General features: G+C 34.2%; 5 protein-coding genes across 7 annotated transcripts; 3 read left to right on the top strand and 2 right to left on the bottom strand.

The window, feature by feature from the left end:
• The first annotated feature begins 3,139 nt into the window (after positions 1–3,139).
• LOC105794829 (indole-3-acetic acid-amido synthetase GH3.17) lies at positions 3,140–5,933 on the top strand. Of its 2 annotated transcripts, none has more exons than XM_012624183.2 (5): positions 3,140–3,279; positions 3,454–3,827; positions 3,941–4,042; positions 4,185–5,041; positions 5,138–5,933. In XM_012624183.2, the coding sequence occupies exons 1-5, from the start codon at positions 3,250–3,252 to the stop codon at positions 5,707–5,709; spliced, it is 1,935 nt and encodes a 644-aa protein (XP_012479637.1). In that variant the 5' UTR covers positions 3,140–3,249; the 3' UTR covers positions 5,710–5,933. The 2 variants fall into 2 exon arrangements, with proteins under 2 accessions (XP_012479637.1, XP_012479638.1); XM_012624184.2 differs by having other exon boundaries at positions 3,168–3,337.
• Positions 5,934–27,398: 21,465 nt separating this feature from the next.
• LOC105794827 (probable beta-1,4-xylosyltransferase IRX10) lies at positions 27,399–29,588 on the top strand. Its single transcript, XM_012624182.2, has 4 exons — positions 27,399–27,566; positions 27,650–28,038; positions 28,410–28,651; positions 28,866–29,588. Exons 1-4 carry the CDS (start codon positions 27,473–27,475, stop codon positions 29,377–29,379), a joined length of 1,239 nt encoding a protein of 412 aa, XP_012479636.2. The 5' UTR covers positions 27,399–27,472; the 3' UTR covers positions 29,380–29,588.
• Positions 29,589–39,079: 9,491 nt separating this feature from the next.
• On the bottom strand, positions 39,080–41,941 carry LOC105794825 (sterol 14-demethylase). Its single transcript, XM_012624176.2, has 3 exons — positions 41,620–41,941; positions 40,815–41,313; positions 39,080–40,238 (listed from the first exon to the last, which is right to left on the bottom strand). The coding sequence occupies exons 2-3, from the start codon at positions 41,274–41,276 to the stop codon at positions 39,240–39,242; spliced, it is 1,461 nt and encodes a 486-aa protein (XP_012479630.1). The 5' UTR covers positions 41,277–41,313; positions 41,620–41,941; the 3' UTR covers positions 39,080–39,239.
• Positions 41,942–45,990: 4,049 nt separating this feature from the next.
• Positions 45,991–49,031, top strand: LOC105794824 (protein NRT1/ PTR FAMILY 6.1). 2 transcript variants are annotated; one of them, XM_012624175.2, is made up of 5 exons: positions 45,991–46,552; positions 46,702–46,946; positions 47,050–47,267; positions 47,351–47,931; positions 48,020–49,031. In XM_012624175.2, the coding sequence occupies exons 2-5, from the start codon at positions 46,715–46,717 to the stop codon at positions 48,891–48,893; spliced, it is 1,905 nt and encodes a 634-aa protein (XP_012479629.1). In that variant the 5' UTR covers positions 45,991–46,552; positions 46,702–46,714; the 3' UTR covers positions 48,894–49,031. The 2 variants fall into 2 exon arrangements, with proteins under 2 accessions (XP_012479629.1, XP_012479628.1); XM_012624174.2 differs by having other exon boundaries at positions 45,996–46,423.
• Positions 49,032–50,980: 1,949 nt separating this feature from the next.
• Positions 50,981–53,392, bottom strand: LOC105794826 (hypothetical protein). Its single transcript, XM_012624180.2, has 4 exons — positions 52,744–53,392; positions 52,513–52,653; positions 51,341–51,455; positions 50,981–51,252 (listed from the first exon to the last, which is right to left on the bottom strand). Exons 1-3 carry the CDS (start codon positions 53,240–53,242, stop codon positions 51,436–51,438), a joined length of 660 nt encoding a protein of 219 aa, XP_012479634.1. The 5' UTR covers positions 53,243–53,392; the 3' UTR covers positions 50,981–51,252; positions 51,341–51,435.
• Positions 53,393–66,560: the final 13,168 nt, after the last annotated feature.

The following is a 66,560-nucleotide window of genomic DNA, read 5'->3' as shown; positions in this document are numbered from 1 at the left end:
TTTTCATTCAAAAAAAAAAAGAATGTAGGAGCCTTCCTTCTTCACCTTCGATGGAAGCTAAACCTCAAGTTTTGGGTGAATATTTCCTACAAGTAGTATTAAAAGAGTATTTGTGTTTTTTATTAATATTTTATTATATATAGGGCACAATTTAAAGACTCTATTGGTGTATCAAATAATTTTTCGTTGTGGATTTAATATCTATACTTTAATTTGATCAGTTTTAGATTTTATAATTTTTGAATTGGCCAGTTTTAATCCCATGTAATCTTGAATTGGTCAATTTTAATCTTTATACTTTTTTGAATTTTAAATTTTACTCCTAACCAAATAGTAGCAGTTGAATTGCCCTATATTATGTGTAAAGTTGTGAATTTAGTTTATGTTATCCAATTAGATCATTTTATTTGTTATATTTTTGAATTTCATAATTTCAGTCTTAATACAAACAACAATTGTTAAATTTATTATTATTTTTAAGTAATATGAGAAATATCAACTTGAGTAGGGATTAATCTAGAGGGGACTGTCAAATTACAATTGAGTCTCATAAATTTTGAAGAAGTTTTATTTTAATCCTTATCATTAATAATTAAAAATACTGTAATTTATGTTTGGCATCTCAAATTTTAATTTTACCTTTTCCTCTATTTAGCTTTTAACATTTTTAAATTGAATTCCTTTTATCGAATTTGTAATTTTTATGATAAATCACATTAATTTTATTAACTTAATAACTCTATTACATTTTCAATCAATTGAATGATTTATATGATACAAATTTTGCATTTTACCTTTTTAATGTATGTAACCTTATGTTTTTATTTTGCAATATAAAATAATTCTATGCCTATTTTAATTATTTCATAATGAGAAATTTATAACACTTGAAAATTTAAAATTTTATTTCATTATGAGCAATTAATAAATTGTGTAAAATATTTATAATAAATTTAACTTTTAAATTTAATATTTTCATACACAAATTCTTTAGGGATGGATCAAGCAAAGTTTGGATATTAAAATATTTTACTTGTACAAAGCACAAAAGTTTTTTTTTAAATATAAACATTTCGAATAATTCTAAATGTGTTTTATAATTAAATTTAAAAGTATAAATTTATAAATCTTTTGTAAATCTTTTACATTGTGGATTCTCATACCCTTTAACCATTTTTTTGACTTCGCCTTTGAACCTGATGTGGCATTATAAATACAATAATATGCTTCATGCATCATATTTTGAAAATAGCAAAACTTAATTTAATGAATTTAATAGCTACCATTTAGTGAGAGCTAAAATTTTAAAGGTACAAAGACGGAAAAAGACCAAATTAAAGTACATAGACTGAATTCATAAATTATGCATAGTACAAGGACTAATAGCATAATTTAACCAACTAAATATTACCACAAATTTTTTTGGCTTGCCCTGTAAGATGCATTACGGTAGAGTTTTTTGTTTTTTTCTTTCAATAAAGATGATTACAACAAAGAAGGAACAGACGCAATTCAATTGTCTGAACACGTAAGGTTCAGAGATTGTTTTGCTATCCAATCTGCTGCCTTCACTAAAAATATGATTATAACATTACATTGAAGGCAAGAAGAAAGAAGATGATGAATATAGTATAGATAATTACATATTCCACTTGCCATGGAACCTCACCTCACATTTGTCATCGAGGGCATTAATTAAACTCAAGCTGTCTGATCCGACGCATGTTTGATTCTTGATTAATTCAGAACCAAGCCTCAATGGTTGCGCTTCAGCCACTGATGTTAATTCATATAATGCAAAACTTCACTCATGTTTAGACAAATTAAAGATACAATCTCACGGAGTTTTGCTTCATATGTAACACGTAGTAGTTAAGAAGCAACAGATAGTGTAGAATAGGAGTACTGGGAGTGTCTTGGATCCTTCAATTACCGGGTGTGTCAGATGCAAGGAAACACTTTTTTGACCTAAAATTTACAATCCAGTGGGAGAGAGTTCCTGGTTTAGATCCCCATAAAAATATTGGTTCCGCTGCTCGGTTTCCAATCATAATTTTGATGATTCCAGGTAGGGTCCCTGACAAGACACATGATTCACTTATATGACAACCCATATCTATATACTTCATTTATTTATTTCTTCTTTTCTCTTTTCCATGAAGGGATTGAATCATCTCTAACAGAATTGGTTTCTAGGAGCCATTGATAAGATGGATATATGTGGTGAACAACTGAACATGTCATGCAAGAAAACACAAGCCAGCCTCGCTTAACCCAAATACTGAATTTGTGTGGTGATGACTTTGAAACCATATCCAATTATATTCCACAACTCTCATCATCATTAATTTCTATGGAAAGAAACAAACTTGGTTTTGCTTCAGCCTACTCCCACTCCCTCCTTGTAATATTTGTCTTAAAACCCTATGGAGAAATAATAAGCTGCAAACAGTGCATTGGCAGCCTGGAATCAACCAGGGGGGCGTCAGCTAAATACATACATTTGAGGGGAGTGTAAATCTACCCTTTTCTCTTATTTGGTGCATATCCCCATGTGTAATGCCACCTAAAATAAATTCTAACAACTTGCATACCACTATTATCTATCATAGAATAATGTGTGGATGCCCCCCCACCCTATCAAAATAGTGTCTCCCTTAGGATCTCTTGGCAATGGCAGTATTAGGGGATCTGCAAAGAGGAGATATTCATGATTGCAACTTTGTCCTATTCTTTCATGGAAACTTAGATTTCTTTTCTTAATCATTTATCTTATTTTCTTCCCATTCCATCTGCCTCATCTTAATGGATGTGCTGACCAGGCCTTCTGCATTAACATATATACACTAAACTAATACTAAAAAAAAAAGCTTGTGATTGGGTTTGAAATCTCACAAGAAATTGTTTAATGGTTTCCATAACTTAGTGATGGGAAAAATAGGGACTTGTAGATTATAGTTATAGGTAGTATTGACCAGCAATAGCCGCATCTAATCTCACAGCTAAGTAGACAACACCACGTGTGTAGGACCACCACAGTCTCTACTTCCCTCACATTTCCCTTTTTTTTTTTTTTTTTTCTTCTTATTTTTGGAGAGATTTTTTATTATACGTCATTTCCAAAAAAGCCTCCAAGAATCTGTTATTTAATCATTTCCCCTCCCCCCTCCCGCTCTCATCAGCAGTTCCCTAGAAACATATTCCAGCTGAGAGAGAGAGAGAGAGAGTAGAAGGGCCTAGCTTTTAAATATGAGAGCATGCCCCATAAGTTGTACAGCGGTATGCTCCATGCCAGTGTTTTCTGAGTATTCTCATTGTCTTCGCTTAAGCTGATAAGGTTGCTTTTAATTCAGTTCAAAGAAAAGAGACCATGGCTCTACTGGCTTTGTCATCTCTTTACTTAATCTCTTCAATGACTCTAAGCTTTCTTTTCTTTTTTATTGCTTTTCATAGGTCAAACAGCAGTTCAGCACATGCTCTAGAAAACCCAAAGACGTTAATCAAATGACAAGAGGTAATCCTTGCCAGTTGCCAGGGATGTTGCCGAATTATGATCCTAACGATAGTGAAGCTGGCATGAAGATACTGGAGGACCTTACGGAAAATGTTGAACAAATACAGCAGCGGGTATTAGAGGAGATAATAACACGAAATGCGCGTACGGATTATCTTAAGGGCTTCCTGGATGGACAGTTTGACAAGCAAGTTTTCAAAAAGACAGTTCCAGTGGTGAATTACGAAGATATCAAACCTTATATTGAGCGAATTGCCAATGGGGATTCATCAAACATCATTTCTGCTGAACCAATCATTGAGTTGCTCACAAGGTATACATACATGCCGTTGCTTTTTTATCTGTTTTCTAGTGAAGAATCTATATGATCATATATTTTGATGCTTAAATTCCTCGTGAATGCCATTTATCTTTTTCTTGATGAAGCTCCGGCACTTCGGGTGGGCAGCCAAAGATGATGCCTTCAACTGCTGAAGACTTGCACAGAAAGACATTCTTTTATAATCTGCTTGTGCCAGTGATGAACAAGTAAGAAGCTTATCTTACCTCCATTTCTGTTCTTTTTTCTTTTTCTTTTACATATTTTTCCTGTTAAAAAGAAGCTTAGCTCCTTCCAATTCTGTTCTTTGGTTTCATTTGTCACAAAAGATCCCAACTTGTTAAATTGCAGGTATGTAGACGGCTTGGACGAAGGAAAAGCAATGTATCTTTTGTTTGTTAAGCCGGAGACTAAAACTCCCTCCGGTCTAATGGCGAGGCCTGTCTTAACAAGCTACTATAAGAGTAATAATTTCAAGAATCGACCCTTCAACCGCTTCAATGTTTACACTAGTCCTGATGAGACCATCTTGTGCTCTGACAGCAAGCAGAGCATGTATTGTCAATTACTTTGCGGTTTAGTACAACGACAAGAGGTTTTAAGAGTTGGTGCAGTTTTTGCTTCTGCTTTCCTACGGGCCATCAAGTTCTTGGAACATAATTGGAAAGAGCTCTGCTCCAACATTAGAACGGGTCATGTCAGTGATTGGATCACTGACCCCGGTTGCAGAAAAGTAGTATCACTAGTTCTCAACAAACCCAAACCGGAGTTAGCCGACTTGATCGAACATGAATGCAATAGTAAATCCTGGGAAGGGATAATTAAGAAACTCTGGCCTAGAACAAAATACATTGAAGTTATTGTTACAGGTTCCATGGCACAATATGTATCTACTCTTGAATACTACAGTGGTGGGCTACCTTTGGTTTCCACAATGTATGCTTCTTCAGAATGTTACTTTGGGATCAATTTCAAACCACTGAGCAAGCCTTGGGATGTCTCTTACACCCTTATCCCGAATATGGCTTACTTCGAGTTCTTACCTGTGAAGAAAAAAAACGAAGATGGAGCTCAATATGTCCAATGCAATGGTGTTTGCAAAGAAAATTGCATGGAAAAAGAGACCGAAAAGGAAGATGTTGAAACTGTTGAGCTCGTGGATGTTAAGCTTGGCCAGTATTATGAACTCGTTGTCACAACTTTTACAGGTTAGTTCTTGCCCTGTTATATGAAAATAAAACTGAAAAGTTTTCCAATTCAAAATGGAAATTGAACTGAACATCTATTAATATAATTTTTTCCAGGCCTGTATAGATATAGAGTTGGAGACATTCTAATGGTAACTGGATTCCACAATAAAGCTCCTCAATTTCGATTCGTGCATCGGAGGAATGTCGTTTTAAGCATTGACACAGACAAAACCAGTGAGGAAGACCTGTTAAAGGCAGTGACAAAAGCAAAGGTCATTGTTGAGTCGCTTGGTATCCTCTTGATCGAGTACACTAGCTATGCCGACACTTCCTCTATACCAGGCCATTATGTGCTATTCTGGGAGATCACAAGCAAAGGGAATAATCATCTTCCAGTACTTGATCATAAGATAATGGAGCAGTGTTGCTCCACGGTGGAAGAATCTCTTGATTCTGTTTATAGAAGATGTCGGAGAAAGGACAATTCAATTGGACCATTGGAGATAAGAGTGGTGCAACATGGAACATTTGATGCACTCATGGATTTCTGTGTGTCTCAAGGATCTTCTGTTAACCAATACAAGACACCAAGATGCATCAAATCTGGGGAGGCCATTAACATATTAGATTCTAGGGTGGTAGCAAGGTTTTTCAGCCAAAAGGCACCTTTTTGGGAGCCTGTTTAGGGTGGAAACTGAATAAAGAAAATGAAGCAGAATATTGCATTTTCCCTCCTGGAATCTGTAAAAGAAATTGTATTGTAGACGTTCTTTTGTCTTTTGTTTTTTTTTCCTTTCAGTGTCTGCTTCTTCTGTATTAAAAATAGACATTTAGACTATGAGACAACTCTATCTCCTTTTGTACGACTCTCTGTCTAGTCCATAATCAAAGATAATTCTTCTTCTAATAACCATGGAATCATAATAAATGCTTTCAAGTTCACATGCACATTTGAAGAAAATGATGAAAAAGGTTGGGATTAATTAATGGTAAACATTATTGATTCACCAGGCACCTCAAACTCATCATGTGGAGGGGGAATAATCCCATTTATCAGCCATTTAAAGTAAATGGCTGAAGTGCAGCTGTGCCTTTCTGAACTGTCATTTTGCAATCGCTGTCAAAATCTATCGTTGTCTGGAGAGTAATTTACAAGAAAAATCATGCTAAGAGATGTAATGTGCACGAACGAAGATCAGATAGAAGGCCAAAATATGGGAGTTGGAAGCAACAGGAAAATGAATCCAAGGTGCAATAATTAAATGTGCAGATGACAGGTGATTTTCCGTTTTTGTCTCTATTTCCGGTAATCTAAAAGGGTGCATAATATTTCTTATTTCATATGGAAACCGACTTTCCTGACCATAAATCTACATGTATGACATCAAAGATGGTTTTGTTAGTGAACAAGATTGCGTGGCTGACACTCAAAAAATATGGGTCAATATGTCGATGGTGCCAGAAAATTTACAGCGGGGAGAAGAGTCAGAAATGGCGTCGACATATTGATATTATCATCTTTTAAATTAAGATGTAACTATTTTGTAGGAAAGCAGGCAAAGGCTAACATGCAGCCACGACTATAAGGGGGGAAGTTAGGCGGGGATCCATGAACCATGGACAAGGCGGTAGGGGACAATGAAAAGAACACAAGGAGACATAGAAAACTGTACAAGCAAAAGGGAGGAGTCTGTATGCGCAGGCCAGGCCCCTGGGGTTTTCGTGCATTTATGGGGAAACATGTGGCCTTAACCACCAGCACCTCCACCCCATCAGATGGGGTTGCATTTTGCATACTCTCCCCACCCTCCCTTTTTTAATTATGTTGCATCTCTCTCACATGGAGAGAACTCCAACTGCATTTCTTCTTGGCAATCAAATATTCAAAATACAAAGCCATATTTAGTGAAAACAAAAAGAGTTCAAATAAATACCGAGTTATGGATAAATATAGCGATCCTAGCTAGCTATTGGGACATTTACAAGTTTAAATACAAAAGCTAAAAAGAAGGTGTGGTATAATCAATGTCTAAAGCGCAATCAATCGGGATGCGGTCTTTCTTGAGCCCGAAATATTTTGAATGTGGCTGCAATTGGCAGCTGCTAAAGGGATAAAAAAGACCGAGCACACGTGTGCTGGACACATGTTGGAGACATTTTGGAGAAAAAGACAAGCTCTGTAGCTGTCTTTGACCCTAAACCTGGAGGGTTGAGCGTCTTTTTTCAAAATGGGCCTGCATGCAAAATCAAAATAGAGTGAGATTGGGACCTTTCCATTGTGTAATTGGGGGATAAGGCAATGTCCCTAGCGCCATGCGGGGGTGAAAGTGAAAGGACTGGAATGTGGGTCATTCATGCTTTTTTCCCAATCTCAGTTTGGTGAATGAACATTGCCAACACCTACCATCCTGCATGTGCATGACGCTCTCCCCAATCAACCCAAACCGGTAAAGGGACATGATTTCAGATTTGTTACTTTCCCATTTTCTTTCATGCTCTAAACATGCTTGCAACCTTGGAAGGCCATCATTTCCATAAAATACCTACTCATCAGAAGATGATAACATGACCCTGAGAAACAATCAGCTGTACTGCGGATGGTGACATTAGGCTTTGGCCCAACTATTACTTTTGGAATCAATACCATGTGAGTTTCTGGTGAGGTGGATTTGGTTCCATTGAATTTTTTAGATTTTTTAAATCATCCATAATTATTTGATTCGATTTAATATAATTTTTTATTTTTTATACTAATTTTGAATTTTGAGTTTTGTATTTATTTTAACAAAATAAAATTTATTTCATAACTTTTGAACACTATTTGATGAGTCTTTTTTTCATAAATATTTTTAAAAGTTATTTTTGAGGTAAATAAAAAATCAATAACTTTTATATAGTATTTTTAAAAAATTTATATAGAAATTTATTTCTACATCATAAAAATTAAAATTATTTATAAATTAAATAAAACCAAAATTTGATTCCATTCAAGTAACTGTGATTTTTTAATATGTATTCCAAAAACCATCAAAACACCATGGAGCGAGGATCAATTAGAAGGGTCTAAGTTTGTTCATGGACTTAAAAGCTTAATTCCTAATGAGAAGCCCATGTGGAAAATGTTAACACGTTTAGGCTTTACACTTTAAGAGTCCAATCAAGGCCACATGCCTAACCCATGTTATAATCAATTGACTTGTGGTGTATTTTTAGAAGGGATCTAGGCCTTTCTAGGTCAATATGTCTTCATATCGATCGAAGATCTATCTCTTAACCTCGAAATGCATTTTGAATCACTCGATTTAGAGTCCGAGAGCTTAAGTTATGAATGTTTTAGTGAAGACTATATGATTAGAAATTTTGGGCTAGATTATCATGAAAATTACGAGTTTCGAGTTTTAATTCAAGTTTAAATCATCTTGAATTCGATTTTAAGGCTTAATTTTAATTATATATAAGCCCAATATTTTATTTATTAGGTTTTATATTTTATTATTTATTTATTTCAAATTTTAGGATATTTTAAATATTTTAAGTTGTTTAGGAGTTTTATGTTTTTAGTTAACAAAAAGTTTAGTTCCACTAAAACTACTTTTTGTTTAGATTAATTAGAGTTTCATTATTCTTAAGAGTTTTATTTGGATGTAATTAATTAGCCTATATAAAAATCTCTTCATTATTCATTAAACATCATTCATTCATTAATAAAATTTTCAACTCCGAGTATTCTCTTTTGTGAGATTTCTCTTTCATTCTTCTTAGAAGTAAATTTTCTATGAGACACTTCACCTTCAAATTTACTAGGGTTTGACTTTAGGGAGTTGGTTAGACCCATTGGTTGAGCTTGTCGGGAAATCTTCCTCTAAGGGTTCAATAAAACATTTACCCTTCTATCTATATCCATCGGTTTATTCGATTCATCATTCATCTTTTAATTTCCTTTTTCTCTCTTTCTTTTTTATTGTTTTGGATATTTATTCTTTGTTCTTAAATTTATTCTTTTAGTTGTTTTATTATTTCCAATTTCTTATAACTCCTATGAGTTTTTTTTTTTTTTTGCATTTTAGGTTGCTTATTCTCCAAGACAGAGTTTTTCTTCTTCGATTCGACTTTTTCATTGTCCAAACAACTTGAATTCGATCTTGGTCCGTTTCCTTTATCATTTGGTATCAGATTTGGGCTCTTTTAGTGGTTTCCTTGTGCTAAACAAATTATTGTTGATCGAAAATCGCACACGCAAATATATGTACCGTTTCAAGTAGTATAAAATATTGATCCCACAGAAAGCTATTACTAGTTGAAACGTCAATCACGTACTTTAGAACCAATCCAAATTAATTGATAATAAAATTTTCTAACTAATTTAAGAGTAAAAAAAAAAAGCAATGGAAATTAAATCAAATAAACAACCAATAGTAAAACCCTAGTATTTCAATTTCATCTAATGCGTTAGCTAATTGATCCATCTCCACCCAAATTATCCTAATAGAGTTAATTATTAAACCTAATTATTAAACCTAAATAACTAAAATTCCCTTAATTCTCTTTCGAGCAATTAAAAAACTAATTTAACTCAACTATTGAGCTATAATCTTATGCCAATAATGTAGATCAAATTAAGAAATACCCCTATTATGGCTACCAAAGGTAATCAGGTATATTCCTATCTTAACTGCAAATCACGGATTGTCCCATTTTATTAAGACCAAGAGCTATTCATTCTATACCTAAAAGTCCTCTTTTGATTTCTTTAGGCTTGTCAAACTAATAGTTGGCTAGACTATTATCAAAGATAAATAAGAATGACTAAATAATTTAAATTTTCTTAACAATACAAAGATATGGAAATAGAAAACAGTCAATTAACTAAACATTAAATCCATTGTAACCCTAGAAAAAAGATTTAGTTCACGGAGAATTTGAGAAACATATTAAAATTAAAACAATAGTTAGACATAATAAAAGGAAACAAGAAAGAAAAACGATAGAGAACCTTCGTCTTCCTGTTGGAATCCGTCGATTCTTGATGTGTGAAAGCTTGGGCGGCTCATCTTTTTTCTCTTCTCCCCCCTTTTTTGGTTTCCATTTTCCCCTTTTATAACCCCTAAAAATTGTAACTTTTTAAAAAATAACCAAGTATATGCGCCGTTCCAACGGAAAATCTTGTCGTTTCGTTGGAGCAGAAAGTTGTTTGTTTGCTTTCGTTGGGGCGGAGACATTTTCCGTTGGAACTGAAATCTGCTTTTGTCAAGTTGTTTTTTCTCATGCTTTGTCGGACCTACATTAGATAAGAACGCATCAAAAATTAGTTTGATTTAACACTATAAATATATAATTAACTTAAAACATAAATTCTTAAAATTTAACAAAATTAATTTATAAAAATAAGTAAAAATCCTAAAATCCTACTAAAATAAGAAATAAATTAACTCTAAGATATTAGTGTTATCAATTGTTTTCATTGATTTCATCAAACAACCTTTAAAAATATTTTTTACCACAATTTTTTAGAAAACCATCATTTTCAGAGGTAAACGAATTCGAAACGATCTGAAATTTTGTATACTATTTCATGGAACATTGGTACATTGAAAAAACACATGTCCCACGAAAAAAAAAAGAAAGAAAAAACATAAATAAAAATTGAAAAAGAGAAAAATCAAAATATATTTTGTGGATTGAATTTTGTGCCAAAAGTTCCAAAACTTTTATTTATCATATAAAGAGGCTATAGTTAATTTTTATGATTTTAGTACCTCAGGAACACCTGAATAAAAAAATTCAAGTTGTTTCGAGCAAATCAAATTCTGTTGGAGTCAAGCTTTTTCTTTGACTTCTTAAAATCCTAGAACAACTTTGCTAGAGAGTAATCTCACGATTTCATTCAAAATACTGTGTTTGATTATCGCTTTAAAATTAACAAATGAGGTAATCTCATTTTATTTTTCTTGCCTTATAGAGTTGATTTTCTTTTTGAGTGTATAACGACCAGGCTTGTTTACCCTTAACCAGTTACTATTTAAATGTTTTGTACTTTCAGATTTTCATGATGGCTCGTATGTCACGGGGCTAGATCTTTCGTCTTACGATCAGTGCGGCCTTAGGCGATCCGTTCGCTCCAAACTTGCCTAAGTCAGCCTTTACTCCCAAAAGTGAGGATTCCTTTAGAATTCCTCCAAGGCACAAATTTATATGGCGGAAGCAATTATGCCAAAAGAAGCTACGAAAGAACAACAGAAAGTCACAGAAAGAACGCACGAAAGGTGTTTGAGTAAATGCTTACAGAATTCTATTACTCTTAAGAATTCAAGTTACAATGGATGATTTACAAGTGAGGGGGAAGCTCTCTATTTATAGTTGAGCTCCCCAAAACCGATGGTCAAGATCAAATTAAATGGACAGACGAGATTAGCCTATCCCTTGATTTTAGGGATTTAAAAGATTACAAATTATCAAATCTAATCTAATCTTTAAAAGATATGATTCCTATCAATCTCCTAAAATTAGTTCTCATCTTTACCAGGATGCCCTATGTTGCCATATCTTCATCATTGGGCCACTCATGCTTCAATTTGACAGGCTTCTCTAACAATTCTTGGAATTGAGCCAATTCTCATGGGCTAAATAATCCATATCTAATTGATAGACCTTCATGGGGCGCATCTTGTGCTATGGTCATGGGCTTTGCACTTTGGCCCGTGACATTCTCCCCTACCCATTCTCGTAATGTCCTCGTTGCGCCTTTGGAATGGCACTGACTTGATTCGCCTTTGAACTTTCTCGTTGCCTTGGCTCCTTCCTGACTAGTCTTGCAATTGGGTCGTCCCTTCTTTCAAAACCATTGCATTGGCTTCCGTCGCCTCTTAACTTGAGCCATTACACTTGCTGGTATATTTCGTTGGCAAGAAGTCTCCGCTCTAACTTGCCCTAATTTTGACTTATTCTCATTGGAATCCCATTGATTCTCACATTTTGGATTTGTACCACCCATAGTCCCTTGGCCTCCTTGCTTAAGAACTTTGAAAGGGCCCCTACGACCTTGCCAAGCTTACAAATCAGAATTCAAAACACTATCAAATTGTTCGTGATGTACCTTACTCGCAGCATTTACTCATTTCAACTATTTTTGCATCGCTTCTTTTCCCTCGAAGTTCGATACACAACCCAATTTTCCCAAAGGTGACAGCTCTACAGTCGACTCCACAAGCCTCATATCGGTCTCATACTCTACTAACTTTTTCAAAGGGGCTTTCGTAGCATTCTATTTTGTCGAATCAATGTTTCTCTCATACAAAACATCTTCGACTAGTTGGATTAACAACACCTTGGTCCCAACCTTTATATCTTAATGCACTCGTACAACAATTCGGGATAACGGACCAGTAGCAATATGAATTTGATCGGCTCATGGAAACAAAACTACTTGGATCCTGTCAAGGAAATTTAAGCCAAGTACAAAATTGTAATCATCTAATTGGATTACCTCAAACTCTTCCTTGTCTTTCCATTCACTGATTTATAGCTCTACGTTTTGAGCTACTCCCACAGTTAGGGCCTCCTCAGAATTTATCGTCTTGATCTTCTTGTTCGATTTTCTAATCGAGAGACCAAGCTTCTTCGCAACCTTTTTCGATATGAATAAGTTTGATGCTCCCGAATCAACAAGAGCACTCCTCTTCTGACTTGCAATGTTGATGTCCACAAACATCAACCCTTCCTTGCCATTTCTCTTTACAGAAGTGAGTACCATCGAATTAATCATCGACTTTTTTTCTCACTAGGCTTGTAACAGCCTGTTTTTGGGTCAAATCGGAACAGTGGTTTTGGGACCATAAATCTGAAGTTAAAATATTAATTTTATTATTATATTAAAGTTTACAGCATGATAGAATTATTAGGTGAAAGTTTCGTAAATAAATTTTACTGTTTGGATGCTTAATTTGGTAAAAATGACTAAATCGCGCAAAGCATAAAAGTTGATTTCTAATAGCTAAAGGTATTAAATAGCTACAAAACCTTAAAGTATGGGTCCTTATATGGTAATTAAACCATTTATGTTGATATTGGAATATGATGGCTTGACATTATTGAAATTTGTAATGTTTTTAAAGGTTATAAAAGTAAATTAGTAAATAAATGACAAATTAAGTAAAATTAACTAAATGTATCTTTTTTTTTTCATCATCTTCAACCAAAATTTCAAAGGAAAGAAAGCCATTGAAGAAGCTAAGGTTCGGCCAACATAATTCCTATTACATGTGAGTGATTTTTATTCCGCTTTTAATAATTTCTAGTTTTTGTGATCGTTGCAACTAGTACTAGCTAGCCCGTGTCTTCGATTTCAAAACTGTTAAAGATTTTGATAGTTGTACTCTTCTTTTTGCTTTTGAATATTCGAAATATTTAAGGTGAAAAGCTGGAAAATTTCATGTTGAAATGTTGTCCAAATGCTGGAAATTTAGCATGCATATTCTTTTGTTTAAATGCTTTGACCTGCTATTGTAAATGAAGGAAATTGTGATTGTGGATTATTAAATCTGACTGTTGATTGGAAGTGTTTAATGGTGACCAACTGCTGAAAATTCAACATACAAATCCCTTTAATTTAAATGCCATTAACTGTTGTTTTAAATAAAGGGAACTTCAGTTCAATGTTGTCATTTTTTTTTTAATTTGGCTACTCATTGTAAGGGTTAAGTGTCGATGAATGTTGGAAAAAATGAGCTATTTTTTATTGATTTTAATACTATGTATTGTTACTATTTGTTGTTGTCTAAATTAAAGGGAAATTTATGATTTAAATGCTATAAGTTGATGTTGTTTCTACTGTTGAATGTTGGATTTCAATTTGTTTGAATGCTAGATTTTCAACATTTCATCCTTGGGATTAATGTTTAACATTTAGACTATTAATGTGCCTTAATCTCTTGCATTATCAATGCATTTAAGTTGTTCAAAACAGACATACTAGTTATGATTTCTTGTCGGTTAAGTGCTTGTATACTTGATGTAACAAACTGTCTAATTTGATGTTATACATAATACTGTTGTATAAACAGGGCAGCCCATTTGGTGTAAAATGGGGTGGTCTGAATAAATGTATTAAAATTTTGTTAAAATTGCATGTTTAATTATTATCTGAGAATAAATATTAAATCTACTATTTCTAAGAATAAATATTAAGTTGTTGTTCAGAAGTGCGTAACTAGGAAACTACCAAATTAATGCATTAAATAGTTAATCGAATTATATCATTGGTTGTTATCTAAATTGAATGATTATATGATTAAATAAGTTAATTTTGAATACATTTAGATTAAGAAAAGAGGAATCTAGAATTAGATTGGGGGAAGCCAAAATTATCGAGTAATCGATCCGATTCGTCAATTCTGAGTACGAAGTAAGTTCATAAGTAAATAAGAATTTTTGAATTTAAATGTATATGTTTTATACATTGTCGAATTTGATTCATATATGGATATATACTTCCGAATTGATTTGAGCATTGAATGACTAGTTTCGTGCATGAATTGATTTAATTATGAAGTCGAAAGCTCCAAATGAACCTTAGTAAATGTATTGGATATTGATGTCATGATATTAGGACTTCCGAGGTGTGATTTCGTGGAAGACCATGTCTGGGACATTGGCATCGAAGTGAGAAAATGTGTAAGACCATGTCTGAGACGTTGGCATCATATATGATTCGTATAAGACCCTGTCTGGAACAGTGGCATCGATATGCGTTAACATGTAAGATCATATCCGAGATATGGCATTGTACGAGTTTTATATGATTTACGTATGATCTTAACAATTCCGATTGTGAATTTGAGTTGAATGGTTCAGGTATGTGTGAAGTTATATGTTCATGAAATATTAAGGTAAGTTTAGCACTTAATGTGATAATATGCAATTATATGAGTTAGTTAAATGTTTATGTGTTTGAGATTTATTTGAATTCGACCTAGTTGAATTGAATTATAAATATCATTGAGATGATTTATTTGCTTATGGCTTACTAAGCTTCCAAAGCTTACTTTGTGCATTCTTCTATTGTTTTATAGATATATAAAGCTAGCTCGAGCTCGGGGATCGTCAAGAATTATCGTCACACTATCAATCGACAATTTGGTATTTTTGAAAGCTTAATATTATGGCATATGGCATGCATAGACTATGGTTAATTTTGAGTTGTATATAAGTGGCCATGTGAAATAGCTTGTTAGAGATACTAATTATTATGTATATTCGGTCATGTTATAAGCTCTTGTGGGAAGTATGTTTCGAAGTATATATGTATGATAATGTTTGGTTATAAGATTCGACTTGAGTAATGATTTAGTTGGTACGGAAAACAAAGTTTGTATATGAAATATGATTAGTAGACATGAATTGTGATAAATGACTGTGTTGAGTTAGGTAGTGCCTCGTAACCCTAATCCGGTGACGGATACAGGTTAGGGGTGTTATAAGGCTTTCCTTCCTTCGGTTCATCATTCTTCTTGATAGCCGAAATCATCTAGTTCTTTGGACATTTTCGTGCCATGTGTGGTCCTTGACAAAGGAAGCATTTTATCCTCTTCCCCTTGTCCCTTGGGTTGTTGGATCCCAGCTTCGCATCTCGTGGTTTCCCATTGCCACTGGTCCTATCAATATTGTTGCCATCATCGCTATGTGTAATGACTAATTTTTGAAATATTTAAGGTGAAAAGCTGGAAAATTTCATGTTGAAATGTTGTCCAAATCTGGAAATTTAGCATGCATATTCTTTTGTTTAAATGCTTTGACTGCTATTGTAAATGAAGGAAATTGTGATTGTGGATTATTAAATCATTTGTTGATTGGAAGTGTTTAATGGTGACCAACTGCTGAAAATTCAACATACAAATCCCTTTAATTTAAATGCCATTAACTGTTGTTTTAAATAAAGGGAACTTCAGTTCAATGTTGTCATTTTTTTTTTAATTTGGCTACTCATTGTAAGGGTTAAGTGTCGACCGAATGTTGGAAAAAAATGAGCTATTTTTTATTGATTTTAATACTATGTATTGTTACTATTTGTTGTTGTCTAAATTAAAGGAAATTTATGATTTAAATGCTATAAGTTGATGTTGTTTCTCTTGTTGAATGTTGGATTTCAATTTGTTTGAATGCTAGATTTTCAACATTTCATCCTTGGGATTAATGTTTAACATTTAGACTATTAATGTGCCTTAATCTCTTGCATTATCAATGCATTTAAGTTGTTCAAACAGACATACTAGTTATGATTTCTTGTCGGTTAAGTGCTTGTATACTTGATGTAACAAACTGCTAATTTGATGTTATACATAATATTGTTGTATAACAGTGACCCATTTGGTGTAAAATGGGGTGGTCTGAATAAATGTATTAAAATTTTGTTAAAATTGCATGTTTAATTATTATCGAGAATAAATATTAAATCTACTATTTCTAAGAATAAATATTAAGTTGTTGTTCGAAGTGCGTAACTAGGAAACTACCAAATTAATGCATTAAATAGTTAATCGAATTATATCATTGGTTGTTATCTAAATTGAATGATTATATGATTAAATAAGTTAATTTTGAATACATTTAGATTAAGAAAAGAGGAATCTAGAATTAGATTGGGGAAGCCAAAATTATCGAGTAATCGATCCGATTAAATCAATTCGAAGTAAGTAAGTTCATAAGTAAATAAGAATTTTGAATTTAAATGTATATGTTTTATACATTGTCGAATTTGATTCATATATGGATATATACTTCGAATTGATTTGAGCATTGAATGACTAGTTTCGTGCATGAATTGATTTAATTATGAAGTCAAAGCTCCAAATGAACCTTAGTAAATGTATTGGATATTGATGTCATGATATTAGGACTTCGAGGTGTGATTTCGTGGAAGACCATGTCGGGACATTGGCATCAAGTGAGAAAATGTGTAAGACCATGTCGAGACGTTGGCATCATATATGATTCGTATAAGACCTCATCGAACAATAGGCATCGATATGCGTTAACATGTAAGATCATATCCAGATATGGCATTGTACGAGTTTTATATGATTTACGTATGATCTTAACAATTCGATTGTGAATTTGAGTTGAATGGTTCGGTATGTGTGAAGTTATATGTTCATGAAATATTAAGGTAAGTTTAGCACTTAATGTGATAATATGCAATTATATGAGTTAGTTAAATGTTTATGTGTTTGAGATTTATTTGAATTGACCTAGTTGAATTGAATTATAAATATCATTGAGATGATTTATTTGCTTATGGCTTACTAAGCTTCCAAAGCTTACTTTGTGCATTCTTCTATTGTTTTATAGATATATAAAGCTAGCTCGAGCTCGGGATCGTCAAGAATTATCGTCACACTATCAATCGACAATTTGGTATTTTGAAAGCTTAATATTATGGCATATGGCATGCATAGACTATGGTTAATTTTGAGTTGTATATAAGTGGCCATGTGAAATAGCTTGTTAGAGATACTAATTATTATGTATATTCGGTCATGTTATAAGCTCTTGTGGGAAGTATGTTTCAAGTATATATGTATGATAATGTTTGGTTATAAGATTCGACTTGAGTAATGATTTAGTTGGTACGGAAAACAAAGTTTGTATATGAAATATGATTAGTAGACATGAATTGTGATAAATGACTGTGTTGAGTTAGGTAGTGCCTCGTAACCCTAATCCGGTGACTGATACAGGTTAGGGGTGTTATAAGGCTTTCCTTCCTTCGGTTCATCATTCTTCTTGATAGCCGAAATCATCTAGTTCTTTGGACATTTTCGTGCCATGTGTGGTCCTTGACAAAGGAAGCATTTTATCCTCTTCCCCTTGTCCCTTGGGTTGTTGGATCCCAGCTTCGCATCTCGTGGTTTCCCATTGCCACTGGTCCTATCAATATTGTTGCCATCATCGCTATGTGTAACAGCTTAATTTTTCAGTGGTGTCAGAAACAGTGGTTCGAGGCCACCAAATCCAACAAGTTTGTAATTATTTAATATTTATGAGTTAAATATGGTTTTAAAAAGAGGTTTTGAATTGGTAATTTGTGTTTTATAATGATTTATTAGGTCAAGTGGTTTTTAAAAGTGAGGTATCGAGACCTCATTTCTATAACCCGAGTCATAAATATTTTTATAAATATTTACGGAGTGCCATTGAGGTGGTACTAAAGTTTCGTTGAAAAATTTTAACGTTTCAATAGCTAATTAATTAAAAAAGACTAAATTGAAAAAGGTGCAAAATTTGCTAATTATAATATTTAAGTGATTAAATGGCTTGATTAATAAGTGATGGAGGACTTAAGAAATAAATAAACCAAAATTAAAAGGTGAGGCAGCATATGAAGGAAAAATAATAAAATAAAATGATTCAATGGCAAAATGGTAATTTTGATGAAATTAAAAATAAAACAAATTGAATTTACAGGTTTTCTAGACATTTCTTCTCCAATTTTTAGCCAAAAACAGCCATAAGAGAGAGCTTAAGCTGGTTTTTCATACTTTTGCTTCATGTGAGTTCAATTCTTATTAGTTTCTTGTAATTTTTATGTTTTTAAGATTATTACAATTAAGTCCAACTAAACTATCCTTTTTATTTTATTAAAATTTTGGAAGTTTTCATTGATAAATTTTAGATGTTTTTATGAAGAACATGGATTTAGAGCTTTGTTTATGTTGTATGATGATTTTATAAAGTGATTTTTGTTAAATATTGATTTTAGGATTAAATTGTGAAAAAGGTTAAAATATTAGGGTTTGATAGTGAATTTTGGGTTTATTAGGGGCTGTATGAAGGCCTAGAATATATGGATAAATTATTGATTGAAAAATTATTTAAATTGATAGATTAACTAATTAAGGGATTAAATTGAAAAATTGTAAAAGTTGGGATAATTGTGTAAATTTGAAAAATAAAAGGGTATTAATTGTAAATCGAATTGGAAATGAAATATATGCTAATAAGTGAGTAATTTTATATTCTAGATAAAGATCTTGTAGATATTCGTGAAAAAGAAAAATAATGAATAGTCCCTAAACTTCTACAATTCAATCCGGTAAGTTCATACAGTTAAAATTTATATTTGTATAAATTTGATGAATGATATTATGCATTTATTCTATTGTTGGAAATGAGTCATTATTGGAATTATAATATTAAATTGGATATTCAGTTTGAATGGAACGCGGGATTTGAGTACATTCGTATTTTGGTGTATGATGGTATTGGAAGTAGACAACAACATTTTTCCCAAGTAAACCAGGGTTCAGCATTTGTTGCGAACTCTCGCGTTTTGCTTTCTATTCAGCTCTTACGAGCTTCTGTTCAGCTCTTATGAGCTTCTGTTGGTGTATTCAAGAGGACCACCTCTTATGAGCTTCTATTGACGATGTACTCTTATCCGTAAGTCGTTCTTCGAATGAAAAATTTAGGTAAAGTGATTTATTTAATAAATTTGAAAGACATATTATGTATTTTTGTATTGATTTGAATACGGAGGTATTTATCAATTGAAGTTGTGAACGACAAGGAGATGACATGAATGATTTTATTTATTTGACTTGTTATAGTAGGTTCGGTAAGATTTATGTTTAACCTATCGAACTTACTAAGATTCATTAAGCATATATGTGTTGTTTAATGTCTTTGTAGATTTTCAGAAAGTTGGACGATCAGATCAGCACTCAAGTCACACTATCCAGCTTATATCGATAGTTTTTGAAACATTAAATACAATTTATATGGTATGTATAGGATTTTGTTCGATTTTGGTCAAAATTTAGCTTATGTAAATATTATGAATAATATTTTGTTTATATAACCAACATACACATTGATATCAAATTAAGGTATGAGTGTGATGTTAGTATAAATGATATATTTATGTATATAATTGAGTTAAAATGAACTTTGGTAACTTGGTTGACATGTTTTTAAGTTTTCATGTGAGGTGCCTAAGGGCATATTGGTTGTATGTGGTGATAATACATGTTTAAGACATAATTTTAGCTTGTGTTGAAGGCCTTCGTTATGGCTTGTTGATGTGCAATTTGTTGAGACTAGGTTGGTGTCAAATTGGGTGAGAAATGTGACTTAGAAAATGACCTATTTTTGTCCACACAGGTAGAGACACGGGCGTGTGTCTCAGCCGTGTGTGTCACATTGCCAGATGACACGTCGCGTGTCCCTGTATCTTTAAAATGCAAGTCAGATGCTCACACGGCCTAGCACGAGCGTGTGACTTGGCCGTGTGACCCAAGTCGAGAGTTACACGATTGTGGACACGGGCTTGAGACACTGTGTGTGTCCCTATTCCTAATGCCCACAGGCGTGGCTCTTGATGTGTGAGTCACACTCGTGTGACCCTCAGATGTTGAAATTTTTAAATATTTCTAAAATATTCCTGAGTACTGATTTAGTCCCGACTTGTTTCTAACATGTATTTTGGGCCTTAAGGGCTCGTATGAGGGACAATATGTTTGATTTCAATTGGTTTCTAACATGAATGTTATATTATATGAAATATCTGTTTATTGATCTGTAAACTCTGGTAATGCTCCGTAACCCTGTTTTGGCGATGTATAAAGGTTAGGGGTGTTACACCGTAACCCTATTCCGACAATGGATACGGGTTAGGGGTGTTACACTATATCCCTCTTTATCTTTCTCATGGTTTCTCTCACCATTGCCTTTTCCATTGGACTTAGATGACTCAAAATTGTATTTCGTTGGACCAAGCTCAACAAAGGACTCTGCTTCAGCCATGGCTATAGTAAGTTTGGTGATTCCTTGCCTACGCAACTCATGTTTTGCCTACGGCTTTAACCTATCTTGAACCAATACAACGCTTCTTTCTAGCTCAAGTCAAAGATTTGAAGCATCAATTCGCTAAATGCTCAAACATACTCTCGATCGGTGCCTTGTTGTGTAAGACAACATACGTGCTCGAGCCTCCTTCTCGGATACTATGGGTAAAATTGCTTCTTCAACTCTCTTTGAAACTCCTCCCAAGTCCCAATTGTCCCACCACGTTTCTCATCCGTAGACCTACGATGCCACCACAAGAGAGCAATATTAGTAATATAAATTGAAGCATATCCCTTGATTAAGCGGACGGACGAGATTAGCCTATCCCTTGATTTTAGGGATTTAAAATATTACAAAATATCAAATCTAATCTAACATTTAAAAGATATGATTCCTATCAATATTCTAATATTAGTTCCCATCATTACCAGGATGCCCTATATTGCCATATCTTCATCATTGGGTCACTTAGGCTTCTCCAACAGTTCTTAGAATCGGGCCAGTTCTTGTGGGCTAAATGATCCCCATCTAATTGACAGACCTCCATGGGGCGCATCTTGTGTCATGGTCACGGGCTTTGCACTTTGGCCCATGACATGTACACGTAGTCAAGAGGATGCAAGTAATAAACTGGTCCTTACCCTTGAAAATCTTGTTGGTATGATGGGCAAGTTCACAAGAGAGATGATGCAACTCAAAGATTTTGTGAAATCTAATCACAATAAATTAGAGAAACTTGGACTATTTAGATAGAAAGGTTGACAAGACAAACTCATGTGTTCTTCACAATGAAGCCGTTTTCGAATCTCATAGCCAAACTTTGGCTTGGATAGAGGCCAAAGATTATGAGGATGAGGAGTCACATGCTTCTAATGTTAAGGATAATGGAGATAATACTAATGTTGACACGATACAAAATGGATCTTGTAGATATTCGTGAAAAAGAAAAATAATGAATAGTCCCTAAACTTCTACAATTCAATCCGTAAGTTCATACAGTTAAAATTTATATTTGTATAAATTTGATGAATGATATTATGCATTTATTCTATTGTTGGAAATGAGTCATTATTGGAATTATAATATTAAATTGGATATTCAGGTTTGAATGGAACGCGGATTTGAGTACATTCAGTATTTTGGTGTATGATGGTATTGGAAGTAGACAACAACATTTTTCCCAAGTAAACCAGGTTCAACATTTGTTGCGAACTCTCGCGTTTTGCTTTCTATTCACTCTTACGAGCTTCATTCACTCTTATGAGCTTCTATTGGTGTATTCAAGAGGACCACCTCTTATGAGCTTCTATTGACGATGTACTCTTATCCGTAAGTCGTTCTTCGAATGAAAAATTTAGGTAAAGTGATTTATTTAATAAATTTGAAAGACATATTATGTATTTTTGTATTGATTTGAATACGGAGGTATTTATCAATTGAAGTTGTGAACGACAAGGAGATGACATGAATGATTTTATTTATTTGACTTGTTATAGTAGGTTCGGTAAGATTTATGTTTAACCTATCGAACTTACTAAGATTCATTAAGCATATATGTGTTGTTTAATGTCTTTGTAGATTTTCAGAAAGTTGGACGATCAGATCAAGACTCAAGTCACACTATCCAAACTTATATCGATAGTTTTGAAACATTAAATACAATTTATATGGTATGTATAGGATTTTGTTCGATTTTGGTCAAAATTTAGCTTATGTAAATATTATGAATAATATTTTGTTTATATAACCAACATACACATTGATATCAAATTAAGGTATGAGTGTGATGTTAGTATAAATGATATATTTATGTATATAATTGAGTTAAAATGAACTTTGGTAACTTGGTTGACATGTTTTTAAGTTTTCATGTGAGGTGCCTAAGGGCATATTGGTTGTATGTGGTGATAATACATGTTTAAGACATAATTTTAGCTTGTGTTGAAGGCCTTCGTTATGGCTTGTTGATGTGCAATTTGTTGAGACTAGGTTGGTGTCAAATTGGGTGAGAAATGTGACTTAGAAAATGACCTATTTTTGTCCACACAGGTAGAGACACGGGCGTGTGTCTCAGCCGTGTGTGTCACATTGCCAGATGACACGGTCGCGTGTCCCCTGTATCTTTTAAAAATGCAAGTCAGTATGCTCACACGGCCTAGCACACGAGCGTGTGACTTGGCCGTGTGACCCAAGTCAGAGAGTTACACGATTGTGGACACGGGCTTGAGACACGGCTGTGTGTCCCTATTCCTAATGCCCACACGGGCGTGGCTCTTGACCGTGTGAGTCACACGGTCGTGTGACCCCTGCAGTGTTGAAATTTTTAAATATTTCTAAAATATTCACTGAGTACCTGATTTAGTCCCGACTTGTTTCTAACATGTATTTTGGGCCTTAAGGGCTCGTATGAGGGACAATATGTTTGATTTCAATTGGTTTCTAACATGAATGTTATATTATATGAAATATCTGTTTATTGATCTGTAAACTCTGGTAATGCTCCGTAACCCTGTTTTGGCGATGTATAAAGGTTAGGGGTGTTACACCGTAACCCTATTCCGACAATGGATACGGGTTAGGGGTGTTACACTATATCCCTCTTTATCTTTCTCATGGTTTCTCTCACCATTGCCTTTTCCATTGGACTTAGATGACTCAAAATTGTATTTCGTTGGACCAAGCTCAACAAAGGACTCTGCTTCAGCCATGGCTATAGTAAGTTTGGTGATTCCTTGCCTACGCAACTCATGTTTTGCCTACGGCTTTAACCTATCTTCGAACCAATACAACGCTTCTTTCTAGCTCAAGTCAAAGATTTGAAGCATCAATTCGCTAAATGCTCAAACATACTCTCGATCAGTGCCTTGTTGTGTAAGACAACGCAACTGTGCCCGAGCCTCCTTCTCGGGATACTATGGGTAAAATTGCTTCTTCAACTCTCTTTGAAACTCCTCCCAAGTCCCAATTGTCCCACCACGTTTCTCATCCGTAGACCTACGATGCCACCACAAGAGAGCAATATTAGTAATATAAATTGAAGCATATCCCTTGATTAAACGGACGGACGAGATTAGCCTATCCCTTGATTTTAGGGATTTAAAATATTACAAAATATCAAATCTAATCTAACATTTAAAAGATATGATTCCTATCAATATTCTAATATTAGTTCCCATCATTACCAGGATGCCCTATATTGCCATATCTTCATCATTGGGTCACTTAGGCTTCTCCAACAGTTCTTAGAATCGGGCCAGTTCTTGTGGGCTAAATGATCCCCATCTAATTGACAGACCTCCATGGGGCGCATCTTGTGTCATGGTCACGGGCTTTGCACTTTGGCCCATGACATGTACACGTAGTCAAGAGGATGCAAGTAATAAACTGGTCCTTACCCTTGAAAATCTTGTTGGTATGATGGGCAAGTTCACAAGAGAGATGATGCAACTCAAAGATTTTGTGAAATCTAATCACAATAAATTAGAGAAACTTGGACTATTTAGATAGAAAGGTTGACAAGACAAACTCATGTGTTCTTCACAATGAAGCCGTTTTCGAATCTCATAGCCAAACTTTGGCTTGGATAGAGGCCAAAGATTATGAGGATGAGGAGTCACATGCTTCTAATGTTAAGGATAATGGAGATAATACTAATGTTGACACGATACAAAATGTTAGTCGTACCAACCATGGTTCGGGTACTCGACCTGCAAATTTTGGTTCTTTTGATCAGAGCTAAGTTTTTGTGTCATAACTCAATCCTAAGTGGATGATAGATTATGTCAACGTGACTTATATGCTTTGATGTAAATAAAAACCTAAGTTCAAATAGATAATGAACTAAAAATTGGTACATTGAGTATACGACTTCTACAATATGGAGCATCATTCCACAATAGTAGAATTCATAGCCCAATTAAATGGTAAGTGATATCCTCTCATTGGCATTAAATGATAGATGAAAGTGACATGACCATGGGTCATTTTTCTTAGTGATAAATAATTTAATTATTATTTGTTAGTAATTGACTTTTCATTAAGAAAGATGTAATGGTTCATGTGAGATAAAATAGAATTATATTAGGAGAACAAATTATCCCAAAGAGATTAATGATATCTTATGAGGGTAACACACTTATGACAAGGATATCGGACAAGCACTCAATGAGTGGCTTTCATAATGGTATATAATAAGAGAGAGCTCAATCATAATACTTTAATGAAATGACTTCATGACTAAATAATTTTATAATTAATAGGCAATAAGCCTAAACTTAATTACAAATTATTTTAGCCCTAATTATTTTCAATCGATCCCTCCGCTAGATCGAGATAACCAAAAACGAATTGCATGTAGAACCAATAACTATGGAATGAATAAAAACAATGAAGTAAGAGAAATAAATCATATCTATCACTATTCGCAATATGTGTTTTCTCGCTAAGTACAAAAATGTCTTAGGAATTAATTTAATTAATTATAATTAATTAATTAAATTTTAAAATAAGACTTAAATTAATTAGTCATTAAGAATTTCTTAAATAATATAATTAAATATATTTCCTAATAGATTCTAATAGTAAAGTTGCAAGTGGCTTTAAAAGAATTAGAATTAGGTTGAGAAAATAATTTAAATAAAATTAAATAAATTAAATAAATAAATAATGTTTTAGGTAATAGACAATAAATATTGAGTTGGATAAATTATAAGTGTTAGATTAAAGTCTAGGAATATATATAATTGGACCCAATACAAAAAGACCCAACTTGGCCTTGAACCATGTAAGGGTGACAACCCTAGTAACTATATTTTTATTAAATTATTATTTAATTAGACCTTATTCAAATAGAACTCTTGTATTATATGTATAAATAGGAACCACCGGTTAAACAATTTACACATGTCATATAACGTTGTTATTCTACCAGAAAGTAAATTCTACTTTTTAGAAAAAAAACGCGTAGATACTAATTTAGAGAGAAATTAACTTTCCTACCGAAAGTTAATTAAAAGTTTTCATTATGTTATTTAGTTCGTGTTGCTTAAGCCCTCACTCAAGACAACTCATGATTTGAGGATAGCGAAGAATGTTGTTTAGTTGAAAGCTGGGATCGACTTAATCACCTTGTACAAAACACATTTACTATTTCGATCAATAGGTTTATTGCTATAAATAACACAACTACTCAATTTTTAAAAAAAAAATTAAAACTTTTGTTGTACCTAAAATTACTGTTTTCTTAACCGACTTTTGCAATACGTACTTGGTCCCAATCACCTTTGGATACCTAGGAATTGTTTAGAAATGCTTCCAACTTGATTTAAAAGTCTAAACAACGAATTGAATGACTTATGGTTTGATATGAATGATCTCATGTTTGATATCTAGATGCAAGTATAAAATTAGTCTTAGTTGCTTCAGCAATGAATTTGATATCTCGCATTCATATTCGATGATCGAATCAGGTGTGGTGTGTCATATCTCTCTCTAATAATCATAAATTCATTTTGTATTCATTTCTTTTCGAAACATTTGATATATTTTCTCTCTTTTTGTATTTTTATTTTTGATTTATGATTTATTTATACTTTTTTATTTTTTTAAATCAAAATTTTAATATTTTATCCAAAAATAAATTTTGTAGCTATTTTTTTCTTTTGTTCGAAACTTTCAGATTTATTACTAAATTAAAAATTTTTGTAATAATGATGGGTAAAATGATCAAATATTTTAGAATTAAAATGAAAATGAAAAATATTGTAAAAATTGAGGGTTGATTTTTTTGAAGTTTTAAGATTTAAGATCAAATTAATAGAATGTGTAAAATTGAAAGGCTAAATTTATTAGTAAACCAATAAAAAAGCCGCATTAGTTATCCGTCATTCCTCCAATGGAAACTAACAGGAAAGTGGTTAAAAAATTTAATTTTAAAAAGTTAAATAACTAAATAAATAATAATACTTAAAGTGAGCAAAATGGGTGATTATTCTTAAATTTAAGACGACTCATGGATTTGATTTGTGATTCTCGAATAGGCTCGAAATTTAGCCCAAAAAGAGTTAGAGAGAAGTAGTAACAACAATAGGCCCAAGAATTTCTGGAAAACACGACACGGACCTGTCATCGAACCGGCAAAACAAACGCTGCTTTCACTTAATTTTGTTTATTATACAAGTGAATAATTAAGAGTCATCTTAATCAACTTAAACCCCAAGTTTGCTACTAACCCAGCCACGTAAGTGGCGCCTACATTTTTTAAGTTCAAACTTCAAACATCATACATGTATATTCACAGAACCGTTCAAACATCATTTATATATATTAAAAGGAAAATGTCCTCCCTGTTTCTTGAAGCAATGCCTCCCAGTTTTCACTTTCAATTCCCTAACTGGAAATTTCCATATCTTATTCAGACCCCCAAAACCAATATAACCTCAACTTTAAGGAATCTCACTCAACTACTACTCCTAATGACGTCCCACCATATTTGAACAAACGTACGCCATTTACATTTCTCTTAAATATGCCTGTTTTTATTTTCAATCTCATAAAGGGCCCCTTTTCATTTCTTTGTCCATCCTTCTTCCGGGTGCTTCAGATTCTGCCAGAATGAGGAAATGGTTCTGGGGTTTTCTTTTCATTGCTTTTGGTTTTGTTTGTAGCATTGCCGCTGAGCGCAACCCTCGCACTGAGAGAATTTCTGGTATCTCTTGTTTTTTTTTTTTTAATGTTGTTCAAATTTGGTTGGATTTAAATACTTAAAGTTGTTGGTTTTGAATAATGTAGGAAGTGCTGGTGATGTGTTGGAAGACGATCCAGTAGGGAGGTTAAAAGTTTATGTATACGAGCTTCCGAGCAAATACAACAAGAAAATCCTTCAAAAAGACCCCAGATGTCTTTCACACATGTTTGCTGCTGAGATCTACATGCACAGGTTCCTTTTATCTAGTCCTGTTCGAACCCTCAATCCAGAGGAAGCTGATTGGTTTTATACCCCTATCTATGCCACTTGTGATCTTACACCTACTGGTTTGCCATTGCCCTTCAAGTCTCCACGGATGGTGAGAAGTGCTATACAGCTTATTTCCTCAAGCTGGCCTTACTGGAATAGAACAGAGGGTGCTGATCATTTCTTTGTTGTACCCCATGATTTTGGAGCATGCTTTCATTATCAGGTAACCGGTTCTCTACTTCTTTGTTGCCTTATTTACAAGTATTGTTGAGGTTGGCAATTTACGTAACCGTGCATGGTATATGCTTAAACATGTTTTCAATCCATTTTGGCATAAATCTTCATATGCAACCAAATTGGTACTCACTAGATAGTGTAATATCAGCAAGCTATATGTGGCAACATGTATGTTGGGATGTGAACTTGCTCCTAGAAAAGGTGGTTTAATATTGTTTTATAAGCAAAGAAGCTAAAACATGTGATGATTGGTACTCACTGAAGTAATGAACTGATGATTGCTCTATGTTAATTTTTGGTACTTTTTGTTTATAGTTGATTATCCGTGATTATTTCAGTTTTCTGAATCTTCTCCAGGAAGAGAAAGCAATTGAGAGGGGGATCCTTCCAATCCTGCAGCGTGCTACCTTGGTTCAGACATTTGGACAACGGAACCATGTGTGCTTGAACGAGGGTTCAATCACAATTCCTCCTTATGCTCCCCCTCAAAAGATGCAGGCCCGCCAGATTCCACTAGATACTCCACGGTCTATTTTTGTCTACTTCCGTGGATTGTTTTATGATGTGAATAATGACCCTGAAGGTGGCTACTACGCAAGGTATGTTTCTTTTGTGCTCAAGAGTATAGTTCAGGTTGATTGTTTACTCGAAATGACTACATGAAGTAGACATGAGACTTTTTTATTCTATATCTAGATTTGATGCCATATCCTCGTGCTTTATTTTGGCTTCATCCCTTGCATCAAGTTGCTTGCTTTATTGAGTCTGTTAGGTTGATTGTTGACCCTCACTGACTCCAATGGCGAATGGCAGAGGTGCAAGGGCAGCTGTTTGGGAGAACTTCAAGAACAATCCACTTTTCGACATCTCCACTGAACATCCAACTACTTACTACGAGGACATGCAACGAGCTATATTCTGCTTGTGCCCACTAGGGTGGGCACCCTGGAGTCCTAGGCTAGTGGAAGCTGTGGTATTTGGGTGCATTCCTGTCATCATTGCTGATGATATAGTGTTACCCTTTGCTGATGCTATTCCATGGGAGGAAATCGGAGTGTTTGTTGCAGAAGAAGATGTTCCTAAGTTAGATACGATTCTCACATCTATACCACCGGAAGTAATATTAAGGAAACAGAGGCTTCTGGCTAACCCTTCGATGAAACGAGCCATGTTGTTCCCGCAACCTGCACTGCCACGAGATGCTTTCCATCAAATATTGAATGGGCTAGCTCGTAAATTGCCACATCAGAAGAGTATATACTTGAAGCCTGGTGAAAAGATTTTGAACTGGACAGCAGGACCAGTTGGGGACTTGAAACCGTGGTGATGCTGATGCAAATGTTATTTGAAATTCACTGCCTCACCAGGCCTCCTCAATTGTACTAAATTTTTTCTTTAAAATTCTTGAAGTTTTGTGTAGAAGCTTACATATGGAAATACATATATGGGTGTAAATGGGATGATGCCTTGCAGTTCCTCGTTAAAATCAGCAATGGTTGTTTTTGAATTAAATTAAGCTTACATATCATTCCACCATCATCTGGTTTCGTCCATTGAATTTGTCTCTGTTGGTTAGAATGGAAAGCCATAATAACAAATTTGTCACTAAATACTACCATTTTAATCATTTCAGCCTTTAGTAATTATTTGGGTTAATATGACATTTTTGAGAATCACTACACCAAATATACTTGATTGTACACACTTTTCCAATCAATTTTAAAAAAAATTTCAACCATAATAACAAATTTGCCACATGAGAAATGTTAATTTTATTGAAGAAAGTTTTTTTTCCAACATAAAAAAAAATTTCAAAATTGATTGGATTTATCCTTTATCCATCCAAAATATTTTCGAGTCTAGTAAAAAATCCTTATTCAATGTTACTTCCTCAAATATCTCTTAAGATATTTCCAAATTTGAACTTCTTCCTAGAATTTTGATTGAATATGTTACCACCTCTCAAAATTGCAATTTTGCATTCTTCTCATATTACGCCAACATTGTTGCACCTCTATTGGAACTACCAAAATCAAGTATGTCGAATTTTATTTTTCCCTCTTCTACTCCTCCATCTCCACCACCTTCCCTTATTACTTATACCTATAAAAATTGACCACTACCTATCTAAAACTTGAGGATCACATCCTCTCAAACCAACCTTATTTCACATCCTTCAGCTGAAACATCCATTATGCATCAATCTACTACTCCTTACCCTTATCCATCATCCCAAAACCCCATCAAACATGCCTTTTCCATCCCACAATTACTAGATGAATGATTCTAGCTTCAATTTCATTGAATAGAAGAAGGGTATATATACACCTTAGCGTGAGAGAAGCTAAAGCTTACAACCAAATAACTGATTCTTGAATTGTATAACTGAATCTAGTTACAATAGTTCTAATACTAGATCCTAAAACAACATATTCAAACCCAAAAAGCCTATTGACTACAATGCAAATGTTACCACCTCCATCCCTCACACGGCTTATAAACATGGTTCAAAATATCATCTTTGGAAAGCAACAATGCAAGAAAAGTTTGATGCATTAAAATGAAATAGAACTTGTGAATTGGTTCTACCTAATCCAACTACTCCAGTTGTTGGTTATAGTTAAACAAAAATATGAACACTCTATTGATAGTTATAAAGTGAGACTTGTTGCAACAGGTTTTACTCAATTTGTAGGAGTAGATTATCATTATACATTCAACCCAGTTGTTAAACCTACAACGATCCATTTGGTTCTTTCTATGGTTGTGCAGAATCATTGGAAACTGTAACATCCTAAAAACTGACTTAGAAGAAATTGCGTTTTAGAACCAAAAGAGGTCATCCTTTGATTTTAGTTTAGACTTTGGTAACTGTTCACAAGTAAATTGGTTTAGTTCAGTGGTCAAGTGTTTTGGGTATGTGTGTGAGGTTCTGGGTTCAAATCTTGTTTCTAGAAGTTTTGTCATTTTGCTTAAACCCTTACCTTTAAATGTTTGGCTTATAAGTTAAATTCAGTCAATTGATATCAACAATGAGCCTAGTTGTTCAATGATTAAGCTTTTGTATAATCATTGGTCTTGTGTTTGAATCCCGATGGAATCAATAGGGAATGTTTTATTTTTGAAATTCGTTAAAAGGTAGTTAGTTTCGATTGGTTATCTAAAACCTTGTAGAAACCTCCGGTGCTATTATTTTCTTTTTGTTCTTTCTTGTTTTGCGACAATTTCTATCATTTTGTTTGCGTTCTTCAGTTTTTGCATATTGGTTCCTTATTTTCAAGTGATTCTTCTTTTTGTTATGTTATGTTACACCGATTCTGTACTGAGTCTGACTTCTCCTTCTAGTTAATTAGCTAGTCGGGATGGGAATTCATCCTTGTTGCTCCTACATCAAGTCTGTATCAGGTGGGTGTCGAAACCCCTCTTTTTTTACATTTTCAATCATCGAAAATGGGACTATCGATGCCACACGGCCAGGGACATGGGTGTGTGCCCAAGCCGTGTGAGCCATACGGGTAAGGACATAGGTGTGTGTCCAGGCCGTGTAACTCACCGTTTATGCTTTAGAACCACACAGTCAGGGACATGGGCATGTGCTCAAGTCATGTGAGCCACATGGGCAAGGACATGGGCGTGTGCCCAGGTCGTGTGAGCCATACGGGCAAGGACATGGGCATGTGTCCAGGCCGTGTAACTCATTGTTTATGATTTAGAACCACACGGGCAAACGGCATAGGCATGTGCCTAGGCCGTGTGAACTACACGAGCAAGGACATGAGTGCGTGTCCAGGCCGTGTGGTATATGAATAGGATCTAAATCTTATTCTTGAGGCCGTGAGTGTTGCCCAACACGAGCACTGACCTCCACAATGTATTTATGATATGAATTTGATCGTAAGAGGACTATATGATGCTCTAAGATTGATATATGAATGATATATGCGATATCTGAACATGTTAGACTGATAATGAACAACTTGTAATTAGTATGTGTATCTATTATGTTTGAACCTAAGTGAGTAGTGTAACATCCCAAATTTTGGGGTTAGAAGTTTTGAGCTTTGTGATTAGGGTCAATGAGTAAGTTGAGTTATTATGTTTAGTTGCGCGTTTTGATGTTAGAATAGGCCTGCTGGTCTGGCGGTTAGTTGCGTGTTAATGTATCTCTGGGATGTGTGTTCGAATCATTGTGTGTGCACTACTTTCTTTCTTTTCACGTTCTCATCTCCCTCTCATTTATTTTCTTTTCTTTTTCTTTTTTCTTTTTTTTGGGAATCGGTTTTGCTTGCGAATTTCAGAGAGCTTTGCTCCTTTATCGTCGAGCCGGTGTCTGAAAGTCATTGATCGTAAATCAAGTGTGAGTTCTGAATCTTTTCTATTTTGTTTGCAAATTCTTGAGTCGATTCTTTGAAAATCGACATTTTATGTATGTGTGTTTATAACCGGCTATTTGCGATGTTGCATTGTTGTTTTATGCTTAGAACTTGTTCAATTTGGTATGATTTCGGGTTATCGAGGGATGGGAAGTGTTTCAAGTGCGAAAGCACGATTTTTTAGGCTATTTTAGGGTGGTTTCGTGACCACACGGGTGGCTACATGGGCGTGTGCCCCCACACGGCTGTGTTAAAATAAGAGTTAGGGTTCCAGGCCAATTTTGATGCCACGTGGCAGTGTGGCCGATTTTGGGATTTTAGTCGATTCCCACACAGCCGTGTCCCCTGGGCACACAGGCGTGTATGTTTGGGAATTAGATTTTAGTGCTTTGGTGCCACACGGTCGTATGGCTAATTTAGAGATTTAGGGATCCCACACGATCATGTGTACACGACCGTGTTTGGTGGGCACACGGGCGTGTGAGACCCTTATCCGGCCGTGTCTGCCCTGTACTCTATTTTAGCACAAATGGACAAAGAGTTACACGGCCTGTTCACACGGCCAGGTCCCTGGCTCACACCAGCATGTGCCTTAGCCACACGGTCATGCGCCACCTTCCACACAAGATTATTGACCCCACACGGCCTAGGCATTTCCACACAGCCAGAGCACACTGTCGTGTGGCCCTAAGTCACCAATTTTAATTTTGTGTATGTTTTTTATCTGAAAATGTGTCTGTGTGCTCCGACCCTTGGCTAGGCTTTAGTGAGGGTAGTTAAGACTCTGATCTGAGCTTCGGCTTATGTGTTATTTATGACTGTTGTGCGAGATATATGATTCTAAACTCGGTTAGCTAGGTGTGTACATATCTGTTTCTGTCTAACTGTCTGTCAATGTGTTTATTATTTCTATGAGGTTGTAAGCTTACATGCACTTGTATAAAGTAATTTCTAGGTTGGTTGTGAAGAGAATGAAGACTGATTCTGATCTGATCTGGCAGTCTAACTGCAACTTATCGGTACAGTAGTTTACCGTACTGTACCACATGTATGTCGGCCTTGATGCTTACTATTATTTGATCCGACAGTTTAAACTACAATATGTCTGTACAACGGTTTACCGCAATGCACTGTACTGCATATACATCAGCTTTGCTATGTATTATTATCTGAGTGGCTTAGTCCACATATATGGTGTGTAGGGTTGGATAGGCCTTTCGAGGTCCTTTGTAGTGTGTTTGGTTGGTGAGCTTAAACAGCTATTTTGGGGTGTGATCGGGGGACGGAGAGGTATGTTGGCTAGATGGGTAAGTGTTTACTACTTGACTGCTTTCATACGCATTTGATTGAGTGACTGGGTGCAAATCTATTTGTCTGTATTCTATCTGCTTGTGTTAACGTTCATGACTGTTCTAATTACGGGTATTAAGGTGTAAGCGTAATTTTGAGTTTCTTATCATTGTCTTTGTGATGATAGTATTTTGGTATCAACCCATTGATGGGTTTGCCTGTTGTAATTCTGCATATAGTACCAAGTGTGTTCATTGTTGCGTATGGTCGAGACATAGGTTCCGAGTTTACCCTCTGTTTTTGTGTATCTCTGTAAATACACTATGCCATTGAACTGTTATTTGGATTTCTGTTCTATAATTATGTTGTTTGTCACCTTTTGGACTCACACTGAGCTCGTATAGCTCACCCCCTTAGTTTCTTTTTTTTTTCAGGTATTTCCGTATACTGTTGCTGGACTTGGCACATTAAAAGTCTCGAACAGCCACGTTTTAAAATCGACTTTAAAAGTATTTTCATAAATTTCGCATTTATAAATAAAAGGTTTGAATTGTAACTTTTATTTTGAATACTGTGGTACGAAATGTTGTGTTATACGCACATAAGCGTATTTTGAACTAAAATTTTTTTAACATCGGGATTTTACAACTGAGAGTTTTTACTTAACTTAAATACCGTTTATTTTCTAGCTGGTTAAACTAAAATTTTTCCTACGATCATTTCGGTAATTAATATAACATCTGAGATTTGGTCTAAACTTCTAGGCCGGGTTTTAGAGTGTTACAAGTAGGATCAATCAAAACGTAATATGCTATTGTCTATGTGTGCGAATTATTAGGTACGATATATATTCTGTTAAGTTTGTTGGTACGCCTCTACGTTACTCTGTTTATGAAGAAAATACGATATCTGAACATACTAGATTGATTGTTACTGATTCTGTTTTATAACCGTGCACGTGACTTCATGACAAATCTGATATGATATGTTATGGTTCGAAAAGTCTGTTTTACAAAACATGGATTATCATGGTTACTGATTTTGTTATTGAAAGATAGCATGTCTTACATACTCATTACTCTGATTCTGCATATGCATGCCATGACACAATGAATGAGACTAGGGTTGATGTTAAAGGAGGAAGATTTTGTACTGACAGTTAATGATTTGCGTAATTAGTGGCTTGACCACATATATGTGATTGACAGTTTAACTGCATATTGATAAGCCATCATTGTTGGACAATTCGGGGTGGTGAGTCATCGTTGCCAGGCAACCCAGGGTGACTTTATTGGTGTGTTATGGATAGATGAGTTTGGAGAAGAACTCTATTTTGGTGTATAACGGAGTTTGGGAAGACTGTTTCTAATAAATCTATATTTTGATCTGTTTGAAAAATACTGCATCTGCATAAACATACATGCTTTGTTCTGCTATATTTTGTTCTGCTCTACTCTGTACCATTCAGTTTTGTTCTGCTCTATTCTGTTTTCCTTTATTCTATTGTACTACCTTTGATTAAATCTCTGTGAGACTCTAGATTTGACCGTACTGATTATACAACTGCTCTTAAGTTATTTACGTTACTATGATTTATGTAGTATGCTCTGCTTAATTGTATTAAGTCTGGTTATACACAATAATTGGTAACCCACCCTTTGTCTTACCTTCAAATTTACGGTCAGACGGCGTACGAAAGCTCGAATTGTCTTGCACTATAATAACTGTGATTTGATCTTTTGAGTTTATAAATTATCTTTGGATTTGCCTTGCTTTCCTTTTGATAATCTCGTCCATATCAGTCAATTTCTAACATGAAACTATAAAATCACATAAACTAACAAAAATGAATTTCTGGTTTTCAAAGTTAAAATTCTGAAAAGAAATCGGTTTTCAATGCGTTGGTGTAACTCGTCCAAGTTCGGCTTAAACTTTCAGGCCAAATTTAGGGTGTTAAAGAAACTTCATCAAATCAAAGTCGATAATGCTTTTCTTTAGGGTTCTCTTGATGAACAAGTCTTTATGATACAACTGTCAGGATTTGAAGACTCACTTAATCCAAATAATGTTTGCAACTTATCTAAGGTTATCTATGGGCTCAAACAAGCCCCTCAGCAATGGCATAAAGAAATCACCAAAGTTCTCTTGCAAATGGGGTTTCAACGCTCTATGTCAGATGCCTCATTGTTCATCAAATACATCAATGGAAATTGCATATACTTGTTGGTTATGTCAATGACATTGTTGTAATAAGTTGACACATCCCTTATCAAAACTCTCATTTCCTCTTTGTTTGTAAAATTTCCAATTAAATATCTTGGTGGGCTAAAGTTCTTTCTAAGTGTTCAAGTGATTCATACACCTAGTAGTTTATTATTATCTCAACCCAAACATGTTCATAATATTCTTCATCAGACAAATATGCATGAGAGAAAAGGTGTTCAAACTCCCATGAGTTCTTTAGAAGTTTTGGTCACAAATGATTGGAATTAGTTTCATTGATGCTACAGAGTTCAAAGGGTGCTTGGCAAACTACAATATTTGACATTCATAAGGTCATATATTTGTCACTTTATCAATAAATTATCACAATTCATGCACAATCCATCTGAATTAAACTGGGGAGCAGTCAAACTACTATTGCGTTACTTTCAACGAACAAAAAATCTTGGTCTTTGAATATCTGATTGTTGTGACTCTAATCTCTACATGTATAGTGATGTTGACTAGGCCGGTGACCATAATGATCATGGAACCACATTAGACTATATTCTATTTTATGGTTGGGTAAACTACACACATGGTCATTTTTGTTTACTTTGGGTTACATTTAAGTCACTTATGTTTGAAATGTTACATTTTAGTCACTTACGTTATCATGTTGTAACATTTTAGTCACTGAGCTGTTAATTGTTGTTAACGGTGTACTAGTAAGCTGACGTGACACATTAAAAATCATCATTTCAAACAAAAATTTTAGGTTAAATTATACAATTGGTCCCCATATTTTTTTCGCTTTGAGCAATTTAATTTTTGTTTTATGATCTTTTAACTTTCCTTTTTTTCTATTCTTTTCTGCTTCTCTCTCTGTTTTCCTACCTTCTCCATTTCTTTTAATATATCAGGAAGTTGAATTGGCAATGAAGAAAGAAGCAGAAAGTTGAAAGTTGTCATTGCCTATAACCAAAACCCATAAACACATACCATATGCTAACTATCAAAACCCTCCACCACCACCCATCGTCTTCATTTCATCCACTAACACCTTCACCACTACCATGACCTCATTCATGACAAACCTAACAATATCATCTCCCCACCAAATAAACCCGCGTTCAAATCAATCAAGAATCTAAGTAAACAACAATTAATAAGCCCTAAAAAATCACAAAGAGCCAAAGATTAGGCTTGCAACAAAGAAAAAAAAGTGTAAAAAAAATAGAGAGAAATGGAGAAAAAGAGAGGGGTTAGATTCAAGTCAAGGGGTTCGAGGTATTCCGACAACTTTCTTGTCGATCCTAACAGTCAGGAATGAGGTATTAGTGAGGAGGAGCATATATCAGAAAATCGAGTCAATCTAATGGCCAATGATGGAGACAAGGGTGTAGCTGGCCCCAGCCCCCCTAAAATGGAAAATTTTCTATTTAGGCCCTTTAAAATTTTTAAAAGTTTAAATTAGTAAAGGTAAAATTACACTTTGCCCCCTAAAAATGATAAAAATTTGATTTAATCCTTAAAAATTATAAATATATAGACTATTAAAATGGTGAAATTGCACTTTTGCTATCGTAAAAATTACAATTTAATTTCAGTCCTTCCTAAAAAAAATTTCTGGCTTCGCCCTTAGATGGAGATTCAATCTTGGGTTGTCCAAAAGTTGGGAATTTTTTTAGATGTTTTCGAAATGAGGTCATGGTAGTGGCGAAGGTGTTAGTTGATGAAATGAAGATGATGGGTGATGGGTGATGGGTGATGGGTGATGGGTGAGGGTTTTGATAGTTAGCATATGGTATGTGTTATGGATTTTGGTTATAAGCAATGATGACTTTCAACTTCTTACTTCTTTCTTCATTGCCAATTCGACTTCCTGATACGTTAAAAGAAATGGAGAAAGTAGGAAAACAGAGAGAGAAGCAGAAAAGAATGGAAAATAAAAAAATTAAATTGCTCAAAACAAAAAAATATGGGGACTAATTGTATAATTTAACCTAAATTTTTTTGTTTGAAATGATAATTTAACCGATTACACTGTTAACGACAATTAACGACTCAGTGACTAAAATGTTACAACGCGATAACGTAAGTGACTAAAACGTAACATTTCAAATATAAGTGACTAAAATGTAATCTGAGATAAACAAAAGTGACCATGAGTGTAGTTTACCCTTTTATAATTCCACTACAATCAGTTGCGACATAAAAAAAAAGTTATAATTGCACGATCTTCAAGCGAAGTTGAATATCGTGCTCTTGTGACTATTTTTGAAGCTCTTTGGTTCAAACATCTTCTCAAATATCTTTAGATAGCTTTTGAATCCACCTATACTATCCTGTGACAATTTGAGTGCCACCCTACTTTGTCGACATCCTGTGTTGAATATTAAGATGAATCCACCTATAACATCCTGTGTTGCATATTAAGATGAAGCATTTAGAAGTTGATGTTTACTTTTTTAACTGCTATGTTGATCATAAAGAACTTGATGTCCATCATATCCATGCCACTGATCAAGTTGTCGATATACCCACCAAAGCTCCTAAAACAACCTTTCACTGTATCTATTAACTCAGTCTTTTAATTATTGGATCTTTAAGCTTTATTTTGAATTTGCTTTATATTTTTTAGAATTCTTTTGTTGGGACTCTTTAGATTTTATTAGTTAGGATTTATTAGCTTTTGCTATGTATAAATAGTGAAGCTAACGGATCAATCATGATGTTATTTTGGACCATTTCAACTATTTTTTAACAAGGAAGTACTATATTTTAAAGGAATTCATTTAAGTCCCATTAAAGGGACTATGTTTGCGTTTACGTTTCTGTCCATAAAAGCGGACGATGACATTACATTTTTCCAATACCATGCAGAGGGAGAAAACAAAATCAAAATCAAAATTAAGAACTAAAGTAAAAATAAGATCCCTCTCTTTGTCTTATATTTTTTCCTCTTTTCTTTTATCTTGACTTTTATGGAACTTACGCATGATTTCTATCATGCCTCTTTTCACCGCTTAGCTTGGAGATAATTTGGCAGGCATTAAATGATAACTTAAGTTGAATCATAAAATCCAATTTATCCCACATTATGATTTCTGTTTACTTCCTCGGCTGCAAAAGGGTGTGTCGCAACACAACCCAAACCAATTTTTGCTCATGAACAAATCATGAATATTATATTAACTAGAAAATAAAATCCAGAGAATGCTCACAAATAAAATCAAAAGTTCCAAAACAGATCAAAATAGGCCAACATTTTAAAAAAGATAAATTAAAACTGCTAACGAACCCAGGTACATTATGTTTTCTATTCAACAGAAAGCTGTCGCCGCTTGTAACGAACCATCACCTTCCCTTTCACGCCAACCACCATAGCATTCCAGTCAATCTCAGGGAAAGGTGACACAAGCTCAAACTCGAAGTTCCTCAACAAATGGCTCCATATAGCCTTTATCTGAAGGTAAGCAAACGGTTCACCAAGGCAACCATGCCTGCCTCCTCCAAAGGAAATATACGAGAAAGCCCCTGCTGCCTTGTCTTCTTCCCTCCCAACACTGAATCTATCAGGATCATATGTGTCTGGATCCTTGTAAATATGAGGAAGCCTGTTTGCAAATGCTGGTGATGTTGCAACTATGTGACCCTTCGGGATGTCATACTCTTTCCCGTCTCGTGTTTTTACACTAAAATCACTGTGTGAGCTGCGCAGAAGCATAATCAGTGGAGGGTGAAGTCTCAGGGCTTCCTTAATGCACCGGTACAAGGTGTCCATCTCAGATAAAACATCATGATCAACATTGCCTCCATGCTTTCGCATTAGTTTTTTCTGCTCCTCCACCACTGCTGATAGGAACTCCTTATGACGAAGGAGATAGGCACCTGTCCAAGTTGAGGTAATGGAACTGGTATGCTGCCCGGCAAAGAGCGCAGCAATGAGCAAGCCAGTTATTTCAGTCTCTGTAGTTGGACGACCATCTTTGTACTTAGAGTCAATGAAGTATTGCAACATATCATTCTCGTACTTGCCAGCATTTTTACGAGAGGAAATGATATTTGCAAAGATTTCTGCAAGCTTCTTTCGAGCTTGATCACGACGGCGATGAGCAGGGATGGGCAGGTAAGGGAAGATAACACTGATAGGGAGCATGCCATTATCAAGATCATGAAAGAGTGCAGACACATCATCGAAAAGCTTATCACGTACTTCTCGACCCAAAAGACACCTGCTAGCCGTCAAGATAATCAGATGCTCCAACTCATATTTGAGGTCCACCTCACCACTATCCCCCCATTTAGAGAAGTAGTCCTGCGCAATTCCATAATGAAGTTACACCATTGATCATATGTAACATGGAACCATTTATTCGGTAACAGAACATATCTCTTCAAATGTAGCAAGTGTTTATTATGCTTTATTCCTTTTTGTTCATATGAGTAAACCAAGGAGTAGACTTTAAGCATGTTATGCACAACAAATCATCAAGCAATAACGACCCTTCACACTCATCAAGGAAAAAGTAGGAAACATAGATTTTATGCACGAATCACAAGAACACGAAATATGACATTGATTTTAAAGAAAGCAATATCAATGTTCAAAATAACTGTATAAGCATGTGCAGCTTGTATTTCACATAACCCACATTCCACAATGAAACAAACAAACCAATTTTACTTAACTGGATTCGTTTATCACCCGCCAAACTACAATTTACCCGAAAACATAAATGCAAACTCCATGTCAGGTAAAACTTCATTTTCCCTAGTCAGATACTCTGGAATTGTTGTCGCTTCTTTATGAGGGGTCAGATACGGGATCATCCAATAATGCACAATATATAAACAAGCACAACACGAACCAAATTCATAGCAAACTACTCACCTCAGCTTCAGTAACCATCTGATCTACATAACCCTTAAGTTTATTAACTCGAAGGGCCTCCGTAAAGAACCGGAACTGCTCTTGCCTTATTGAGTAATCCACATCAAACACCACACCAGGGCCGAAAGTCGGAACATTGAACTGATAAACTTCCTGTTGGCTGAGGTCTGATTCTGAAGCCTTAAAGAAGTGTGCTGAAACCTCAGGTCCGATCAAGAAAGTTATTTTCTTGTTAAACAGGTTCAACGTGAAAACACTGCCGAGCTTTGGGTACTCCTCCCGGATCATCACGATGGGCCCTTTCATGAATCGAAGGAGCCCACCAATTACCGGCCAGCTTTTGATTACTGGCGGCACCCGCCTCTTAGATCTGGGCATTATGAGGAACGATATGAGTTTGGCCACTACCAGAGTGGCTACTATGAGAATACCCATGTTCAAAAACTTGTCGTCTGCTTCCATGGTGCCTCGGATTTGATAATTTCCTATCAGTACTCAGCTGAAAATCAAATAAAAATAATAATTATAAAACTTAAATACAAAAATTAAGCTAAGGAGAAGAATCTTTAATCAATACTGTTAGTCAAAAGTTTGACTAACTTGAGTCACTAAAAAAGAAAAGCAAAAGCCCAAATCTTTCGTTACATAAAATTATTTTTTGCAGGAAAATCAACAAGAATGTGACGGAGAATCCAATGAAAGTTAACCAAAATGTAACAAAATAAACCTTACAAATAATGTAGGAACCCAAGAAATTAAAGATAAAAAACGAAGAGACTAAAGCTAAAAAATGAAGATTAAGTACCTAATTTGAGATTCAGAATACAGGAGATCGGCAAAGAAAAAGGAACAGAAAGAGAGAGAGTCACGTAGATTAAAGAGAAAAGTAACAAACTGGGAGAATCATTTTTTTCTCTGAATTTCTCAGCACCGAGAAAAAAGGTTAGACAAAGTTGGTTTTAGTGAGGGATTAGTGGAAGTAAGGAGTGTTTATATAATCGAACCGAGCCGTGATTTGTCCGGAGCCGGTTTGGGAGGCCGAGTTGCATGGGCGCTCGTTGATTCTGGTAAAACCTGTGGGTCACCAAAGCCAAAGGGGCAGTTTTGACGTTGGGGGAGGTGTCAGACCCAAATTAGAAAACTCAACATCCCAATATCAAATGAACCAACTTGATTCATCCCAATTAATTTCATTAAATCGAAAATTAATTAATACATCCATTTAGATTTAGAAATTGAAACATTTCATAACATTGATTTTGTATTTTTTAATATTTTATCTTTTATAATTTTTAAACAATTTATTTAATTGAAACTAAATAAATAGTCAAATTGATACCTAATGATATAACTGATTATGTTTTTGCAACTCCTAGGTAGTCTTTTATTTCCTTATTGGTGCTCAACTTCCTCCTTTCACCAGTCTTTGAGCTTTTTGTTTTTCAATTGCCCAGCATTTAAATTTCGCCTGCATCGTGTCTCATTCTCCTTGTCTTGCTCCTTTATCGATTTAGTCCACCATCCCCTAATGTTGGGTTTTTTACAAAAATATTATAAAAAAATAAAAAATAACTAAAATGTTATAACTTTTTTTTATTTATCAAAATATTACCAAAATATATCAAAAAAACAAACAAACAAACAAAAAAACCTGACACCAGCCTGATCAGGCCAATTAAATTGGCGGCACCAAAGGTGCCAAATAAATTGGTGTCACCAATGGTGCCAAAGTCATTGGCGGCACCATGGTGTCAAAGGAAAAAAAGTGTATAATTGCTTTCTAAGTCCTCATTATTTATTATTTTCTTTTTATTCCCCTTCAACTCATTTTTTTATTTAATAACTCTATTTTAATTTAATAAACTATTCTCATTTAATAACTCTATTTTAATTTAATAAAATATTAAGTAATACTTAATTTTTTAAATTAAAATAGAGTTATTAAATAAAAAATTGAGTTGAAGGGGAATAAAAAGAAAATAATAAATAAGGAGGGCTTAGAAGTCAATTAGCCACATTTCAATTTTAGTGCGCAAGCAGCAGCAATTCACTTTCAAAATTCAAAATAGTAAATTTGCATGTCAAGTCCTTGAAACTGCAGATGGTCACTTAATTAGAATTCTCTCATTTAATAACTCTATTTTAATTTTAAAAAATTAAGTATTACTTAATATTTTATTAAATTAAAATAGAGTTATTAAATGAGAATAATTTATTAAATTAAAATAGAGTTATTAAATAAAAAATAAGTTAAAGGGGAATAAAAAAATAAATAAGAAAGACTTAGAAAGCAATTATACACTTTTTTTTCCTTTGGCACCATGGTGCCACCAATGACTTTGGCACCATTGGTGCCACCAATTTATTTGGCACCTTTGGTGCCGCCAATTTAATTGGCCTATCATTCAGGTTTTTTTTGTTTATTTTTTTATATATTTTGATAAATAAAAAATATTTTTTTTTGGTAAATAAAAAAAGTTATAACATTTTAGTTATTTTTTATTTTTTTATAATCTTTTTGTAAAAAACCCCCTAATGTTGTCACACGCCAGCCCCTTTTCAGCTTTCGCCCGACACCCTGAATCCAAACACTTCGCCACTCCGTCTTGTCGCTTTTAGTCTCAGTCACCAGATTGCTTGGATCTCTAATCGGAGATCTCTAGCTGTTGCATTTAAGCCTCAACCTTAACAGTTTTGATTGTTATCATGGTTGTTGACTCCATGTCAATGATGTTATAGACCAATAGAGTGATCCAGAGAGTAACTAAAAACCATTTGGACTGTTTTTTTGGGAAGTTTGGGTTAGTATTGCCTGGACCAAGCTGAAAAATAAAAAACCCAACCAACCCAAAACCCTAAAGCCCAAAACATTTGTAATTTTCGGCCCAAAAGGAAAAAAAGTAATTAAAAGAGCAAATAAAAAAAAACACTACCCTAGTCCCTAGGCACCCACGCCACTCACTGGTCAATCCCTCCTAAGGTGAGTTTGGATGGGCGGTGCGTTTACCTACGGTTAGTGTAAAAACAATGGTGGCGGTGAGATTAGATACTGTAGGGATAATGTAGCGTGAAACAAAAAGTAAGCTAAACACACCGCACCCAATTGCCCATCCAAACTCACCCCTAATCTTCCTTATTTTGACGTTACGTGTTTGATTAAAAATTCATAACGTGATCAATAATCATAAAATTAAATCACGTAACGAAATTTTAAAGTGGTTAATAATATTTTCACTTTTAATAACAACTTATTTTTTTCGTTGCATAAATTAAATCAAGAATTTGCAACGTTGATTTAAATTACCTAATAATATTTTAAAATGGTTGCTAATATTATAACATTTAACAACTTAATATTTTATTATGTATACAATGATAAATTTTGTTACTATTAATACCCTAAAATATTAAACTAGGTCATTGCTTATACTATAACATTTAACAATTTATTTTATCATTATGTATAAAATTTAAAATTCACGAGAATAGCGGAATAAATTTTAATTTGATTGGCATTCATTGTTACTAATGCAAGAGAACGTGAGTTCGAGTGCGTCAAAGTACATTATCCTCCCATTTAAGGGTTGGGAAGGGAGTATGAGTAATTTTAAATATTGTATCAAAAAGAGCAGATATAATAAGAATTTATAATGAGATTAATGTCACAACAACAAATCTCGATGATGCTATTAATACCTTATAACTTCAACAACAATATCTAAAAATTGGAATTAATATGAAATATACATATACATAAAGGCAACAACAAAAATTCATGTGATTAGATTGAACTCTAAACCCCAAAGAGGGTCCAATAGCAACATATCCCTGTCTCGCTACTTTATCAAGTCATCATCCGAATGGTATATATAATATTTTATTTCTCATAATTGGAAAGAAATAGTTATAAAAAATTGTTAAATGGATTAGAATATGAGATTAATGAATTAAGTCGACCCTAATTACATTTTGTTGAAAATCTAATTGCATCACTAAGCCGTCAAACAATTCAACATCAGCACCCATGCCATGATCCAAAAAAGCTTCATTGCTTCTTGGAAAAGCCCGTCTTTGCTGATTACCCTCTTCTGCCTAATTATGTATCTTGAAATTATATTGTTTCAAAACATAAATATATTATATTTTAATTTTATCAGCAGACTATATTATATTGAGTATGTCTAGATAAGATTTAAAAAATCAATTTTAATATTTATTTTTTTCTAAATACAAAACTAAATAGGTTATATTACATGTTTATTAACTTTTGCTAATAAAAGTTAAAATTATATTTGATCGATAATTTGAAATTTAACATCACATTCTCTATAAAGTATTTAGAGAATCAAACGTATCTAATGTAACTTTTTAGAATTGTAATAACACTTTATCATGTACACCAAACATTATAATATTATAAGTATTCACATTCGCATTCAATTAGAATCTTATATGGAAACTACCAAACACTTAAATGACATATTTTGAAAAAAATCAATGTGAGTTGTAAAATACATTGAAAAGAATAAAGTATTGCTTGTTTTGTCAAATTCTACTATTAATTTCAAGTTTTGAAATTTTAATCTTGATTTAAAAGGTACTTATTATTTCCAAAATTTTATGCAGAAAATGTATTATTATGTCGTAATGTGATGTAAACTTAATATTTTCACGTGATACTCATAAAATATCATGTTATTTTAATTAATAGAATTAATGGATTTTAAAATTTTAAAATAATTAAATTAAAGAAACTTACACATAAATGAAATTTGATCTAATACATTTATCTAATCAAAATTAAATTTTTGATATTGGAAAAGTAGATAATAACTTACACGTAATTTTAATGCATTGTCAAGCACATACATAGTTATTATGTTCCGCCCTTTAGAATTATGATAAAGACAATTAAACCTATTCATTATGGTCTGCTAGTATCGTTTACGACTCTGCATGATATCACAAAAACAAGACGTTGACAAGAACCCTAAAAAAGCGGAGCCAAAAAGTACCATATCTTCGAACATTAAGGCCTCCAAAATGGTCAACTTGATTTGCTTGCACCTATATTTCACACTTTCGTTTTAATCAAAACTTAAAAGCCACCATTTTCATGTTGCTACTTAAGCAGTAGCCAGAGAAAGCGAGAGAGCTATAGGTAGAGTTTTAGGCCTTGAATTTGAAGATACAAAGGCCAACATTTTCGTGTTGGTACTTCAAAACATGGAGTCGATGTCCAAGTACAAATCTTACGTTTGTAGCCATTAATGCCGCTTCACAGCTAACACTGTCTATTGCTATTGGTTTCTACTTTTCTCATTCCATTTATGACTCTTTAGCCATTTTCTGATTGGTCCTTGTGGACGGTTGGACCTCCCTTTATTATGCTGTGTAAGAGTGTTCTCATTTCATTTAATAAATATTTGAATTGGTTGTGATTACTAACTGCCCCCCAAGAACATGAATTCTCTTCTCTCTCACCTTTAAGCTTCCATAACTTGCACGTTTATCAGCTTATGATATTAAGGAAGCACTGCTTGCTCTTCAATCTCAGTGATGTGAGAGTACAGTTAGTGAATTAACACTGCAAGTTCCTTAGTATTGAGGTAAGTAGCCTGTTCTTGTTTCCCTTTCTCACTGGTCATTCAATTAAAGTGATCACTCATGGAACTCAGAGATCATGCATTTCACATTCTTGTTCAACATTAATTGGTATGCTCGGTACCAGCCGTCAGGTTTGAAAATTTTCTAACCCAATGATTTGACACAAGGTTCCTCCCACTTTTACCACAACTATTAGAAGCTTAACTTTCTTCCCTAGCATGTTTGGTGGCAGTAAGCTTGAAAAATCCATTGATAGGAGGGCTTTTAAATTTATTTTCAGGGAGATAAGAGATATGGGTAGCAGAGAAATCAAATCGCCTGAAGATATGCTTGAGACACCAGCTAGTTTGGAAGAGGATGGAAGGTCCAGGAAGAAACTGGGGATGTTTTTTATCGAGTCTGATAATAGACGAACAGCTTTTGGGCGTGGTTATACTGGGGGCACAACACCTGTTGATATCCATGGGAAGCCTATTGCAGATCTTTCAAAGACTGGGGGATGGATTGCCGCCTTATTTATTTTTGGTAAAATAACACAGTTTCTTCTACCTTAGGTTACAATCTATACAGTTCCTGTTGTACTTTGCACGTGTGGGATTTGTGAAAATTAAACTCTTTATCCTTCCAGGAAATGAGATGGCCGAACGAATGGCTTATTTTGGCCTATCAGTGAACATGGTGGCCTTTATGTTCTATGTTATGCATAGACCCTTTTCAAGTTCTTCAAATGCAGTTAACAATTTCCTGGGGATATCTCAAGTATCCTCTGTCCTTGGTGGTTTTCTAGCCGATGCTTATCTCGGTCGATATTGGACAATAGCCATTTTCACTACTATTTATCTTGCTGTGAGATATCCCTTATTTATAGAACCCTTTGTTAAGTAATTTGGTATTTTCCTTTCCTTACTTGTCAACCTTGTTTCCTACAGGGTTTGATAGGGATAACTTTATGTGCATCCATGAAAATTTTTGTGCCAAATCAAGATCAATGCGATCAACTGTCCCTGCTTTTGGGTAGTTGCGAGCCTGCAAAACCATGGCAGATGCTTTACCTCTATGTTGTCCTTTATTTAACTGCTTTCGGAGCCGCGGGTATAAGGCCCTGCGTCTCGTCTTTTGGGGCTGATCAGTTTGATGAAAGAAGTAAAGATTACAAGACCCTCCTGGATAGGTTTTTCAACTTCTTTTACCTCTGTGTTACTATTGGGGCAATTGTGGCATTCACTCTGGTAGTCTACATCCAGATAGAGCGTGGATGGGGAGCTGCCTTCGGTTCATTAGCTATAGCTATGGGAGTGTCCAACATGTTGTTCTTTGCTGGTACTCCTTTATACAGGCATAGGTTGCCTGGAGGCAGCCCCCTAACCCGAGTTGCTCAGGTCCTTGTTGCCGCCTTCAAGAAACAACATGTCCCTTTTACTAGAAGCGAGTTAGTAGGCCTCTACGAGCTCCCTGGAAGACATTCTGCTATAAAGGGCAGTGGAAAGATACCTCATACTGACGATTTCAGGTATAGGCTGCTCTCATTCCATTTCTCAATTGCAGATCAAATTGATTTATTTGTTACATCTGATTTCCAATTGTTTTTGGTGTTGCAGATGCTTGGATAAGGCAGCTCTGCAATTGAAGGAAGACGGGGGCAATCCAAGTCCCTGGAGGCTCTGCACAGTGACTCAAGTAGAGGAAGTCAAGATACTCATTAAACTTATTCCAATACCAGCTTGCACGATTATGCTGAATGTTATCTTAACAGAATTTATAACTCTCTCAATACAGCAGGCATACACCTTGAATACTCACATTGGTAAACTCAAACTCCCAGTAACATGCATGCCTGTATTTCCCGGCCTCAGCATATTTCTTATACTGTGTCTCTATTACTCCGTATTCGTTCCTGTATCACGACGCATCACTGGTCATCCACACGGTGCTTCTCAGCTTCAGAGAGTAGGCATTGGTCTGTTTATTTCCATCTTATCTGTAGCCTGGGGTGGGGTTTTCGAAAGGTTTCGAAGAGGCTACGCTATAAAACACGGCTACGAGTTTAGTTTCCTAACTCCCATGCCTGATCTAAGTGCATACTGGTTGTTGATCCAGTACTGCCTGATTGGTATAGCTGAAGTGTTTTCCATAGTGGGGCTATTGGAGTTCCTATACGAGGAAGCTCCGGATGCAATGAAGAGTATAGGCTCTGCATATGCTGCTATAGCTGGTGGCTTGGGTTGTTTCGCTGCCAGTATAATCAACAGTATCGTCAAATCGGTTACAAGGAACCCAGAGAATAAGCAGCGGTCCTGGCTATCTCAGAATATAAACAATGCGAAATTCGACTATTTTTACTGGCTGCTTACAGTTCTTTCTATAATCAATTTCTGCTTTTTTCTGTATTCAGCACATAGGTACAAGTACAGGACAGAGCAGACATTTGAGGCGTGGGAAACCAAACAAAACATCCTGGCTGAGGATAGCTAAATAAGTATCTAAAATTCATGGTTCTTTTTTTGGGTTTGTAATGGAGCAAATGCTCTAAAATACGAGTTCCACAAGTTTCTGGTCCATGTCAATTACTGTTTCCTTTATTTATTCATTGTTGTTATTATTTGCTCCTCATACCCGTTATGTTACTGCGTGAATAAGCTGCTACTTTTATATAATAATAATAATAATAATAATAATAATAATAATAATAAAAGTCTTCTTTTTAACATACTAGAATTCTTAATACTAAGAGAGGCATCGGCTTATGCTTATGCTTATGCTTATGCTTATCTTCAATCTCACTAAGGTCGGTTGTCGGTTGGTTGCATGGGGCTTTCAGGGGTTTGTGCCCACAGCCAGCTGTGCGGACTGCATTCTTCAACTGCTACAGGCTGAGGCTGATGGCTCATGCTCCCTGTGTGTTTTAAAGAGCCCAAATAATTTAAATTAACTTGCTCTCTGTATGACCCTACCATGGCCTCTCTTATTGTGTTCATTAATAGATAACTGGTTTGTCCACTATGTTAATGTTGGGTCCTATGTTATAAAGCGAGCACTGACAGATGTTGGTTGGATGTTAGACCTCAATTAGTATTCAGATTGAAGACGTTAATTATTACTTTTAGAGAGATTAATTTATTTTTATTAAAAGTATATTTATCCTAACAAGTCTTTTATTTAAATAAGTAAACTTACATAACTTATAGCTAAGAGGCTAATTGTCAACAATAAGATTAAGTGAATTTATTCCAATATTTCAAAGCTCTAAGATTCTCTTATTGAATCTGAAGTTTGGAATTCCTTTTAATGAGTTCCTCTTGTTCATATCTAATTGAATCCAGTGGTTCAAGTGATTCATGCACACTGAATCCAGCCCTAGAGTGTTTAAACTCTTCGAACTGTTTTTGGAATTCAATAAGTTAAAGCACAAAAGATTAAAGAAGACATGGTGCCCATTCCATCGACATGGTTCACTCTGGCATGGAAGGGAAGATCAGCTCCTGCAACTGTGATGTTGGTATAATAATAACCTATAATTCAGACATTTAGAATTTACAAGAATAATGGCTTACTGCAATGGAATGATTAGTCTTGTAACTTATCTTAAAAGCATAGTGTTTATACATGTAAGAAATAAATAGTTATGATTTGTTGTGTAATAATAACAATAATCTTGCCTTTCAACAAAACAACATGATGTTAAAGTTGAATATAACCCCAGATCTAACCTTACTACTTGTCGTACCATCATCATATTTAGAATAGGCAACAAATTACAGCTAATATTGATAGTTACACAACAAACAAGTTCTGGGTATGGTAGTAAGGCACATTACACTCTCAGGGAGAGAACTCAGATTCGAACCCTAGAGACAACATTATTAAGAGGGGCAAGCATGAATCCCGAAACGATAAATTTTCATACACCATAAAACAGACATTAAAGTTACCTTTGTCATACCAAAAATAATATTGATAGTTACACATCATTTGAGTTGATCCATGATAAATTACGTTTACAAGCAAATAATATAACTTCACACAAACTGTTAGTTTTTTTTACGTAGAAAGTAATATCAGTAATATTTAAGTTGGAGTAGGAAGAAATTACCAGGTAGATCAAGTAGTGACAGATAAAGAACAAATGCTTCTATACACGTGATGCTTCTTTAATGAGAGATCAGTGAGTTTATATATACAGACACTTCCTGCCCCTCAAATATGTATTTGCTCTTATCTTACCTTGTGCATCAGACTGCGGATGAAAGAAATGGAAAATTAACTAGTTATTCACCAAAATAAGGTATAAATTGGATTATATGCATCATTGAAGCAACAGCTACTTACCTTGCGAGAAACGAAGTAGTGAAGTACACATAACACGTACAATCTTTGTAAGCTTAATTTAACATCTAAAGAACTTGTTCTGAATAAAAGCTTTCTTAAACAGGGTAATTTATATGCAAAATGAGGCTGAGAGCAATTAACAAAGTGGCATTGATATCTGCTTTATACCTTACCTTCAGGCAACCAATCAGATTAGAGGTAGAAGAGTCTTAGGCGAATGCAGTGCCTATATATTGAGTTGCTAAGATAAGAATATTCTTACTAATGATGGGTTAACTTACAACAATGTTAAATTTACAAGTTAAAGTAGACACATAGAACATAGTTTTTTCCTTCAAATGCAAATAAAACAAGAAAGAAGCAAAAGACGGTGATAAAACAATGCAAATAATCAGACAAATTGAACATAGTTTTTCCTTCAAATGCAAAGAACAAAACACATTTAAATTTTCCATCAAAGCTGCACAGCGGACAATGGACAAAGCAAATAATCAGCACGTTGGGCCTGAAAGTAGATGAGATATCGAATTATTTAGTGAAATAGACAACTTTCAGCAATGTAGCAGTTGAATTCAGCAAGTAGAAGTACCAACTTTGAAGTGGGCTTAAATTTCTTCATGCACGTTTTAAGCATTTGCATCCTCATGTTGACCTTCCATAGAATTTCTCGTCCTTCATTCCTCCTTCATCAAACTCTAAACTTAAATCCTGTAATAAAGTGAACCATGAGTTTACTGTTAAGTTTGCTGCAACTTGTTCCATTGCTCATCTCCTTTACTGTTAAGGTCACTGCAATTTATAAGGAGTAGTTTTGAAGCTATTGACTAGAAAATATGCATATCAGTAACCTTTATATTCTGTGCCACAAACAATGATCAATGACAGTTATTCGGAAACAATAAAATCAGAAAGAAAATTTCCCTTGAAACTAGCCCACATGCCCGCCCATTCGATTAGGTGTGTGTTCAATCGAATCGAATAAAAAAATTTTGAGTTAATCAAGTTCACGAGTACTATTTTATAATCCTAACTTGATTTGAAATTTTTTTTCGAATCAAGTCGAATGAAATGAAATTTGAGTCGAGTCAAATTGAGTAAAATTGTTCGAGTTAAATTAAAAAATTAAACATGTCAAATTAAAATATTGTTACAGTATAACTATAACTAATTCTATATTACAGCACATAAATTTGAAACCATATGTATTTAAGATACTTACTTGAATCATTAATTAATTTTTGTCGCGAGAGACCAATTTTCTCATTATCAAAGTTGACAGGGATTAAAAGAATATTTAAACCAATCTATTATTCGAATTATTCGAGTTATTGAAATTGTAAATTTCAACTCGACTTGAACCCGAAACTCGAATAAGTGCCAATGAGCCCATGATCATCACTCAAGGCTGCAAATAGCTTGCATGCCCATTTTTCATTTTTTTTTCTCCCCAATTCTTTATGCCAGATACATGGAAAGGCACTATTTGCAAAGTTGCATAACTCTTTAGGACTGTTGACAGGTAACATGGAGGCATTAAAATGAGGAAGAATCTATATCTAAAACTGCAAGCAAATATGAATCGAAAAAGACGCCTTCCAAAGGAAACAATTAGGGAAAAGCCTGGAATCAATGATGCTCGAGAAATTAGGTAATAATAAAAGTAGAATAATGGTTCAAATTGATTATTATCGGTGTTAGTTCATCACAAGTACAGGGGTGAATAAGGATACATATGGGGGCAGAAAAATTCAAAGGACGGTAGAACCTTTGAGAACTCCATCCAGCAATCTGCGGCTAGTGGAATCAGTTGAGGCGGTGGTGTTGTGAAAGCAGTAGACGGGGGCTTGCCACTTGGAATCCTCAAGAACTGCTCCCACTTCAAATGTCATCACATGTGCCTCCCTCCCTGCAGTTTTAATTTATGGTAGCTTATCAATCCCAGCCCCAAATGAAGAGTAGATTAAAAAAAGTGAATAATTAAAAAACAGGGAATTACCCGTGTAGAAGACCCAATGAACGGGCCTCTTAGTGACAACATCCTCAAAATACCAGATAAATTCGACCTTCTCCCACACATTGCAAAGGAACCCATCCACGTGTTGCTGACCCAAGTACGTAGCACCCTCTAGCCAGTTGGGGCGTAAAATCCCAACCTCAACGTGTGCACTACTGCAGGTTTTGGAGGAATCGAGGGTGTAAAAGAAGGAAGTGCCATTGTTCCACTCAAGGTCATAGAGGACATTACCAAGCTGGTGCTGAATTATGTTGAAGTTTCTTCCATTGGGCCAGTCGTACCAGAGGTCGATTACCTGCAGAATTCCACTATAGTTCATCACCAGGATGGAGTGGAATTGGAGCGGCCATGGGGTTGGGGTCGGGTCTTTGTCGAGTGTGGGTTTGCAGAAGCCGAGTGAAGAAGTGAAAATGAGAACGAGGCAGAGGAAGAGGATGATCTTGGACAGGGGCTTCAGAAGGTTTAGGTCGGCGAAGGCCATCTTTGTGGCTTTGACTTATCTCTTTTTGTTATTATGCAAACGATCGGTGGTAGGCATACCGATTTCTAAAGGTATTTATCTCAGTTTTAATGCATACCAATGAAATTGGTGCATTTGCAAATTTCATTTTTGCTTCTCCCTTTCTTTGTTCTCAATTTTAAAAAAAAAAAAATAACAAGTATTATTTAACAGCTAAGATAAAGTTTGATACATAACTTGTTATTGGGAGTCATCCATCAGCAAACAAAGTAAACAATTAGATGGAGAAACACACACAAAAGATAAGTCATCAAACAAAAAACATCTTGAGACAAGCGAGATTGTAAACTGTTCCCCATAAGGGTTAAAGCATCCTCACATTTGTTCCATTCACAAAAGACATGTAATATAGAGCTAGAATTTATAAAGTCTTTCACCCATCTATTAAAGGAGATGTTAAGGCAAAATGTGGAGAATGAAGTTGAGTGGCTCACCGTCTCCAAATGTATTAACGTATAAGGTATAATTACTGCAACTAAATAAGAGTGTGGTTGTTTTTGTAAATATACGGGTCAGGTTGTAATTTAGTTTTTACAACGAAGTATGGAAGTACTCCAAGGATCTTACCTAAGGGAGACGAATACTAAATTAAGAATAATTCCAACGTTAATAGATCTAACTAGTATTTTAATTAAATTATATTACGATAAAACATAAAGTGAAGAGAAATTATTTTATAAAGTGAAAAATGGGAGGGTTCGGGTGAAAATATAGGCCTGAAATATGAGTTTGGGCAAAAAAACGAGGCCCGTTTAGAAAACGGGTCGGGCCTCAGGTAAAACTTTTTTGGCTATATATATTTTTTATTTTTAATCAAATATACTTTTTAAAATTTAATATGCTATTTTCTTTTTAAAATATGTTATTTTGGTGTTGTAAAATTTAATATGGGCTGGGCCGGGCCGAGCTCAGGCTTAGCAATTTTCTTTTGGGCCAGGCTTAGACAAATTTTTAGGTCCATATTTTGGCTGGGCCGGGCCTAAGCCTAGAAAATGGGCCTAAAATTTTGTCCAAGCCCCACCCAAACCCGGCCCGGCCCATGATCACCTCTAGAGGTGAGTGAATTGCTTCCTTTTGGAAGACAAGGAGGGCGACTATTTATAATTGCATGGGATGGCTAAAAATAGCATGATAGAGCCTTGATTTTCTCTTCCCATGACCGGCCCTTGATTGTAGGATGAGGGGTTTGGAAATGGAAGGTTTGAAAAGTGGAGGGGTTGGAACAGCTTTATGAAGAAGATTAGGGGTTGCTTTATAATTATTGAAATCAACATAAAATAGCTTATTTGGGCAATAATTTGGGATAGTTTGGGCTGCTCTCCCTTTTTGTGGACCAATCCTCTTCACATTGAATATTCTGGGTCTCTTTCTCTGCATCAAGCTGTCCAATTTTAATCATCCCAATTGAGAGTTGGGTTAATTAATTGTATGGGTCCAAAACAAATCTTTTTGGGACTCTATGGCTATTAAATAATCAGGTTTCCCTTGTATGACAGATGATTTTGAAGGATACTTCAACAATTTGATATTCTTAAAGTGCCTCTAAGTCTAGTTCTTCTTTCGTTGCATAAAACTGCTAAAAATTAGCAAATTGTAAGTTGAGCATAAAAATAATTAAAATATACATTTATTTTCAATTTTCCCAATTTAGATATTTTGTAATAAATTTTAAAAATATATACTAAAAAGAGCTCAGAATTTGCAAAATTGTTAGTCAAAAAGTGTAAAAAGTCTATAAAATTTTGAGTTTCCATACTCCCAAACTTAAATCATTTCTCCTCCCGAGTAATGTTAACTTACAAAAGAATTTAATTTTTAAGAGATTCCTTTCAGAAAATTAATTTATTCAATAGTTACGCATTTAGTGAAATTATGTCCAAAATTAGAAACTTTGCTACCATACACCTTAAGTATATATATCATTCAATTATTAACAAACTAACAAAACATGAACTAAATTCCTTCTCTTAATTTAATATGTATTCAATATTTTCCAAAAAATTTGTTTCCCTTAATTAAGTAGTAATCCTAAGTCTAAGTTGTAAGGCCCAATTTTGGCCCGGGCCCGCATAAATAAAAATAAATTCCAAATATAAATTCAAAGTCCAATTAGTACAGTCCAGACTACAAAATTTGGCCCAGATCACTAACCCAATACACCCTAGCAACCCAAATTATCAAATCTAGCCCAATAGCCAATTACTGGCCCAACGATGCAAAATCAGAAGCTGAAACCTTAGGGCAAACCCAGGTTGCAGTTAGCTCCTCTCGCTCTGGCGTGTCGCCGGCTGCCTCACGTGCGCCTCCGTACCCTCCGTACCCGCCACGTCCACTGCTCCGTACGCCTGCAACAAATAAAAAAGCGAACAACGCAGCATCAAAAGAAAACAAAAATTGCAATTGTAAAAAAGAAAATTTTAGATTTTTTTATTTTCTTTTTAATTTTTATTTTCGGCTATATAAAGCCGTTTTTCAGAATCTGTAAGGGACACACGCATATTGTATCAAATACGTAGAAAATCAATACAAAAAAGAAAAGGTTTTCTTCTCCTTCCGTTCTATTTTCTTCTACGATGGTTTTTCTTTTTTTTTCGTTTGTTATTAACCTCATATAAGCATATATATAGAGCAAATAAAAGAAAAGAAGGGGAAGTTAGAACTCGTACCTAGCAGTGCGATCTGGGCTCTCTCTGTCGTCATCGGAGTATGGGCTAGGATCGGGGACTGTTCAAGGGTGCTGAATATCGAGCGGCGCAGGGACTAATGGTCTCCCTTTAGGTTTTGGAAGTGAGGAGCTCTTTAGGTTTAGGCCTTTAAAGCTCAGTTTGAAACGTCGTCAGATAGAGCCAATGTAATGGCTTTGAAACGGCAGCATTTTAAGATCCCGACCCGCGTGTGTGACCCGACCCGGAGAGGATCCGCACACTTTCGTTCGTTGGTCTTTTTTCATGATCATACCAGGATATGCCCAGGTTAAGCGCTGATAATGAAATCTGCACAACAGCACGATGTCAAAATTTGCAGTATAAACGATGCAATCCTTTGCCGGGGCAATGCCTTTCTCGTTGACTCAGCATAGCTTTGCCCATTTGAAGTCGAGTTTTCATCTCTTCAAAGTTGTGGGATTTTATCCTGATTAAAGAAATTCGATACCAAAGAAGGTTTTTCGCATACCAGATGAAAGTGGAAGATCTTAGGTGGAGGACTTTATCTATGACAACATTGATTCTTCGAAAGGGATAACAAAGACATGCCTAATCCTATGGGTTCAGATCCAATCCAAAAAAAAAAAATCAAATCCCCCGAGCCTTATCTCCTTGAGCAGCAGCGGAGCAGGTTGAAGATAGCAGATCTTATCTCCCTAAGCAGTAGTGGAGCAGATCGAAGACGGTAAATCTTATCTTTCCAAGATAATGGGAAGCAGATTTAAGCCACCGAGCCTTGCCTCCCTGAGTAGTAGCGGAGCAGGTTGAAGATTGTAGATCTTATCTCCCTAACCAGTAGTGGAGCAGATCAAAGATGGCAAATCTCATCTTTCCAAGATAGTGGGAAGCAGATTTAAGCCACCGAGCCTTGTCTCCCTGAGCAGCAGCGGAGTAGGTTGAAGATAGCAGATCTTATCTCCCTAAGCAGTAGTGGAGCAGATCGAAGACGACAAATCTTATCTTTCCAAGATAGTGGGAAGCAAATTTAAGCCACCGAGCCTTGTCTCCCTGAGCAGCAGCGGAGTAGGTTGAAGATAACAGATATTATCTCCCTAAGCAGTAGTGGAGCAAATCGAAGACGGCAAATCTTATCTTTCCAAGATAGTGGCAAGCAGATTTAAACCACCGAGCCTTATCTCCTTGAGCAGCAGTGGAGTAGGTTGAAAATTACAGGTCTTATCTCTCTGAAGTTGCAGTAAAGCAGATCGCATCGACCTTATCTTTAAAGTTGCAGCAGAGCAAGTTAAAGCTACAAATCTTATCTCTCTGAAGTTGCAGTGGGGCAGATCGAAGTCGATAATCCTATCTCCCTGAAGTTCTAGTGGAGCGGATTAAAGTAATAGATCTTATCTCTCTGAAGTTGCAGTAGAGCAGATCGCATCAAGTTTTGCCGACTAGAGATAGCAAATTTTGTTCTTTTTAGAAAGCTACAAGCTACAAATCCTATCTCCCTGATATTGCAATGGAGTTGATCGAAGCACTAATCCTATACCTCTGAAGATGCAGTAGGATGGAATGAGGCTACTTGAAGAAGAAGAGCACCAAGGTCCAATTCGACCGGGTAAAATTGGCCTTTTTAAGTATTTGCTCTATTCTCGTTACACGACAACGAGCAAAGAGGGGCAGCTGTAAGGCCCAATTTTGGCCCGGGCCCGCATAAATAAAAATAAATTCCAAATATAAATTCAAAGTCCAATTAGTACAGTCCATACTACAAAATTTGGCCCAGATCACTAACCCAATACACCCTAGCAACCCAAATTACAAAATCTATCCCAATAACCAATTACTGGGCCCAACGATGCAAAATCAGAAGCTGAAACCCTAGGGCAAACCCAGTAGCGCAGCAGCAGCCTCTCTCGTCCAAGACGTGCAAAGCCATTGCTCTCACATGCGCCTTCGTACCCTCCGTATCTGCCACGTCCACTGCTCCGTACGCCTGCAACAAACGAAAAAACAAACAACGCAGCACCAAAAGAAAACAAAAATAGCAGTTGTAAAAAAGAAAATTTCAGATTTTTTTATTTTCTTTTTCATTTTTATTTTCGGCTAAAAAAATCTGTTTTTCAGAAGCTGTAAGGGACATACGCATATTGTATCAAATACGCAGAAAATCAATACAAAAAAGAAAAGGTTTTTTTTTCCTTCCGTTCTGTTTTCTTCTCCGATGGTTTTTTTTTCGTTTGTTATTAACCTCATATAAGCATATAGAGAGAGAAAATAAAAGAAAAGAGGGGGAAGTTAGAACTCGTAACTGGCAGTGCGATCTGGGCTCTCTCCGTCATCATCGGAGTACGGGCTAGGATCGGAGACTGTTCAAGAGTGCTGAATATTGAGCGGCGCAGGGACTAATGGTCTCCCTTTAGGTTTTGGAAGTGAGGAGCTCTTTAGGTTTAGGCCTTTAAAGCTCGGTTTTGAAACGTCGCCGGACAGAGCCAATGTAATGGCTTTGAAATGGCAGCGGTTTATGAGCCCGACCCGCGTGTGTGACCCGACTCGGGGAGGATTCGCGCACTTTCGTTCGTTGGTCTTTTTGCACAATCGGTCCCTCTGTGTTTAGCGTAAATGCAATTTGATTTTCTTCAAATTTTCTTAATTTGTGATGTACATTTGATCTAGTTTTCATTTTAATCCTCTCATAAACGGCACCGTTTTCTACGGGTGGTTTTGAATGGTCAAATTTTGCGATTAATTCCAATCTTAGTCCCTCATTTTTCAAGACGATTACCAATTTAGTTTATCTTTAGTTTCCTTTTATTGTTATTTGTAATGTTTCATTTTTATTTTATTTGAATTCCAGAATCATTTTATTCCTATTATTATTATTATTATTATTATTATTATTATTATTATTATTATCATCATTATTGTTATTGTTCCTTCTTTATATTTTAAATCATGTCTTAACTTTAACTTGATTTTTAATAGTATAGTTTAAAATTGAATTTAGTAGTTATTTTAATATATTTATTTGTAACATATTTTAATATTTAGTTTGACATTCTCTTTAAACTTATTATTAGTATAATTTTAAAATGTAATATATTATTATTTCAAATTATTATTAACATGTACATTGTTTTAAAATTTATTACTTTTATTTTTAAATTCTATATTATTATATGTTTCATATAGATATCTTATAAGAATTTGGTATACTTTGTACATATTTTAATGATTTATTTTGTGTTATAACTTAATTTTCTTTTAATATAATGTTTTTAAATGCTACTATATGTGCCATTAAATTATTTCAAAATTATATACATTATCGTTTTGATGTTTAATGTTATCATGATTATAAATTTCAAAATATTTCTATATGTATATATGTATTTTAAGTTGATTTCATTTATATAATTTATTTCTTTCAAAACCTATTTGGTAATTTCTTATTTCTTCTAGTTATACATGCATTGAGACACTTACATAATTATTTTATGTGTATCATTTAAAGCGGATTAATAAATATATTTTATTTGTTTCAAGTTCATTTCGAATGCTATTATACAATGTTATTATTATTTTATTTCAAGTCTATTTTGAATTTGTGAATAAATCCTTTTTAGAACTTGTGTGCATAAGTTTCTTGAGGTGAGATCCTCTTTATCATCTTGGATACTTTAGAATTTGATGTTTGATTGTCAATGTTGGTATTAATATAATATTGTTAAAACTATTATTGCTATTCTTTATTTGTATTAATCACTTATTTGCTACTTCTTAGTCTAAGTTTGAATTATCAATTATCTTTTACATTTCAACTTCTTTTAAATTTTTTATTCTATTCCATATTAAAAAGGGTCTAGCATTTATAATTCTCGAGAGAACTGTGCCCTAACTCACTGGGTTCCAATTTTTCTCGATGAATTTAAATAGTTATGTGCTTATTTTATTAAAACCATACCATTTTAAAACTAAGCATTTAAGATTTCAAAATGTTGGATCCTAACTTACTGGATGTGACATTCCATTATCCTGGTTTTAAAATAAAGGCAATGTTGGATATTTAAGAACTTCAAGAAATCGAAACCTAACTTACTGAATCCCGATTTCTTGCTTGACTTGAATGACCGAACAACCTTACCAAAATTCATGAATTTCAAAAATTTGAAAATACTTAACTTTGACGATTAAATTGTCGCACTCTAACTCACTGAGTGTGATAATTTATTTCTTCAAAATGATTATATCTTTTATTCAAAGCAGAGCTGTAAAAGAATCGTATTTTTTGAATCTTTTCAAAGTTTCGACACTAAGACAATAAACAATCAATTCGGTACCAATTTTGGGCGTCACGAGGGTGCTAACCCTTCCTCGTGCATAACCGACTCCCGAACCTATTTTTCTCAAAATTCGTAGACCAAAATTATTTTTAACGGTGAACCGGTCACACCTTAATAAAAGATCGGTGGGGACTCCCATTTTCATTTTTAAAAGTCGATCCCCATTTTCAAATCAAATAAAAAAAATGGTTTCGACATAAATGATGCTTTCATATATTGAATTTAATAATAGGTGTTTTGAAAGGTTATAATGAGGCTAAGTTTTAAGGTATTTAGTCTAAAATGTTTATTTCTACCTTTAAACTCAGCTGATCTCAAACCTCCGAAGCTACATAATCATCCCCTGACTACCCAATTTCTTGTTTTTGCAATTTTGGAACCGTATGCTCATTCGACAAATTGGTTTTAACAAATTGGGCCTGAATATTCAAATATCAAACTCAATTTAATATCTAGCCAATCAAGAAAATGGGCTGCTCCGTAGGCCAACTAAAATTATACATCTAATTGTCCAGTTGAGATTTATTCTATTAACGTGTCCAGATAATTTTGGGTGTTTACAATTATTAACATTAACTTAGGGTGCCATTGGATTCTAAGGATTCTTTTAGATTATGGAATCCTTTAATTTTCGGACAACTCAAAAGTAGCGGTAATGATAAAATTAGTTATTGTAACATTTAGATGTGTATTTAAATTTAAATGCAATTGTAATGACGAAATGAGAATAGATTGTAACTATTAAGAATATTATATTAGACCTTTAAAACAAGTGTACCTTATTGAGTCCTTAGCGATCAATAAAATAATCAATTAGCCATTCGATTAGCGGAAATCGCTAGTTAACCGATTTTACTGTTAAAGGTGCTAATGTAGTTGATGGTAACAACTAAGAGATGCCACGTGAAAAGATGTTGATGTGATTATATTTTCTAAAATATATATAAAATAATTAATAAAAATTATATGTTGATTTGAATCTGGACAATAATATGTCCAGATTAATTCAAAATTATTATAAAAAATATGAGTAATTATTTAAAAAATCTAAAATGTATAAATAAATCAATTTCTAAATTTTATTAATAACTTTTATATATTAGAATTTTAAAAAGTCAATTGAAAAATTGAATTAATAATGTTGTTATTCGAATTTTGCATATATAAATTGTTAATAAAAATTATTCGAATATACAGATTATTAACAAAACTATTAATGGCAAGATCCTAAACAATACAGATAACGGCAATAGTGTAATCGAAAATGGCAACCTAATGGCATGAACTTACCCCCACCACAGTATTACTACTATTAGTATTTACTACTAAAGAGATCCAAGGCAGGTCTGCACAAAGAATTACACCGTTGAGACACCAACTATAGATATATCATAGAGGATTTGAATAAACCACCATTGAAAGAGGATGTTTATTAATATATTTTCTATACAATATAAAAATTATTAATTCAAACTTTTTATTTATTTCGAATGCATATAAAAAGTATTAATAAAATTAAAAATATTATATTTTGAAATTGTTTTCAAATTTTTAGAATTTTTTTAAAAAAAATATTTATAATTTCTAAATTTTTTTTATATTTTTGAATTAATTTGGAATGAATTTAGACATACGACAATGCATCTACTATTCAAGGTTTCACTCAATAAAGGAATCAATTGTCCCTCAACAAAAAAGCCTAGATGGTAGTGTTCTAATTACCCTTGAGTTTGAAGCCATCAATGTCAAAATGATAAAATATTTTACGAGACTTTATAAACATCTTCAGACTCTCTTTAAAGTAGGAAAACAAAAATCTAGAAATAAGATTGAATATATAACCTAAAAATAAAATTCAAATCAAGTCAATGCTTTTTTTCTCTCAATAAAAGAACCGAATCCTCTTTAAATGAAATCAAGTAACAAAATATACTCCATTCAAACTTTGATTCGTTATTTGAAGCGTCTCCCCAATAAAAATATTTTTTTTTTCAAGAACTGCAGCATTGTCCAATGCAACACTTTATTCTTTCCCATGTTTAGTTGGGATTGGAAGCTCCGAAGAAGCTAAATAAAAACAACAATAAAAAAGTAGAAAGACTATTTGGGCAATTGTGTTTTTCCCGTATTTAAAATATACTATATTTATATAAATTTTTCTGGTTGCTTTTATAATTTCATATTTATGATATGTTTTCTTAGATTAGTATTTAAGATTTTTTTGTCTCATATTGGTGCCCGAACTTTTTTTTCGTCCACTATATTCGTGCCTGACACTAGCGTTGTTAATTTTTTGTTGATGTGGCAGCGATGGCCAATTGTGTGCTGCCACGTCAATAAAAAATTAACGGCGTTAGTGTCAAGTACCAATATAGTGGACGGAAAACAAGTTCGAGTACTAATTTAGGATAAAAAAAATCATGAGTACCAATCTGGGAGAAGTTAACAAATTCATGTGCTAATTTTATATTTAACCCTTATATATTATTTCTTTTTCATATCATAATTACAAGTACATAAATTTTGTATAGGATAGATATACGGATTGTCCAAAATTAACTTAATAACAAATCGAATCTATTATCATTAGGCCAATGACTAGTTTGCAAGATCTTTATTTTAAGCCTTTAATTGAGTTAATGTTATTTATCATTTGAATCTTAATTCAATTAATAAATTAACAAAATAAATTATATTATTTTAAAGATATAATTATTTTTATCTATACTTTTTAACATTATTTCAGCTAATTTTAAATATATACATAAATTTATTTTCCATTCACATCATAACCTAATATTATAGTTTTAAATTTATAAAAGCTCAAAACCAATCTCCTTCACCCATTTCTTTATGGTTCATAAACACGCTTAGATAAACAGAGAAGAGAGCTTTTCATGATGATTTCATATCTAAATGATAGATTATCACTTGCCAATTTGCTTTTCGCTTTCTCTTTTTGCCAGTGTTTCTTTCACGCATGTCCTTTTGTAATCATCCTTGCATGATTTTCTTTATTTCCTACCTTTTTCCCTCTACCGCACGATGAACAGAGAAAATCATAGAACTATATTTTGCCACTTTAGTCAAAACGAAGCCACACCCAATCGTTTTCATCAAATCAGTTTGCATAGATTACAAATAAGAAAAGGAATGACGATCACATCATTTCAACTTTATTTTTTAACATTCTAATGAAATTTACTTGGATAGTAGAAACGCCTCGGTCCGAGTTTGATCTGCATGCGGGCTGGCAGGGTCTGAATTTTCCGAAGGAATTAAGACAGATCATAATAGTTCAACTTTATTTTGTGATGGCCTGATGCCAGGACTAAGAAAAAAATTTGAGATATTAATAATTTATTTGAACAGTTTTGATTCACAAGTTTCTTATTTATAATTAACTTATTTGTTTATAATATTCATTTAAAATAATAAAACTAAATTTAAAAGACTTTAAAGCTTTACTAAATAATGTGTAAGAGATATAAAATAAAATTTATCAAAATAAAAAATAAAATCGAATGATTACGAATATTTCGAAAAAAAAATTAGAAATACATACAGAGGAGAGAATATTTATGTATAAAAAAGCAAGAAAGGGACAAAAGAGAGCCGGAGAGATGAGAAGCCGCAAAAATTGACGAGCAGAAGCCGAAAGCATGGTAGGCCACGTCAGGATGGTGAAAATGCAATGCATTTTGTATGGTCCCCTACCTCCTCTTGAATTGAAAAGAGTCTTTGTCGTGGCATCGGGAAGAGGAGCCGCACCCTCACGTCATTTTTCACGCGGCTTACGGAATTTCCATACAAAGAACCTTCTCTCTTCCTTTTTTTTTTTTTCGGTGTCGTTTTGTGAGTTCTTGGGCTTTGCAGGATCCTGGGTGGCTCACTAAACCTACCTTTCTTCAGCAACTAGGCCAAGGCCCACTTCGGCTTCTGCATGCGTTTTGTTTAATGGTCAATTCATCATTAAAACCGACATCTTTCAGAATAATGATTGTTATCTCGTTTACAAGTAGGGTCACAAATTTGTTCTTGTTAGTTTATGAAATTTCACTAACGATAAATTTGAGTGCATGTCCTTTATCATTCTATAATAAAAATTACGTCTTCGTTCCTTACATTTATAATGTATTTGTTTATTATTTAATTATAAATGAATCATATACCATTAATAAAATACATATAAGTTTTTAACAGAATAAAATAGTTGTCACAACATAAAGACTGAATCATCTCTTTTCTTACACCTGATGGGGGAAATGTCCAAGAATTGAAGTTGTAAACTTCATAAAAAAATTAAAAAAAAAACACTTGGATCTCGCTTTCTTCAGGAAAAAGAAATTGTATTTTAGCAACTAAATTAAATATTTTATTCAAACATTTCAAATTAAATTTATCTGGACACACATCACCCCATGTTCCAAAGCATGCAAAGAACTCAAAATTCTCATGCGGGTTATATTTTTAATTATTATTTAATAATTAATGTGGACCCTCATTGAGCTGTTTTTTTTTTTTTTTTTGAGAAAAAAAGATTACTTTTGAGTTCACTTGAAGCGCTTGGCCACTTTGGTAAAGAGGAGCAAATGGGAGATTGGTACAGAATCAAGTCACCGCCATTCAAGTTGAAAAGGAGAATATTTAAGGTTGCAATAACATGAAAATAATAATAATTAAAGGTGTTATCAAGAGTAAGTAATATAATAAATTGAAAAACATTCTTAATATTCCCACTACTAAAATCCATAGAAAAAGTACTTGTCGTGTAGTTTGTAATACGACGATGTGCTATTATTATAATGACATATCTTGGGCGGTTCTGATGATTTGTCTCGGACAAATTCAAATTTGCTTGATAATTACATCTCATATATGTAAGAAAAATACAAATAAAATGATTAACAGGATTGAAAATGAATAAAGCGGAGAATTTCATATAGTGGATAGCCTTTGATAAAAACTAAAGGCAACATGCAGGCAGGCGCCTAATCGCACCTATCTTATACATATAGGAAGCGAAGTGACCCCCTTTGATTTTGATTGATAGAACACCTATTCCTATTTGATTGGAAAGCATTTCACGACTTGCATCTTTTCTTTCTTTAACAGATTTAAGGAAATAATCCAAGGAGGATGGCATCATCATCCAAACCAAGCATAAGCAGAAAAGCAAACAACGTGAGGAGCATGTTCATCTGCTATAGATATCTATCTATATAGTAGCAAAGAATCGAACAACGGAGTTGGTATAAATTAAGATACAAATGTTCCCTTGATGTTTTATCATCATTACTTTACTTCTATCCTATGCTATATATATAAGTATTTTATTTTATATACAAAAGATTGAACAAGGTGGATTCCAAGTTCAAACTTCATTAACTAGTCTTTATATGGACCCATTCAACGTACATTTGATCAAAAGCGTCCATGCCTATCCAACTTAACAAAAAGCCTTCATGACATATTTATCCAACTCTATGATATAAAGGTCAAAAGAATATGAAACATTGATTGCCTAATTTGCTACCCATAGCTTATTGGCAAAGTCCGAAGTGGCTTCGAATTTCGTCAAGTCCCGAGGAGCCAACATAGCTGCTTCCTGCAGTCAACTACTACATATGGACATAGTTCATTGGGAACTTAATTTCTACTAGTAATTATGAGATACCTTTTTTAAATCACCATTACAATATGTACCCTTTTTTATTCACATACTACGCATTCTACGTATATAGTTTTCTAGTTGCACATGTTTGTGAATATTTCCTAAAAGAATTAAGTAGAATTTGTTGCAGAATATATATATTTCTAATACCACCTTTCAAAATCACATTAAAGAATTTGTATTACTATTTAAAATTTTAATTGAGTTGACGTCATCTTTAATGGGATCTCAACTTAATTATAAAATTATCAAAATTTAATATTTTTATAACACAAACATAATTTTGAGAGTACTTTATCTTTTTACATGTAATTTACAAAATTAAATGCACATAATGAGGTTTAAATTCAAGATCTCAATATCTTTCTTTCCACGATATTACCATTTCAATCAAAATTACATTTAATTTTCATATATTTTTATAAATTTATTACATAATTTGTTTAATTCAGTACATCTTTTAACATCTTATAAATTTAAGATGTAGTTCATGTAAAATTTGAAGATATATTTGACAGCATTATAGAAGAATTCATGATCTATCAACATGTAAAATTCTATGAAGGATAATATGTCAAATTTTCCAATTCGTTAATTTTGTGCATCTGTTTATG

This window comes from Gossypium raimondii, chromosome 3 (assembly GCF_025698545.1).
Source record: "Gossypium raimondii isolate GPD5lz chromosome 3, ASM2569854v1, whole genome shotgun sequence".
NCBI classification, from domain to species: Eukaryota; Viridiplantae; Streptophyta; class Magnoliopsida; order Malvales; family Malvaceae; genus Gossypium; species Gossypium raimondii.
This window is presented reverse-complemented; position numbering and strand designations above follow the sequence as displayed.

Excerpts from the sequence above, each read along its gene's own strand:
- LOC105794824 (XM_012624175.2), top strand. The coding sequence starts at position 46,715 with ATGGGTAGCAGAGAAATCAAATCGCCTGAAGATATGCTTGAGACACCA. Across the intron at positions 46,947-47,049 it reads TGCCGCCTTATTTATTTTTG|GAAATGAGATGGCCGAACGA; the intron begins GTAAAATAACAC and ends TTATCCTTCCAG. Across the intron at positions 47,268-47,350 it reads TCACTACTATTTATCTTGCT|GGTTTGATAGGGATAACTTT; the intron begins GTGAGATATCCC and ends TGTTTCCTACAG.
- LOC105794827 (XM_012624182.2), top strand. The coding sequence starts at position 27,473 with ATGAGGAAATGGTTCTGGGGTTTTCTTTTCATTGCTTTTGGTTTTGTT. Across the intron at positions 27,567-27,649 it reads TCGCACTGAGAGAATTTCTG|GAAGTGCTGGTGATGTGTTG; the intron begins GTATCTCTTGTT and ends TGAATAATGTAG. Across the intron at positions 28,039-28,409 it reads GAGCATGCTTTCATTATCAG|GAAGAGAAAGCAATTGAGAG; the intron begins GTAACCGGTTCT and ends AATCTTCTCCAG.
- LOC105794829 (XM_012624183.2), top strand. The coding sequence starts at position 3,250 with ATGAGAGCATGCCCCATAAGTTGTACAGCG. Across the intron at positions 3,280-3,453 it reads GCCCCATAAGTTGTACAGCG|GTCAAACAGCAGTTCAGCAC; the intron begins GTATGCTCCATG and ends TGCTTTTCATAG. Across the intron at positions 4,043-4,184 it reads CTTGTGCCAGTGATGAACAA|GTATGTAGACGGCTTGGACG; the intron begins GTAAGAAGCTTA and ends GTTAAATTGCAG.
- LOC105794826 (XM_012624180.2), bottom strand. The coding sequence starts at position 53,242 with ATGGCCTTCGCCGACCTAAACCTTCTGAAGCCCCTGTCCAAGATCATC. Across the intron at positions 52,654-52,743 it reads TCATTGGGTCTTCTACACGG|GGAGGGAGGCACATGTGATG; the intron begins GTAATTCCCTGT and ends TTAAAACTGCAG. Across the intron at positions 51,456-52,512 it reads GCTGGATGGAGTTCTCAAAG|GATTTAAGTTTAGAGTTTGA; the intron begins GTTCTACCGTCC and ends ACTTTATTACAG.
- LOC105794825 (XM_012624176.2), bottom strand. The coding sequence starts at position 41,276 with ATGGAAGCAGACGACAAGTTTTTGAACATGGGTATTCTCATAGTAGCC. Across the intron at positions 40,239-40,814 it reads AGATGGTTACTGAAGCTGAG|GACTACTTCTCTAAATGGGG; the intron begins GTGAGTAGTTTG and ends GGAATTGCGCAG.